At 41.1% G+C, this 66,248-nt stretch overlaps 1 protein-coding gene across 1 annotated transcript; it reads right to left on the reverse strand.

The window, feature by feature from the left end:
• Positions 1-10,556: 10,556 nt before the first annotated feature.
• On the reverse strand, positions 10,557-59,715 carry LOC118584162 (liver carboxylesterase 1-like). Its single transcript, XM_036188192.1, is given in 15 exon segments — positions 10,557-10,740; positions 14,011-14,080; positions 15,093-15,222; positions 29,882-30,031; positions 30,753-30,833; positions 32,372-32,545; positions 34,255-34,290; positions 37,096-37,196; positions 37,795-37,903; positions 38,501-38,654; positions 39,939-40,070; positions 51,522-51,665; positions 55,397-55,545; positions 55,548-55,606; positions 59,664-59,715. Coding segments are annotated over 15 exon segments (1,725 nt in total).
• Between the last annotated feature and the right edge of the window lie 6,533 nt (positions 59,716-66,248).

The raw sequence follows: 66,248 nt of genomic DNA on the forward strand, positions 1-66,248 counted from the left end.
CCTTCCAGAGAACTTCCTTTATGATGACATCCAGATCCTTGTGAAGCATTTCTTGTTTGCACATTCTAGGCTTTTGATGCTATATTGTAAACAGGGGGACTCTGCCTCTCTGGGGTCAATCAGGTTTGAAGATAGATTCAGTGTCAGAGAATCTTTGGTCTTTAGTTGAGTTCCAGGAAAGACTGAACATCCTGATGGGCAGATTGTAGGGAAAGAAGATGGCTAAAGAAACCCACCCTGACCCTGGAGCCCAGAACTAGAGAAAGATGGCTCAGAGCAGGGCAGAAAGAAACACAGTTCGGCTCAGTCAGATCAGAGCCATCTCTGACCCTGGCCAACTGACTTGTGAAACCAACCAATCACAGAGCAGGATAGTAGAACCCTGGGCCCAGGGTTGACTCCACCCCCAAGACTCCCTGTATAAACTGCCATTCCTAGTCAGTTAGAAAAAAAAAGGCTGTTCTTTCCACCAAATAAATCTCTTCCTCAAAAGAGTTTTTTGGGTGTGAAGATCTTCATTAAATCTCTTCCTCAAAAGAGTTTTTTGGGTGTGAAGATCTTCATTCACTGATATAGATGTCTCCCCCCCCACCCCCCCGGACAAAACAAGAAAGAGAGAAAGCTGAAAGAGCAGGGCAAGGAGGAGCTGAACAGATCTTTGCTGAGACCACCCTCAGTGGACAGAACTATAAGTACCACTTTTCTCCAGAGCTGGAGGAGATTGCTACATTTCTACAGGGGTTTCCCCTTTCCCAGAGTGAAGCAAAAGAAGCAACATCTTAGGCTGGAGAAGCAGAGCTCTGCTAGGAAGCTCCCTTAGGTGGTGGCTGAGCTCAGCTCAGCTGTAGAAGCTCTCCAAGAGTGGAGCAGGATTGCTATATCCTGCGGGGAGACCATCCCCCATCATACCAGGTATACCTTGACTTTCCCTAAGAGTCCGGATACCTTTCCCTGCTGAAGCAGTTCCAGGCCTGACTCTCCTAACAAGTCAGAAAATTTTCCCTTCCAGGGTTGGGCTGTTTTTTTGCAGTCCCAGCTGTCAGAGCTGTGCTAAACAGCTCTAGGTGTCTGGGACACCTTTAGGGCAGAGCTGTTGTTCTGAGCAGCTCAAGGTGTCCGGGATACCTCGCCCTCTAGGACTGATCTCTTTGCAGTTTCAGCCATCACAGCTGTGCTATACAGCTCAAGGTGTTGCCTGACTCCCCAGGTAGTCAGGACACCAAACCCACAGAGTTGAAACACTCACGTTCTGCAACCAATTTACTAACATTCTTGGTGCCGAAACCTGGGACACCAAACCCACAGAGTTGCACGTTTTTGCCAGTTTACTAACATTTTGGTGCTGAAACCCAGGACACCAAACCCAGAGTTTTGCAACCAGTTTACTAGCAGTTTTGGTGGAATTTACTAACACAGATACTATTGGCTTCCCTGCCAAACACACTAGGCGTCACTCTCTAACTGCTAAGGCAAGAGGCGTTTTTGAGAGGGAGATGAATGACGGTATTCTATATGGTCTCCTGGATCTAGATAGCATGCTGGCAAACTTAGGGTAAATGGTAGAATTTAACTAACACCCAAGTTGCCATATAGCTTCCATGGCAACTTCCTAACTATGTTAGTATGGTGAAAATGTCCATACATGAGAAAATGAATATGACCGTGTTTCAATAAAACTTTATTTTTAAATATAGACAGTAGGCACGATGTCTCAGACTATAATTGTCATAGCTTTTCTAGACTATTGAAGACAGTGAAGAAGTGACTGCTAATTGGAGTCTGGTCTCTTTTTAGAAAGATGAAAATGTTATGAGGTTAGCAGTCATGTATAAAAACTATACATTATTTATATTTTTTAAAGAATTTGATACATGAGTACTGTATTATTTACATCATTTCTACTTCATTACATCATTTCTCTTCAACTTTTCCTGTGCCCTCCAATGATGCATCTTCTAAATAGACTTAGCCATAAGTTAGACATTTAAAAATATATGTTTTATGTGAATTATAGTTTAATAAGTTCTCCAATAGAGTTATGTATAATACAATCCTATTTTATAATATATTATTATTTGAATAGGAAGCATTCTGAATAGCTTACTTCTCTTAGGATTTCTATTACTGTGATAAAAAAAAACCACCATGACCAAAAGCAACTTGGGGAGTAAAGGATTTATTTCACCCTACAATTCTCAGGTTATATATTTCATTACTAAAGGAAATCAGGGCAGGCACTCAAAGCCAGAATCTGGAGGCAGGAACTGAAGCAGATGCAAAAGAGAAATGCTGTTTATTTGCTTGTATTCCATGGCTTGCTCAGACGGCTTTCTTATGCTACCCAGGACCAGCTGTCCAGAGTGGCACCATGCCCAGTGAACTGGGCCCACACACATCAATTATTAAGGAAGAAATGTACTACAAACTTGTCTATAGGTAAATCTTATGGAGGCGTTTTCTCAGTTGAGAATTCCTCTTCCGAAATACTTTAACTTGTGTCAAGGTGACATAAAACTAGCCAGCACACATCTAGTTAGTATGAATTGGTTATAAAAGTACACTTTTGTTTACTTAATTTTCTACTGTTATCCATCCTGCCATTTATTTGACAGTATTCCTTGAGCACTCACAGTGTAGCAGACCCTGTGCTTAGTATTGTATACGTGTGTGTGTGTGTGTGTGTGTGTGTGTGTGTGTGTGTGTGTGTGTGTGAACTCAGACTACCAGCATCTAGAAACAAAAGAAAGGAGAATTTTGGTATCTGCCCTCTCCCCCAACTTGTGCTATATTGTTATAGCAGCTCATAGAGTGACGTATGAGCCCAATTCAACCTTGTTCTTGTTGCCTGGTGGAATCTAACTCCCAGACATGCAGAGAGGATGTATGACATGACACAGCAACTCAATGGAAAAATCAGTATCAGAATCTGAAACACAACTTTTACTTTATGGTGACTAGTAGGCATTTATTTTGTTAATTCTCCAGGAAGAGGTCCTACCTGGCAACTTTATCATAAAGCAGAATGTTTTGCTTTTGTGCACAATCATGGTGTCAGTTCTTGTTTGGCCTAAGATGAAGAGGGGAGGGTGCAGGGCTTTGATGAGGCACAAGAAGAAGCAGGAACCTGGGGAGGTATGTTCTCTCACCAAGATAGCTTGGTAAGCCTGTCATTGTCTAGATCAGATCAGTGTTAATAACAGGAAGGATTGGGCAAGTCAGTCCCCTGCTGCCGCAGACATGTTGATGAGCCCTTCCTTAAGATGCAGTGTTGCTTGCTGTGAAATTTTTGGAGACCAGAATCTCAAAAATGTTCATTAGTAGTCATTTTGACAAGGTGTGGTGCCCCATATTTCAGGAGAGAACTATAACGACACTATCAGTTTCTGGAGATGAAATTTGGCCTTAAAAGGACACCATAATAAAAGAGTGCTCCCTGTCTTTACCTATATAGGCCAATCTGGGTAGTCCTTCTAATTAGACAAGAAAGCTGTTCACAATTACTGAGCACAAAGACATATTCTCTCCCCACTAACTATCTTGCGGGGCTTTGAAACCTGCCTGACACCCTTGACTTTCAGCCCATGAAATTGTATGGCACATTTTCAAGAAAAATACCCATCATCATATATAAAACATAAAACATGGCTTTATAATTAAGAAGAATGAATTATTTCCCATCCACCGTTGAACCACTGGACCACTTGCAACACCATCCAATTAAGCAAGAAGCCACACCTGGAAATTTCTGCACCTGACTATATCCTCTGAAGCAGTTGCTGGCCCCTGATCACCTTACAGAAATGATGAAACAGGAGCCTATGAAACCTCACAGCAGATCTCAGGGCAGGCTGCTAACCAGTCTACTTCCCCTGTGCCACTATAAGTGGTAGGTGTTACCTCTTTATGTTTATGTGCCAATTAATGGAGATGTTTTCCCTAAAGATTCCAATATGGAATCTTTATGAATATGTGACATGGTCAGTAAAATCCTAGGAAGTGGCCTTAAGTCTCAAGAAACTGGAATTGCATGGCAAAGTAGATATCTTTGCTGCCTTCAAATTAACTCCATAAGTCTTCTTATACCCATTAATTTATCTAACATATTAATGGTGTGCACATATGACTAAGACCTGAGACATGGGCAAACCACATCCCACTGCATCCTACACTTAGCTTTACTTAGAAGGCATGGGACTGATCAGAGGCAGATCATGTGGAGAACACTAGCCTGGGAAGTCGAAAGACTGGGATTCTACCATGTGCCTTTGTAGACTTCTGAAAATATGGTATGAGGACAGAGCTTTGGAGAAGGTGCTTCTTCATACATACTGCCCCCTCCCACCCCTGTGGCTTGCCACTCATTGAGTTTAGAGTACCATAGCATCTTCCAGTACAGAGTACATTGCCATGTTTCTGGTTTGTCACGTTTTGGTCATTGTGAAAGCTACCTAAACTCAAATTCAGTCACTTGTTTCAAGCCCTAACACAAAATAAAGTCAGTGGAATTTTAAGAAGGGAATGAAGTTTGTTTTTACCTGATACCAAGAAGCACTGCAAATGAGTCTGCCAAAACAACAACCTTGTGCAAATGCCACCGTAACAGGCCAGAGCATTTCCAAGAGGATGCTAGTCTGGGGACATCTGTTCAAACTTGGACCACTGTTACTTTTGGAGCTCCTGTTAAGATCCTTGTAGTCAATGAATGCTATTTTAGAGAAGCATTTTAACAACAATCCTTTAAGTTTCTTTTAGCCAGCTTTCAGCCATTCCCATGGCATTCTTGTTCTACATCACGGTGTCCCATGTTTACTCCCAAAAAAGCCAGCATTCTTTTTTTTTTTTTTTTTGGTGGAGCTGAGGATCGAACCCAGGGCCTTGCACTTGCTAGGCAAGCACTCTACCACTGAGCTAAATCCCTAACCCTCAGCATTCTTTACACATCTTTCTGCCTCTGTTTTTATTTAAAGGTTGATCCCAATGAACACACCATCTGTACTATTAGTGTTCTGTTAATGCGTTGAGTCTTTTTACTGTAACATGTTACTTCAGTAAGGAGCTTTAATACTATTTCCATAAATGGAAAAGATACATTTTTTTACAATAAATTGGAGGTTGGCATGGGAAAATGTGTCACTGTTTCTAAAACCAAAATACTGCCAAAAAAGAGAAAAACATAGTATACAAAATAATGTCTTATTCACAAAAGGATATATCAAAAAACAATTCATTCAGTATAGAAATTGAATCACTGATAGTCATTTAGTAAAATAAAATGTGCCCACCTTGTTTATCACTGTGACATCCAGTTAGGGAACAAGGTCATCATTGGTGTAACCATCTCCTTGGGCTTCAGAGAACCTCTTCTGCTGACATTCAGCTCTTTAGACAGTTTGTATTCTGTTTAAACTTTCTAGGCTCTTGATTCTGTCTTGTAAATAGGGGGTCAGTCTCCTCAAGGCTGAGTGACAGAGTCCTTTACATATGGACGAGACCCTTAGGGAGAGCTGCTCTCTCCGTGCACACACATGCCCATTTTGAGGGGCCAAAGTATTGGCCAAGCACAGCAGAAGATCACACCAGGACTGATGGGAAGAAGCTGTTGGTGGGAAGAGGACCAGTAAAAGGAGAACCTAAAATTCCTGTGGCTTTCTAAAACGTCCAAGACATAGACAAACACACAAAAGTCAGTAGATTCCCTAGAAAGCAACCTAGAAATAAGCTTAACCAGGGAGTGAACAGAGAAAGTCATAAACCACTCGAGAAGGAAATTTAAGGAGACATTAGAAAATGTCATTGTTCACAGATAGAAACTTTATATTGTTTGAATGGCCACACAATACAGAAGAAAGGTACAGATTCAAAGTAATCCCCAATGAAATCCATATAGTATTATTCATGGATCTACAGAGAGAAATTCTGAAATTCATACAAAAACATAAGAAACATTGAATGGACAGGGCAACACTGGGTAAAAACAGGAATGCTAGAGACATGACAAAGCATGATTTTAAAACACACTACAGAGCCTTAGGGACAACCTGAGCATGGTACTGACGTTAAAATAGATACCTAGATCCATGGAATAGAATGGGAGGACCCTGAAACAAATCCATGCAGCTAGGGATAATCAATTCTTGACAAAGCACAAATGCACACATTGGAGAAAGCATCTTCAAGTAGTGCTGGGGAAAATGGCTACCTGCACTTAGAAGGTAGAAGCTAGTGACCTGTTTCTGCCCCACACAAAACTCAGCTTAAAATGGAAACATAATGTTAGGATTCCTAGCCACTCCCCCAGCTACGTGATGGTGCATGTGCTGTCCAGCAGCCAGGCAAAATGCTTAGTCATCCCAGGGCCTTATGTCTTATGAAATACATGCGCAGTGTGATCACATAATTTGTATGCAGTGTGACCACATGCACATGTGTGGCATGGCTGCGTAGGCCCATATGTGCATGTTCAGGGGGACCCATAAAAGGTTCCACCTGTTGTTCCTCTGCCTCCTATCCACACTGGTTGTTTCCATAGGCCTGTGCACCTCTTTACACCTATCCCCTTTCCCTCATAAACTCTTATAGCAGATTTTATTGTATCTCATGTTCCTCAAGACAAAAAGCATGCATAATAAATAACACATAATCCGACTGAATTATATAAAACTGTAGAATGAAGATAGAGGTCTGAGCACAATTAATTTTGAAAAAGGACTCAGGAAATAAGAGCAAGAATTGCTACCTGGCCTTATATCAAGTTGAAAAGCTGTGTACAACAAAATGCACAACCAACAGATATGAACCAACTCCTACACCTAAGGCCCAGGGAGCATCAGGAAGAAGAGGCAGAGTGACTGCACAGGGCCAGAGGACCAGAAAGTCTGCTGGGAAATTGCCTATCTTTGAGACATCAGGGAAGTCACACCCACAATACCTCAATAATATAGCTGCTAAAACAATGCCTGAACAATGATGCTAGCAATAGATGTGCTAACATGGAAGGGAGAAATCTCACGGGGCTCCATACCCAGACAAAGAAATACAGGCAACTAATGAGTGCTAAGAGGAAGAATCAGCCTCTTCCAGAGATGTACCCCCTAAGTGCTTATCCAATAGTAAGTAGTCAGCCTCAGAGCCCCTCTGGATAAGCTAGACAGTTGTTTAGCTTGAACTGTTTAGGGTGCTCCCAGGCAGTGGGATAGGGACCTGTCCCTAGTGCATGACGCAGTTTTTTGGAGCCTAGTGCCTATGGTGAGATACTTTGTGCAGCCTTGGTGCAGGGAGGAGAGGCTTGGACCTGCCTCAACTGAATGTACCAGGCTCTGCTGACTCCACGTGGAAGACCTTGCCTTGGAGGAGGTGAAAATGGGGGGTGGGTGGGTTGTGGGGAAAGGTTTGGGGGTGGGAGGAGGGAGGACAGGGGAATCTGTGGTTTATATGTACAATGAATAGAAAATCTCTTAAGAAAAAAAAAGAAAAAAGAAAGTCAGCCTCAAATTATGTACACACAATCCACACTAAATGGACTGTGTGCCACACTAAATGGACTGTATGTGTGTGTGTGTGTGTGTGTGTGTGTGTGTGTGTGTGTGTGTGTGTGTGAGTGAGAGAGAGAGAGAGAGAGAGAGAGAGAGATTAAAAAAGGGATTCACTAATATGAAAGGGAGTGAAAGGGAAGGAGAGGAGGAGATATGGTAGAGTTTGAGGGATGAAAGGAAAGGGAGAAGTGATGTAATTATATTTTAATTTTAAAAAGTTTAATTATAAAACATAGCAAAGACCATGAACAGAAGAGTAGAAAATGATTGCTAGCCATTCATCTGATGGAAGACAAATAATCCAAATTGGGATAGCTAATATCGGCTACCAACTCACTTAGCTTGAGAAGACACCAGATTAGTAACGCACACTTGTGGCTGTGTCTGCAAAGGAGATGCTCTTCCAGAATGTGATTGGTACTATCCTGTAGGCTGGGTTCTCAGGTGCAATAAAATGGGAGGAAGGAAGGGTCAGCCTGCACAGCCTGCATCCTCTGTGGTCCTGACCACCATGATGTGTGCTGCTTAGCGGGGCTATACCCTTTCCACATGATGGACTGAGATGGACAAACTCATCAACCAAAATAAAAGCTCTTACTTCTAAGTTCTTTAGTTTATGTCTTTGTGACAGAAAGTCTAATTATAAGCATTTATACCAGGCATAAGGCTGGTGATATGGCTATTGTATGAAGTCCACAAGGACTTTATAAACAATTGGAGATATGGAGTAGAGGCTGTTTGTTAGCAGAAACAGAATGCAAATAAGATTGTGGAGCCTTAGGTTTCATGTGGCAATGAGACCTTACTGGGAACTGAACTGCTAGATATCTAGCAGAGGAGAGCTATGAGTGTGGCACAATGAAATTTTAAACTTCCTTAAAGCATTATGAGATTTGTGGTAGGTTTTTTCTTTGTTTTGATGGTTGGTTGGTTGTTTATTTTTTTTTGCAACCTGATAGACTAGTTCTAGAGTGTGAACTCTGTAAATAATGTCATGTTTTAATGTTAACACATTGGAAATGCCTAGGAGAGGCTACTGGGGATGGGGAGCATGGTAGTTATCTACACTATGTTCACAGCCTGAGATTTTGCTTGTGATTGAGTCTAAAGGGGGTTTAATAAAGCTGGTGGTGGAAATTTTGCTGACAGTGGAAACTTTTGACTGAATAGCATCCAGGCCTGGCATGTTATTGGTAGATGCTGATAACTAGGTTTGCAGTGAAAATCAGCATCAAAACTCAATAAGAAAACATGCAGTTTGCTGGCAAAAACCAATTCGAGGTTGGGGACAAGGAAAATGTGGTAGATGGCCAGATTAAAGATTTAAAAAATAAGCCACAAATTTTCATCTGAAGAGAAAAATACCTTGAAGGCATCATAGGAATTATTCAGTTCCCACCCATTCCTCTCAAGAACATAAACATTTGCCTTGAGAAGAGATTCTCCATGGTGTCCTATCACACATACCACAAGACAGTTTTCCTACATGTGGTGATATTGTGTTCCCCAACGTATTGTACACCCTAATAAATTTATCTGGGGTCAGAGAAGAGAACAGCCACTAGACATAAAGGCCAGAAAATGGTGGCACACATGCCTTTAATCCTAGCCTTCTGGAGTATCTCTGTGAGTTCAAAGCCGCACTGGAAACAGCCAGGCATGGTGACACATACCTTTAATCCCAGGAAGTGATGGCAGGAAACAGAAAGGTATATGAGGTGTGAAAACCAAGAACTAGAGCCTGGTTAAGCTTTTAGGCTTCTGAGCAGCAGTTCAGCTGAGATCCATTTGGATGAGGACTCAGAGGCTTCCAGTTTCAAGAAACAGGATTAGCTGAGGAATTGGCAAGGTGAGGTGGCTGTGGCTTGTTCTGCTTCTCTGATCTTCCAACATCCACCCCAATACCCGGCTTCAGATTTGATTTTATTAATAAGACCTGTTAAGATTCGTGCTACACCTTCATTCCGATACCTAGGCCTTAAGGGCTCCTACAACTGCATTCTAAGGGCCTGTCTACCCCACTATTTGGGGACACACTTTGCCATCATCCATGATGCTGTTTCTGCAGGCACACAGAATGCAAATTATTGGTTCATGGAAGCCTTGATATGGATTTCAAAGGAAAAGCAGACAATATGTGTTATGGTACAAATGGCCATTAGCAGCCTCTATGAGGGTCATGGACGAAGTTATGAGGGTGAAGCCAGAAATGTGACAGAGACCTTAGAAGGTTAGAAAAGAAAGGAGTGTAGAACACATACAGAGGAGAGCTACAAACAGTGAGCAGGGCCAGTTCAGAGAGACCATATGCAGCACAACTGGCAGGCCTACAGAGTAGGAGATTCTAGGCTTCTGGTGCTCTCATATAAATATATTCCGTGGGTATAGGCCATGAACATAAAGGACATAATGTTTGCCTTACTGTTTTTCCCATTCCTAATTTATGGGCCCCAAATCTGCCATTTTGGAATGGTAATGTATACTTTAGTCCACTGTGTCTTACATGCGTGTAAAATGTTCTTAATTTTCCAAGTGCTCACTTGGGTGGAATCATTTCTCTGTTTGGTCATTCCTGTCCTCTCTGGAATAAGTAGACCTTTGTGTGTACCCAGGAAAAGTGGCACAACAAAAATCTCATCTCTTCTACAGTGTGCTTGTTTCCTTTAGACAGCAGGACAATCTTCCATCCACCCCCTGTGGAGGTGGCATCTCATGAAGTCGGTCTCTCTCTCTATACTTCCCTCTCTAATGCACATAGAGTCACCTTGAGCCAAAGACACAGACTCTAGTTTGATTTCCAGGGGAATGGTTTTGTGATGTTAAAATTTGAGAGCATAAAATCAAATGTTTCTCCTTGTTGTGTTTGTAAAGTATGTGACATAATTCTGTCTTTCCTTATTGTGTTTATATAGTATGCCACACAATTCTATATTCTCAGCAATAAGATGCTTATTTTTGGAAACAGCTTCTATGGAACCTCCCTTCTCTTGGCTCCAGCTTCTCAAACCTGATGGGGCCTCCTCATCAGAGCTCAACATGTTCCTGCTGGGTTGGCCTCTCTGCTGCCTCCTTGGCCCTGAGCTCAGTCCAAAAGGCCGCTTCCTTGTCTTTCAGGCTGTGGGCTGCCTGTGCTGGGACTCCAATCTGCAGGTACCCATCCTTCTGGTCATATTCTGGCCAATGGGGCAGCCCTTCCCCATTGGGATTCCTGTGAACAGAATAAAAAGAGAAAGTCACCACATCAGCTGTGCTGTCCCTATGGTGCTCAGAGATGCCTGGCTTATCTCTGCCGAAAAACTAGTAATCTACAGATGGACCAATCTCTATCTCCTGGGACAGTTCTCTCTCTCTCTCTCTCTCTCTCTCTCTCTCTCTCTCTCTCTCTCTCTCTCTCTCTCCTCTCTCCTCTCTCTCTCTCTCTCTCAAATCGTGTTATGATTTAAATCTTACATTTTCTGCAAATCCTCATGTGTTATAGGCTGATACTAATGAGAGTTAGTGGAATCGAGGGGGAGCACAGTTGGAGAAAGCAGATCACCAAAGGCCTTGAACAGTGCAGCGGTTCCACTCTTCATACCATGACTTCTAGACTGCTAAGAGACCAGAAGCCATTTTCTCCTTAGTGCTCCTATCAAGATGCTCTGCCTCAATACAAATGAAATGTCCAAGTGAAACTCAGAGCTCAATAAAGCTTTCATTCTTTAAGTTGATGGACATTGGGCATTTTGCCTAAGTATTTGAGAGCTAACACCTAAAACTGTTTCTGAAGAGTGGCTCACTCTGTGACTAAGTGGGTATTGTGGTTCAGAATACTTTTTAATCAGTTTGTGAAGGAATTTGAAAGTTTGAAGAGTGTGCTCTATAAAACTCAAAATAGAGTCAGCAATGGATTCTAGTAGGTTCCAAAAGGAAAAAAGACAATGAAGCCAAGCTTTTAATATTTCATTGGGAATGAGGCATCTGGGAGAAACTTGCCTGGAGATAACTAGTATTCATTCTGTGTACATCTCTCCATGCCCCAAACTTTCTTGATAGGCTGATTTCAAAGATGGGTGGACTGTGTAACTCTATGGGCTTGTTCAAAAGTATCACAGCTCTTGGGGTAATGTTAGAGTATTTTTGTTAATTTAATTAGATTTATAGGGAGATTAAAGGAAAAAAATCACAGCATAAAGATTTGAAATAGTCAGCTTTTCACAATAAACATCAGTGCCATATAAAGACGCAAGTTTTGTAAACATATAAAAACAGGAAGTTATCCTGAGGACGTCTCAGGAATCTGCAAGATGGCCCATCACAAAGTTATCACTTGTGTCAAAGACATTGCTTGAGATATTAGCATTAAGTATCTCTTCATCTACTGTGTGGTATAATAAATGGAGGTAGGGCTTGTTTCCTTGTGCTCATATACTCAGAGGCTTTACAGCCAACGGTCCATGGAGCCTAACTAGATCTCAAGATACAATTATCTCTTGGCATCATCTTGTGGCACTGGTTTGGCAGGCATGCAAAATGCAAGGCTTATGGAGTCATCAAGGTTGCTACCTGGATTTCAAATGAAAGCATGCGAAACCATCAAGTGCATGATTTGATGTTCCAGGTAGCAACCCTAAAAGCATGATGCATGTAAAGTAAAAGTAAAACGTAAAGTAACATTTTGATGGAGACCTAGTAAGTTAGAGATGTTGGATAGCTGTGCCTTGACTTTTCTTGCTTGGATGATCTGGCATAACTGCACCCATTGATTTGCAAAACAATCATTCCTGGAAAAACCACAAAGTGTACTTCTAGATTAACTTCCTGGAGTATGTTTGATTGATCAGTTGTTCAAGCATTGGACCAAAGAGACCTCTCCCTAACCCTTTTCTAATTGATTGATCGGTTGCTTGAGCACTGGACCAAAGAGACCTCGTCCTGAACCCTTTTCTAACAATTTTTTCATCTCCCTCCCTTCCCCTCATATCCACCAGTATATAAACTTGCTTCACTTTGCAATAAATGAGACCTTGACGTGACTCAGACTGACTCTGTCTTTCTTTATGCGCTTGGTCTCCTTCCTCTCTTGCCCCCATTGGTCTTTCAGGTGGTGCCTCCTCGGGTCCGACCTAATAACCTGGCCTGCAGGACGGGTCATAGAGATGCCATGACTTGGAACAACATCCAGGCCATGAGTAGGACAAGTCTGTCTGAGCCATTGAGTCATCGTTCTATTACTGTGAAGAGACACCCTGGCCAAGGCAACACTTAAAAAATAAAGCATCTAATGCCTAGCTTACAGCTTCAGAGGTTTAGTTCCTTTTCATTGTGGCAGTAGCATGACAGAATGCATAGCACCAGAGAGGGAGCCGAAAGCTACATCCTGATCCACAGACAGACAGAGAGACTGGGTCTGACATGGGCTTTGGAAACCTCAAAGACCTTGCTGGAGGAGTAACACACTTCCTCCAACAAGTCCATACCTCCAAATCTTCTAATCCAAGCAAAGAGTTCCATTCCTTGGTGACAAAGCATTCAACTACAGGAACCTCTGGGCTCCATTTTATATCCATATATTAATGTGGGTATTATTTTATTCATTTATACACAGGGCCCAAGAAAGGCCACAGAGGATACAGGCAGCAAGACCTTAGGAGAATGCATCTCCAAACTTTTCAGAGCCCGTGTCTGTCAACAGATTCCTGGATGTTCCAGAGGAGATTTAGGATTTAAATTCTTCTCTCTTGGATTCTGGCTTGCTTTGGTTTCATTTCTCAGCACTACCTTTCTGTTCCTCCCTCTAGAATAGGAATGTTTGGGCACAGTCCTTGCGTCTTGGAAATCCGTTACTTTTTTGTTTGAGTGGGTTCTCATAGCAAAGTTTACAAGAGACTGGCAAGTTTTTGGACTTGGATATCAAAGCAATATTAAAAGTGATAAGAAGTTAGGAATTGTGGGGATGAGCAGTTTTGATGGACATAGCTTCTGGGGGTCATGGGCAGGCTAAATTTAGAACTTAACATGACCCCAAAAGCTCATGGATTGAAGCCTTGATCCTCACCTGATGGTGCCACTGGGACAAGGCAGAAATATAATAAAGAAGGACTTGTTGGAGGAGGAGGATCATGGGAGATTTGCCTCTGAGGATTGTGTTAGGATCCTGGTCCTTTTCTCCCCTTCACAAGCAACAGGAGGTAAGGAGCTTTGACCTACCATATGCTACCCACATGATGTTCTGTTCTGACACAAGAGCTAATAGGCAAAATAATCAAAACTTGAAACCTCTCAGTCTGAGCTAAAAGTCACAATCTCTCCTCATATTGAAGTATCATGCAAGTCTCATCACAACTACAAGCCAGATTAACCCAGCTCTCATTATTGGAATGCTATGATCACAGGGACAGAAGGATGATCACTCAAACATTAGAAAACTGCTCCGTCCTAATAGGTATGACCCACTACACCACACCTTTGGGTCTGGCATCTTTACCACCAGCCTCACCCATTCTGAGCAAAGTTGGCCCAGAATTTCATCACCATCTTGCTGAGATTGATCTCTTCTGAGGCACCATCTGTGTTCAAAAAGGAACAAAAATTTATCCACTTAACTTAAGATGTGGTTAATGAATAGCCACAGCTCAATCTGAATACCTTTAATAAATGTGGTCTTGTTTATGAACACATCAGGCTGAATGTGTCCAACATCCTCTGATCTCTGAAGATAAATGAGGTCAGGCCTGGTTAATATTTGAAGGGGAGAAATGCACCCTTGGCCTTTATTACTCACTGAGCCACAAATATGCCTTTTAAGATGATCTCAGTGAGTGTGCCTTCGATTTAAAGTCAAGAGGAATATTCCAGATGCTTTATGCCTTTCTCTCTCATGCTGACCTATCTGGCATCCCTCTCGGGGTCCAGTAGCGACAAGAGTCAGTTTCCTCAGCTTTAACACCAGGGTTGCTGGCCCTTAGGACTGTTTCAACACACACACCTCTGCATAGACTCTGGAAACAATCAGAACTGGGAGGTGTCCAGAGACACTGGTGTGCCATGAGGCACACACTATTAGGAGGTGTGGCCTTGTTGGAGGAAGTGTGTCACTGTGGGGGTGGACTTTGAAATCACTTTTGCTCAAGCCTCCCTCCGTGTGACACTCAGTCAACTTCCTATTACCTGCAAGATGTGGGGCTCTGAGCTCCGGCACCATATCTGCCTGCATGCTGCCATGCTCCCTGTAATGATGATAATGGACTGAACCTCTGAACAGTAAGTGAGCCACCCCAATTAAATGGTTTCTTTTTAAGAGTTGTGATCATGGTGTCTCTTCACAGCAACTAAGACAGTGGCCTTCCAATTCTCTTATTGGTGTCACAGGTCAAGATTCTGAGAATGACTATGGCTGGGGACACATCGACACAATCCCATCATGTGTATTAAAGGAGAAAGTCTGTAGACTATAGTTGAGCCCTGTTACAGAGCATGACAAAAGCCATTTTAAAAGGAGAAACTTGCTCAAGACAGTCAAGCCAAAACCTAAACCCAGGCTTCATATCACCAAGGCCACAGCCAACAAGCAGATATTACCTTTTAAAAATGGGGCTGCCCATACTGAGAAGAGATCATCACCATGGTCTCCTATCACTGTCTTGGGTCTCTTGTCTGACACAAAGTTCGGCCAATACTGAAACTCATACATGTAGGTGGGGTCCAGCATCTGAGGAGACATGGATTTTTCATAGTTCACATTTACATACACACACCTGGGTGGTGTGAAGGCCTTAGGCCCTGCAGTGAAACCACTCTTCAGCTTCACAGGAAATAGTTTTAGGAAGGCCCAGTGACTTGCTTAGGGCTGCACAGCTGGTTGATGTGGAACTAGGATTTGAAGAAGATTCTGCTTACTAGCTGAACAAGAATGGATCCATATATGCGGTGAAGGCACCAGGTGAGTGTCAGTGATCACATCCATGTATAGATTCCAGGAATATCTAGAACCTCCCAGTTGTCTTTCATCCAGCCTCGTTCTGGACATTCCCAGGACTTCTCTCAGCTCTTCAGAGAAGAGTAAAGGAGATGATGGCACACAATAGGATTCTATGCTGACATAGAACAATCGGTCTCTTGCATTTTGTGACACCATAAAACTGAAGGTTCTTGTTTCATCTCCAACTTGTTAGCTTGTTAGCCCGAGTGGAAGGTCTTTCTTTTTCTTCTTTCTTTCTTTCTTTCTTTCTTCTTTCTTTCTTCTTTCTTTCTTTCTTTCTTTCTTTCTTTCTTTTTCTTTCTTTCTTTTCTTTTTCTTTCTCTTTCTTTTTGATTTTTTTCAGACAATATATTCTGATCACAGTTTCTCCTCCTCCAACTCCTCCTAGATTCTCCCTACCAAGCCAAATCCACAGCATCTTTTTCTCTCTCTCATTAGAAAACAAACAGATGGACAAACAAACCAGAATAGGACAGAACAAACACACGTACAAGAAAAAGAAGAACCAAAGAAAAAGCACACGAAACACATACTGGCACATAAAGGCACATACAGGTACATACAGGCACAGAGAGACGCTTGCACACACAGAAATCCCATAAAACACACAAAATTGGAAACAATAATATATAAGCAAAATTGCCCAGACAAAGCATTATGAGAAAAGAAAAAACTCCAAAAACACCACTGAGTTAGTTTTGTGTTTGTTGTCTACAGCTGGGCACGGGGCCTACCCTTAAGAGTTGAGGGTATACCCAGTGAGACTGTCGAAGAAAACTCATTTTTCCCGTGGGAGTGGTTGGCAACTGGAGATAACTTCTGGGCTGGCGAAGCATGATTATGTCCACATCCTCTCTCAGCACCGGAACCCCATCTGGCTTAGCCCTGTGCTGCCACAGAGTCTGTGAGTTAACACGGGCAGCACATCTGTTGGATCAAGAAGGTCTTGTGTTCTTGGTGTCTTTCATTGCTTCTGGCTCTTAGGAGCTTTAAGTCTTCTCTTGAACAGTTTTCTCTGATCCCTGAGGGGAGGGATTCAATGGAAACACCTCACTTAGGGCTGTATGTTGTTCCAAGGGCTCTCACTCTAATGTTGTTTCTGTATCTGTTCCCATCTGCTGCAGGAGGAAGCTTCTCTGATGATTGGCTAGGCAAGACACTTATCTATGAGTATAGCAGAATGCCACTAACAGTCATTTTATTGCTGTGTAGTATTCAGTTTTCCCCCATGTTTGTGGCCTATAAATGGTGGTGAAATCGAAGTGCCAGGGCAAGGTAAACTTGTGTCTCCTCCAACCACTCTCCTCTCCATTGACTCCTCTCTCACCAACAAAGATTATCTGTTAAGTGTTAAGATGCCACTATTTTGATTATAGGGTCAAGGGAGGTACCAATCCTTGTCCCTTATATACTAGCCCATAAAACTCCAACCTGGGACGCTCAAAACAATGGTCATAATAATAGAATAGATACCCACATATTAGATATAGTAGGAAGATGATTCAAAGTGCTAAAAAAGTGTGTAATTTTACAAGAAAACCTTCTTACTCCATTACAACATATAAACGTACATTTATATATATTCTTATATTTATAAATATATATACACATATATATTTTTATCCATTTGTAATTGTGTTTAATCATCCATATACTTCATATATGTATTAAATACACTGTCATTACTTTATACCAGGAGCTATCCATCCACAGAAGTGGATGAGGATAACACATGTCATCACAATACAGGATAAGGAATAATTTAATTAACTCACAACTCTATCACCATTAGGTGATCTAGTGATTCTGCAATCCACTTATGAAACAGTGCTCCAAAGTCAGGTGGAACTCCCTGGAAAGACAGTTTAGCCTTGTTTTTGTTGCACAGTCTTTTTAGAAAGGGAATCCAGACTGCAACTCTGCAGAGAACTTTGTGGATGAGAACACATTTTAGAAAGCATACAGCAGAAGATAGGTTTGTAACTTTTTTGTTTGAAACAATTGTTTTTATCTTTATTTTTATTAATTCTCCAAAAAAATGTGCAATGTGTTTTGATCATATTCATTCCCTTGTCTAAGTCCTCCCAGACCCACCCTTCCTACCCACCCAACTTCCTCATTTTTTTTTTCAAGTTTTTTCTTTGTTTTTTTGAGACAGGGTTTCTCTGTGTAGCTTTGTGCCTTTCCTGGATCTCGCTCTGTAGCCCAGGCTGGCCTCGAACTCACAGAGATCCACCTGGCTCTGCCTCCTGAGTGCTGGGATTAAAAGCATGTGCCACCACCACCTGACCCTCATTTTTTTAACCAATCAAATCCAATTTGTGCTTCCCAGATATCCTTGGATATGTGGCTGTCCTATGGAGCATGGCCAACTGCCAGTGTTCTGAAGGAACTGAACCACCAGCCCAGATCTCTGTATTTAGGAAGGGAGACTTTAAAATGGAGGGAGAAATAAAATCTTTCCATGAACAGCAAAAACTATGGGCCTTGTCATCCCTGGTCCTGCCTTACACAAATGGCTAAAGAGAGTTCTTTAAATTGAAACTTCAAGACAACATGCATAACATGACACACATGAAAGTCAGTGCTGTAAAATGAGCCAGATGTGGCACACTCAAGGATCATAGTGATGATATGGACACAGTTTTATCCTACATAGTACAAGGAGTCAACAGAAAATTATACTAATGATTATAGCTGAGACAACTCCTCAAGTAGGGTTAAAATAGGCTGTCATCCAATCATATAAATTTTACATAAAAGACAGAAAGTGTGTGTTTATTAAGGGGTAGAGTCATAAAGCAGTCATGTTATCAGAGGAGATAGGAAGCATTCAGGATCATACAGCCATAAACCATTATGATATCAGAGTTACACTCTTACCAGCTTAGTATAGGCTGTCAGAATTACACTAGGGGTCAGTGAGATAGCTCAGGCTGAAGCCCTGAGTTCAACTCCTGGAATTCCTATGATGGAACAAGAGAACTGACTCCCATTCTGACCTTCACACTGACATGGCCGCATGGGTACACGGCAAACACACAGTACACAGAAACAAAATACCTATAAAAGTACAATGGCAGATATAGGATTTATGGTAGACACAGAGCAAAAGTCTTCAGAAGAACCATAAGCCAAAATTAGGAAAAATTAAATGCATACTCCTTCAGAACATCAGAAAACCACAAAGAAAGGCACCAAAAGAGGGAGAAAAAAATCATAAAACCATAATGGAACCACCAAAGTAGCAGTAGTAAGTCTTTGAGGACCAAAATTATCTTTAATGTAAATTCTGAAATAAAGGAAATGGATTGAATTGATTTTTAAACATACCATACCCACAAGTTTACCTTAACAGAAGTGAAGGGTGGAAGAGAAAGGATGGAAATGGATGTAATTTAAAAGGAAAACTAAACAAGAGGAATGGTTTTATTAGACCACAGGGTCTGAGTTTAAAAATATAATGAGCTGAATGTGGTGGCTAACACCTTTACTCATCTAACTCTGGAAGCTAAGAGAGAAGAATTATTATGAACTTGAGACCTGCCTGACACACAGCAATTTCCAGGCCATTCTGAACTGCAGTGTGAGACCTTATCTCAGAAGAAACAAATAAAGGCATCATGTTAAGGAGAGGGTCAAATCATCCATAGCACAAAACAATGGCAAATGTAGACCTAACATCAGGGTTCCTAAATATATAGAACAAATGGTGGAGGTTATGAAGGGAAAGACAGGAAACGATGAATACCACAGCAATAAGGAGTCTCTAATACACACATTTACAGTAAAGGACAGATCATTCAGGAAGAAAATACACAAGCAATATTGGACTTGATAACATAATAGGACAAAGAGACTAAACAGAAATATTCAGAATTGTGCAGGCTAAGTTTATGTCCACTTGACACAGACTATAGTTCCTTGGGCTGGTGGTCCTGGGTTGTGTAGGAAAGAGAGCTGAACAAGCTATTGAGAGAAACCCAGGAAACAGTACTCTTCCATGGTCTCTGCTTCAGCTTTCTGCTTGAGCTCCCACCCTGATTTCCCTTAATAATGAGCTATGATGTGGAAATGAAAGATGAAATGAATCCTTTCCTCCCAAGGGCTTTTGGTTGGGGTATTCATCACGGCAATAGAAAGCAAACCATGGCAAGAATACTCTATCTAATGTTGACAGACACCAGCTGAACATTTTCTAGTATAGACTGAGTGTGTCACAAAAAAAAGAACAACAAAAAATTAATTTGAGAAGACTGAAATTGTACCAAGTATCTATTTTTATAACAGTAAAATTAAAAAGTCAACTACAAGAATCATTTGGGAAAATTCAAATTCAAGGGCTGAGCAACAGATGCCTCAAAGAAGAAATTAAAATTGATAAAATTTTATTGAAACAAATGAGAATAAAGTACCTTTTCCTCTAAGGTTCAGGGAACATAGTATAAGAGGTGGTAGAAAGAATTCAAGAACCAGAATACAGGGAGAATAGCTATGGAATCTGTACTGACTGTCCTAGGATTTTGAAGGACTGGTCCTATCAATAGCCAGTCTTGGAAACAAAGGGTTTGTGAGGTCTTACTTCTCCCTGATGGACCACTGGCTATGATGAGTTATTGGGGAAAAGGAGATATTACCCATCTGATGTTTACCCTCAGGTGAGCCCACCAGGCCGCAGTGGATAGTTCCGTACTCATGGCCACACAGGTGGCCCCCGTTAAACTCAGTGGCTCACAAAGCAAAACAAAAACCGAAATGAAAGTAGCAAAGGGGGAGTGACGGGGGCAGAAGGCGCTAAAGAGTCAGGGGACTGAGAGTAATCAGAAGGCATTATACACATGCACGAAATTGTCTTTGAACAATTTAATTAGGGAAGCAGTGCAGCATGCCAACACATGCGGGTGATAGTGAGGGAATAGTGATAGTGCTGTAAGGGAATCTTACAGCAATGAACACCGACATTAAGAGAGGAAAAGTTTCAAACAACCTGAGATTACACACCAAAGTTGAAAGAAAGAACAAAATCATAAAGTCAGAAGCTTGAGAATTTAAAAAATAAGAAAGATGGACAAAACTGAGGTTTTTTTTTTTTCAGAAAGAAAGAAGGAAAGGAAGGAAGGAAGGAAGGAAGGAAGGAAGGAAGGAAGGAAGGAAGGGAGGGAGGAGGAAGGAAGGAAGAGAAAGAGAGAAAGAAAGAAAGAAAGAAAGAGAGAAAGGAAGAAAGAGAGAGAGAGAGAGAAAGAAAGAAAGAAAGAAAGAAAGAAAGAAAGAAAGAAAGAAAGAAAGAAAGACTCTAAAATGATCAATCTACTGCCCACAAAACAAGAGGGAAGATCTCAATCAATTTAAAGACTCACAACCAGAAATGAAAGAGGACACCCTACAACAGGGACCACACCACAACCTGCCATAAGAAACCACTACAAACAGGGACATGCACAAGAATAGGATAACCCCGAAGGAGCAGAGACAGTTGAGAGGACCCAGTACTCCCTGAACCACTGGGCAAGTGATTAATAGTTAAAATCCTTAAAATCGCTGCTCCTGCTAAGGACACATTCTGTTTACTTCTTCTGTATAATTCTTCCTGATGTTAATTTTCTGTAACTTACCAAAAAATGAGGACAATTTTACCTCATCATTAGTGGCTTTTGGACTATCTCTTACTGCTCTGGCTGCCTTGACCCAAAGGATCCTCAGTAAGCCAGCTGGACTACCTCTATGCCAGCAACAGAACACTCCACAGAAGCCTTGGGAAACCTACACAATGATGGCAGGTTTAAATTTAATCCAAATGGCACTACTGCTGAATGCTGAAAAACACAGCACATAGGTTAAAGAAAATGAACACATAAATAAATACAAAGACATCTCCAGGTTGTGGAGTGAAAGGATCCATTTTAAAATGTCCATAGTATTCACAGTGGTCTATTGATTAATAAAACATCTTCCCCAATTCCAATGCCATTTGTCCTCATAGAAAGAGAAAAAAATACCTAAAACTTTTGCTACCAAGATGATCATGGTTAATAAGAACAAAGTTGGAACTATCCCACTACCTGATTTTAAATTCTATTCTGTATCCACAGTTACTGAACAGTATAGTAGTTGTTTTACCCATGTGTGTACATTGAACAACAGGATATAACGAAGATCAGAATACAGGCAGGGACTGACTGCTTTTTTACAAAGGTGCCAAGAATGCAAGATAAGATAAAACAGTTTCTTCAGTCAATGTTGTTGACAAAACAAGATTTCTACATTCATAAATGAAACTATACTGGAAAGAAGACAAATTTAAGCTCAGAAACCTCAAATTATGAGTAAAAATCATAAAGGAAAAGCAGTAATTCTGGAAATTCACAGAAAACAATTGCTTAGATTTAATACCAACACCATGACAAGAAGTGAAAAAGACAAATGGGATGATATTAAACCAAAAAAAAAAAAAACTTTTTTTCACAGCAAAGTAACCAATGGCAGTACGCAGAGACAACCAGTGGAAGAGGAAGATATTTGTGGTCTTTCTATATGACATGTATCTGCTCAAAAACCATAGGAGAAATTCAAACAAGTCAATAAACAAATAAATTCAAAATGAACAAAAGGAGCCAGAGGCCTGAAGTAGTGTCTTTCAATAGAATAAATATTTATGAAAATGGACAGTAGATCAATAGATTCTTTTCTAAAGTCCATGATATCATTAGCCCCTGGAAGCTGGCTAGGTTTCCAGTACCAGGTATGATTTCATTTGTGATGAGTGGGTCGTAAGTCCAATTAGACAGTTGTTGGTTGCCATTGACATGTCAGTGCCACTTATGCATCTTTAGGCATATCTTGCAATGCTGGTAGCTTTCATAGTTCATAGATGGTTCAAGACAGTATCTGGGAGGAGATAGAGGGAGAAAAAGGAGGAAGAAAGTAATGTATCCTATTTTGATTTAAAACGTTAAAAACTCTAATGAAAAAGGAAAACAGGTAGGTGAAAAGTTCTTATAATCACATCCTTGGATATATATAAGTATCCACATTAAAATAATAATGAAAGTATTTTCTCATGATCCAAATAGATTTTATTGAGAAGAGAAAATAGAAAAATTGTAGTAAATATGTATAGAAAAAGCAATCCTTTAAATACTGTTGGGCAGCCTCCATCAAATTAAACAGAGAGAAACTCAAAGCAATTCCACTAAAATCAGAAATAAGACAAGGCTGTCCACTCTCCCCATATTTATTCAATATAGTACTTGAAGTTCTAGCTAGAGCAATAAGACAAGAAAGGGAGATCAAAGGGATACAAATTGAAAAGGAAGAAGTCAAACTTTCACTATTTACAGATGATATGATAGTATACATAAGTGACCCCAAAAATTCTACCAGAGCAAGCCTACAGCTGATAAACTCCTTCAGTAAAGTGGCAGGATACAAAATCAACTAAAAAAAATTAGTAGCCCTCCTATACACAAATGAGAAAAAGGCTGAGAAAGAAGTCAGAGAAACATCACCCTTTACAATAGCCACAAATAATATAAAATACCTTGGGATAACACTAACTAAACAAGTGAAGGATGATTTTGATAAGAACATTGAATCTCTAAAGAAAGAAATTGAAGAAGATATCAGAAAATGGAAGGATCTCCCATGCTCATGGATAGGTAGGATTAACATATTAAAAATGGCAATCTTACCAAAAGCAATCTACAGATTTAATACAATCCCCATCAAAATCCCAACACAATTCTTCACAGACTTGGAAAGAAAAATACTCAACTTCATATGGAAAAACAAAGGACCCAGGGTAGCTAAAAGAATCCTGTATAATAAAGCAACCTCTGGAGGCATCACCATCCCTGACATCAAGCTCTACTATAGAGCTATAGTAATAAAAAACAGTTTGGTACTGGTATAAAAACCAACTTTCAGACCAATGGAATTGAAATTAAGACCATTTCATTAATTCACGCACATATGAACACCTGATTTTTGACAAAGAAGCAAAAACTATACGATGGAAAAAAAGAAAGTATCTTCAACAAATGGTGCTGGCATAACTGGATGTCAATATATAAAAGATTACAAATAGATCCATATCTGTCACCATGCACAAAACTCAAGTCCAAGTGGATCAAAGACCTCAACATAAGTCAAGTTACACTAAACTTAATAGAAGAGAAATTAGGAAGTACTCTTGAACGTATTGACGCAGGAGATCACTTCCTAAATATAACACCGGCAGCACAGATACTGAGCACAACAACTAATAAATGGGACCTCTTGAAACTGAGAAGCTTTTGTAGGGCAAAAGACATGGTCAATAAGACAAAAAGACAGCCTACAGAATGGGAAAAGACCTTCATCAACCCCACATCTGACAGAGGACTGATCTCCACAGTATATGAAGAACTCAAGAAAATAAACATCAAAACACTGAACAATCCAATTTAAAAAACGGGCTAAAGAGCTAAACAGAATTCTCAAAAGAAGAATCACAAGTTTTTTAAAGACATTTAAAGAAATGCTCAGCATCTTTAATCATCAGAGAAATGCAAATGCAAACGACTCTGAGATACCACCTTACACCTGTCAGAATGGCTATGATCAAAAACACTAAGGACAGTCAGTGTTGGAGAGGATGGGGAGCAAAGGGAACACTCCTCCACTGTTGGTGGGAATGCAAACTTGTACAACCACTGTAGAAATCAGTATGGCAGTTTCTCAGAAAATTGGGAATTGATCTACCTCAAGACCCAGCCATACAATTCTTGGGCATATACCCAAGGAATGCTCAATCATACCACAAAGATACATGCTCAACTATGTTCATAGCAGCACTATTCGTAATAGCCAGAACCTGGAACAACCTAGATGCCCGTCAGCTGAAGAATGGATTAAGAAAATGTGGTACATATACACAATGGATTACTACTCAGCAGAGAAAAACTGTGACAGCGTGAAATTTGCAGGCAAATGGAACTAGAAAATATCATCCTGAAAGAAGTAACCAAAACACAGAAGGATAAACATGGTATATACTCACTCATAAGTGGATTCTAGATACAAAGCAAATAACAATCAGACTGCAACCCACAGAACCAGGGAGGCTATATAGCAGGGGGGACCCTAGGATGACTGTGGCTTATAATAAGTTTTTGTTTTACTCAATTACTGGGCAAGCCTCAATCAAACATTTCACTATTAGCATAAGAATTTATACTTTATCAAGCTGGTTATAGAAAAACAAACAAACAAACAAGTAAATAAATAAATAAATAGGAAAAATACTGCTTGGATGAATGAACAGTGATGTGGTGTTCCTAAGAGTCTGAGAGCAGAGCCACACTATGGCCCAGCAGTGTCACTACTGGGTGTTTACTTCAAATATTTGGAAAGAGTTTTCTGAGATGGCTGCACCCCACATCCATTGCAGCAGAACATACTACAATCTAGCTACAGAATCAATTGTGTCCATCAGCATCCAAGGAGAAGGAAAACACAGGTGTGTATGTTGTGGATATCAGTCTGTGTAAATAAAATTCTGATTGGCCAGTAGCCAGGCAGGAAGTATAGGCAGGACAAGCAGAGAAGAGAATTTGGGGAACAGAAAGGCAGAGAGGGAGATACTGCCAGCCACCTCCATGACAAGCAAAATGCAAGGTACTGGTAAGCTATGAGCCATGTGACAAAGTATAGATTAATAGAAATTAATAACAAGGATCCTGCCATGGCCATACAGTTTATAAGTAATATAAGCATCTGAATGATTATTTTATATGTGGGTTATGGTACTGCAGGGGCTTGGTGGCACCTGGAGAGAAGCTCTCCAACTACAAATGGCGCCCAACATGGGACAAGAGTTTCCACCTAAAACCTGAGAAAAAAGATTCTAAAACGGAGCTAAAAACAGCTTCCTAGTTGTCTCTCTCAAGTTAGTGGAAGCCTGTGGTTTGAGCTACTATGGTGGGTTCCTGGCATATGCGTCTGACCTGCAATGTGGCAGGAATGAGGAGACTACAAGCAGCACTTTATTCTGCTACATGGTGGATTTAGCCTTTGCTAGTTAAAAAAAAAAAAAAAAAAAAAGGTTTCTGGACTATGTGCTGCTTTGATAGAACTACTTCTGATAGTTGATGGTACACATGGCTCCAGACCCAGAGCTGGTGGTAAACTGTACCACTGCCACTTTGGGAAGCTGAGGTGGGTGGAGCCAGCAGCCACAGCAGTGTTTCAGTCTTACAAAGATGGATATTACACAGAGAATCTGGTTTATGTTGTCTTTGGGATTTTTAACTACAAAAAAAGATTTGATTGTAAAAGCTGTTGAGTTAAACAAATATGTAAATTATTATTATTATTTTGGTTTTTCAAGACAGGGTTTCTCTGTGTAGCTTTGTGCCTTTCCTGCAAATATGTAAATTTTAAAGGTACCTTGACTTCAAAATTTGGATATAAGGATGTGTTGCTTTGGAAAAGAGTCTCTGCTTTTGTTTCCACAGAAAGCCAGAGACTGTGGATTCGTTCCAGATTAAGATACATCAGGTTTGATCAGCCAAGACCCTCTGAAAGGTCCCCGATGACATCATGGCCCAGATGATCCAACATCCAAAATGGTTTCAAGGTAACTGGCTCAGAGATTTACCCTCACAGACTACTCCATAATCCTAAAATTTTCTTTGTGTCCCCATAAGATACAGCGCCCCCCTCCAGCAGGAAATAGTAAGAAAAACTATGTCCAAATTCCCCAATACATCAAGCTGGCTTTGGAGATGGAATTGGCTCACTCCTTCTCTAAACCCAGGCATATTGCTAAAAGAAAGGGTTAAGAGATTCTTATGGCCCAAATCAAAAGAGCCCTCTGGTGTGGGACAGAGAAAAACCAATATTTCTATTTAAATCAGGTTGATTATAAATGCAATCTCTTTCTAAAGAAGAGAAGGGGATATGATATAGATATAATAGGATGAAAGGGTAGATTAAGGAACTTACTTTTAAAGAACAACAATTTGTTTAAAATGTTTTACATTGGTATAGATTTTAGTCTATTGATACAAACTTAAAGTTAATTTTGTTATACTGTATATATATTTCTACTCTTGTTTGAGGTATTATGTTTATGCAACTCATTTAGATTGTAATGGATAATTAAAAAATACAGATCAATTAGTCATCTATGATAATCATACTCATAGCCATGTTAGTTAAGTCTTCTAGGTATACATAGATATATTTTTAGATAGACAGATAATCTTCAAACACTTCAAAGGTCTACAGAATATGGCATTTAAAATATTTTTACAATTTAGACTTTCTGGACAATGAGACATGTCTGCTCCTGGCAGCACTGACTTACTTCAGAGAGGAGGATGGGCATCAAGACACTCCATTATGGAGTTTATCTTCTTCTTGACAAAAATAGTCATTTGGGCAAGAAACTGTTCTTGCCTGGACTGCTTGATCAACTGGACATGCAGGACCCATAGAAAGGTAACCACTGAACTTTGTTTGACAAAATGGTCCTTCAGGTTCCTGCTTCACAGAGAAAACTGCCAGACATTCTATAGGACACTGAAAAAAGTGACCAAGAGATTCTAGCCCGGTGGGCTGAAGATAAATGCCCCAACTTTACAAAGGAAAATTAGACGACTGTCCAAGCTGCCAGCTGTCTCTGTCTACCCTAAAAGACTCCCGAAAGTTGCTTGCATCCTTCTCCCGGTTCTCAGGTAATATTATATCCTTCTGAGGTCTTTGATTTGGTTGAAGACTAGATAGTTACAATTTTCTCAGTTATGATAAAAGATAAGTTAGATATAAAACCTTAGACTCACAAATATAAGATAGATAGGATATCTTCTTTAATATTGCAACTGTAATTCTTGCTTGATAATTGTTTTGTTATGTATAATTTTACTATGTAAAAGTTAAAACCTTCCTTAAAAAAAGGGGGAAGTGCTGTGGATATCACTCTGTGTAAATAAAATTCTGATTGGCCAGTATCCAGGAGGGAAGTATAGGCAAGATAAGCAGAGAAGAGAATTTGGGGAACAGAAAGGCAGAGAGGGAGATACTACTAGCCACTGCCATGACAAGCGAAATTCAAGGTACTGGTAAGCTACAAGCCATATGACAAAGTACAGATTAATGGAAATGGGTTAATTTAAGATAAAAGAAAGAGGTAACAAGAAGCCTGCCATGGCCATACAGTTTATAAGTAATATAAGCGTCTGAATGATTATTTTATACATGGGTTATGGTACCATGGGGGCTTGGTGGCACCTAGAAAGAAGCTCTCCAACTACATGTGTAGACAGTGCAGTTCTCTTTAGCTTCAAGAAGGAAACTTACTGTTATAGTGTGGGGTGAATCAGGGAGCATCATGCCATGTTAAATAGTTGAGCATAATATAGATGCCATTTGTTGCTACTTATTGTGGAATCTAGATTTACTCACAAGCATACAAACACAACTTGAGGTTAAGAGGTTTGTAGTTGGAGACCTTCTCTCCAGCCCCCACCAAGCCCTGTTAGACAGTCCACTTATAAAATAAATACACAGACATTTATATTATTTAAACTGCTTGGCCATTAGCTCAGGCCTACCATTGTCTAGCTCTTACTCTTATATTTAGCCCATTTCTATTAATCTATACTTTGCCACGTGGCTTATGGCTTACCAGTACCTTACATCTCGCTTCTCATGGTGGTGGCTTGCAATCTCTCTACCTTCCCTTCCTGTTCTCAGAATTCTCTTCTCTGCTTCTCCCACCTATACTTCTTGCCTGGCTACTGGCCAATCAGCATTTTATTTACACAGAGTGATATCCACAGCAGAGTTTGGAGGTCAAGGAATGAGGAAGATGAAGGAAAACAGGAATAAAATTATCAAGCAGGAAGGAATTTGTTCTCTTTTTAGTCTTTCAACTCACAATGTAGTATATATTAATAATAAAATTGCACATTTAAAAACAGCTAATAGGAAGCCGGATGGTGGTGGTGCACACTTTAATCTCAGCACTTGGGAGGCAGAGGCAAGTGGATCTGTATAAGTTCGAGGCCAGCCTCATCTACAAAATGAGTTCCAGGACAGGACAGCCAGAACTGTTACACAGAGAAACCCTGTCTCAAACCCCATCCCCTGCCAAATAAAAAATAGCTGAGAGGAAATTTCAATCTTCTCACTGTAGAACATGTTAACTATTTGAAGAAATGTGTGTGTTAATCAGTTGATAAAATTATCAGGCATTGTATAATCAAGCAAAAAATGTGTACACCATAAGTTGGCAAGCGTAACTTATCAATTTGCAATTTAAGAAATGATAGAAAGTTTCTCTCTTTCAAAATATTTCATTGTGCTATATTCTCCATTCTTTCTTTATCCCTGTAGTTTTTCACAGGTAACTGCAACTTCAGAAAGTGATGCTAGAAAATCATCTTAACCTCACAGAAGGAACAGTTTTGGCAGATGCAATTGGTAACTTTGAGAGTAACAGTGACTTGGTTACATTAAGAATACTTAGAAAACTAGTAAATCATACTTTGTGTTTATGGGAGTGTTTCCAGAGACAATTAGATCATTATGGCTAATATGTTATCTGTTGATGCATTCAAAGTTCTTGCACATTATTGGGTGGAAGTCCCACTGGGGAAGGTGTGGCTGTTTATAGAAAGTAGGTCACTGGGCCATATTCATATATGACCCAGGACCATGTCTGTCGCTGTTTCACACAGCTTCAGTACTTACTTGTACTCATGATGTGAGCTGCTCGTACTCCCCAAATCACAGGCTGAAAATTCTGAGCTGAAGTAAAGCCTCCTTCCCTTAAATTTTGAAGTGTCATTTTTTTTTTGTTGTTGTTGTTATAGAGTAGGAAAAGGAACAATTATAACTTCTTACTAATTGTCTATGTTTCTGGACAAGCCAGCCTGATGTTCACATAAAACATCAACAGGACTTGCCTGAGCCTTTTCCTGGTCATTAGAAACAACTGTGCTCACGTTTGCAACAGATAAAGACGTCATAAACCTAACAATCCCCATGGAAGAGCCAATGAGAGGTGAGTATAGACAGCTCTTTTGCTGTTGAGAGAGAAAAGCCCTAAGAAAAACCCTAAGCTGCAACTATCTAAGGTGGGCACATGCTAGACAGTTCACTAGTTTGGCTTCAATCTTTTCTAAGTGTTGCTTCATCCCAACATAGTGTTTGGTGGTACTATCTCCTAGAGTGAACCTCTTTTGAACACTTTTCTCATAGGCTCCTACAGGCAGAAGTGAAACTAAGGATTGCAGATCCTTGGGAACCAGCTTTTGAGGCCCGACCCTCAGCAGATTCCCTCTAATTCAAGAGGAGGGTCTGTTGGAGGCCTAGCTGGTGAGTCTATATCTTTCTCCCATGCAACACCTCCCATGCCACGAGACACAATCACAGATGGAGCACCAAACATCACATCTCCCATTAAGTCCAGGAGAACGTCTTTCTTTCTGGCAGGGCTGTCTATCCCTGATAAATACTTCTCGGTGGCAGTTGGATTCAGACTCTCAGAGATGTTCTAAAATGCATCAGAAAGGGATCATACAAAAGTATTTCTAGGAAAAGCAATGCGAAAGACATGGCTCGTGAGATTTGCTTGTCAACAATTTTCTTTAGCTTATCAGAGCCCAGAACATCCAGTGACCTACGGACAGTGGCAGCCCATGTGTCAGAAGTTCAAATAACTCAAAATTTGTAAATATTGTGGTGCCCACCTGTCTTCTTTGCCTCCCAAGGATTGCCTACAGATATCTTGGGTCTCCAACCCCTAGATATGCTGATCTTTGCTGATGATAGCCTCCATCTTTTGCTGGCTTTCCAAGAGAATCTTTTTTTTCCCAATAATATGTCCTGGAAATACTGAAATTTTTTTTTACCTTTTTAAAAAATAGTTATTTGTTTATTATGTATACAATGTTCTGCCTGCATGTGTGCCTGCAGGCCAGAAGAGGGCACCAGATCTCATTATAGATAGTTGTGAGGTTGCTGGGAATTGAACTCAGAACCTTTGGAAGAGCAGCCCGTGCTCTTAACATCTGAGCCATCTCTCCAGCCCCAATACTGGAATTTTTAAGCAACAAGTGACAAATATTTTTTACATTGCACTAAAGCATACAAACCATAACATGAGCTGAGACACAGACATAAATACGTTTAGCTACTACATTGTGTGTGTTTGGAGGCCAGTACCCATACTTCTTTGTTTCTCAACTGAGTCCCATGATTCTCTAAATTCTTACAAGGATCGGGTAAGACTGCCAAAGAAGGGAAGTGGTCCTCTTCTGGTCCAGTTTATCTTCAGAAAGTGGGAAGCCTATCATCTGTAAAACACAATGATTGTCATGTGTGAATCAAGTGGAATTAACAGGAAGAACCAAAAATGTCAAACAACCATACCAATACAGAAGGAAGCTCCTTCACCAGGCCTTGTTAGATGTGAAATTTCCTGTTTGAAGAAATAACCTATGAAAAAATGAGATTATATCTAGAAATATATGTAATACAAGAGGATACACATATCACATACATGACATATATTAGATATTATATAAATAGCACATCTATATTATATGTAATTTATATAACATGAACACACACCAATCCTTCAGAGAATGAGTGGTATTCAGTCTAGGACAGTGTTGAGACTACAGGGAGGACACAAGCCCTGATCTCAGGTGTCTGTGAAAGCCAGAGTCAAGTCAACTCAATGGCTGAGTTTCATTGGTGACCTCTGCAGTTCTTTTGCAGGTAGAGCTGGGGAACCTTATGTGTGTCTAGACCCAGTCCAAATGTCTGTACTGAGAAACTTGACCCTATTCCAGCAGCTGAATGCCAGCCCAGAGCCCTAGCATGACACTGGTCTCTCTTCAATGCCTGGGAAAGCTCAGGAAACTCAACTGGAGTTACTCTATCTCTGGCCTGAACTTAGTGATAGGTGGCCTGGCCTCTGAGCCCTCTCTTGTGATCACCAGTCCTTTCTCTGTCCTAGGAGATACAGCAACGTTATTTTCTCAAGGGCTTGAGTGAAAATTTGCTTGTAACTCTTTAACCTTTTGAAAATGTGACCCTTTAGGGAGGTAACTCCTGATCTCCTTTTGGGTCACTGTGGAGAATGAAGAATTCACTTTGCTGAGGCCCATACTTCAACTTTCATCTTTGCGTCCTATCATGATAAAAAGGGAAGTTGCTCCTGCTAAGTGAGCATGAATTAAATTCAGTAGCTAGAGACACTGACTCACTGCTTACCATAGTGTCTCTTGGAGTTTATCTCAGCCTGGAAATCTCCATACATATCAGGACTCTGAACTTACTGCAAAATTCTATGAAATAAGACACATCTTACTGGTTTAGTCAGTGTCTGAATTTTTCATTGATGGAGGAAAGACCTCCATACTCCTTACCTTCCAGAATGAATTTTAATTCAATCTGAAGTGATTTATGGATCTCAACAATGAAGCTCCGAGAACACTAATGGAAATCTCTATGACCCAATAGTTTAGGTCCAATGTGGAAACTACTGTGCTCCAGCCTGCTTCTCCTGAACTCCAGCTCAGGAGTTCTGTTCTCAAGATGCCCCTTGTTCATCCATCTACATCACCATCTTCTCTACAGAACCTCCCAGCCTGGGAATTTTAGGATTCCTTAAGGAAAGATAGTGTCTATGGAGAGGGTAATCTAGGTCTGTAGTTCACAGAGGACAATTGAGCCATTTTGGAGAATGTTTCCATGGAAGTATGGCTGTGTTGACAGTTTCTCTGGGCTGATTAGAGACTGTGACTAGAAAGAACGCATAGGAACAAAGGTGTGTTGTATGGGTTGAGGCTGTATGTGTTCTGCTAAGAGGCCTGTGTGTTCTCGCCATTGGTATGCTCCAGCCAAACTCTTTTTTGGTGATGCCCACCATGTAGGGCACTGTGTTGAAGCTCTTCTCAGCCAGGATCTCTTCCGGTCAATCACAGTGGGAAGGAAAGGGTAGCTCAAGGGAAGAGAAAAATGTGATGTCTGTGATTACTCTTTCCCACGTAACATCAGACTCAACTTTCTACCTGTCTCAAAGCTTGGCCAGCACACAGACTCACGTGGCTCCCAGATGGGACTAAGTCTATGATTTGCTAAAAAACAGAAATGTGCCTGGGGAACCAGAAACAATACTGGCAGGGAATGGGTATTGGTCTTAAGCAAAGTATACAATATATTCAACATATGTACATTATAAGTGTGTGTGTGTGTATGTATGTAACAAATTATATGCAATTTTACGTAAGTACTTAAAATTGTACATAATTTTTAACTATAAATATATTATAATTTATAAATGATACACAATTTTGTGTGTGTATGTGTGTGGTTTAAGTGTTCCCTGTTGGAACACTTTCTTCCCAGTTGGTGGCACTGTTTAGGAAGCTTTAAAAAGCATGGCCTTAGGGTTGGGGATTTAGCTCAGTGGTAGAGCGCTTGCCTAGCAAGCGCAAGGCCCTGGGTTCGATCTAGCTGGCACTGCTGACTTCATGCTTGCAGTTCAAGGCGTGAACTCTCAGCTTCAGGATCCTGCTGCCACACCTACTGTTTGATGCTTCCACCCAGCCGTGACCTGGCATACTACACCAGAATCCCTTGCCTATCTTGTAGCCACACAGTGGCCACTGGCAGGTCTCTGCCCCTCCCCTGTCCTTCCTCTGTTACCTATTTCCATATTGCAGTCAAAGAGATGTTTCTAAACTCAACACATCTCACTGCTTCATTCAGACCCTTCTGGATACCTGCCCCTAGCCTCACCCTGTCATGCTGAATCACAACCCAAGGCTCTTAACAGCCAACCCCATTTCCCTCCTCTTCCTCCTCCCCAGACTCAAGTCTGTTTCTGTCCTGACTGCCTCTGCTTCACACACACTATCCTGCAGCAGGCCTTTGCAGCTACAGGGGAAGGTTTCTAGGCTTCAGATAGCTGACTTCACTACCCTCCAGCATGGCTGGACTCTTCAAGCCATAACCTGAATCTGCCCTTCACACAAACTGCTCGCCAACTCTCCCTCCTCTACCACTGCCAGATACACAAGTTTTCAATTTATTTTCCTGATACTGCGCCCCACTAGAAGAGGAGTTTCTAAGAAAGTAGAAAGCCTTGTCTACTTGACTGTCCTGTCCCAGCTCCTAAACCTTCTACATAGTGAGAACAGGGATTCCCCTGGGAGGGAACAGAAAGGACAAGACTGGAGACGCTACACACCTAATGTTACCAGATCCTGGTCAGTACTAGGAGGTAGAAGGACGGGGTGGGGGGGAGAGGAGGGGCGCCATGGGTGTATTTTGTATGCTGGGAGGGGGGCAGTATCCTCATCACTGAGATTTTGGTCAGGTTCCTTTCTCATACACCAGCCCTTTGTCATCCCATGCGACTTGTGCTCCTCAGTGAGGGCTCCTGGACTCTTAGTGAGTCATCTCAGCCCTTTGAAAGGTCTAGTTCATCCTACATACAGATCATTTTAGAAGCAGAAAATGTCCACTGGAGGGGGACAGGTGACGCTAGGGAATTCACTTGCTAAGTAGAAGCACTGAACTGGGAATCAGGCTACCCTGGTTGCCCCTGGCTTCCAGTACTGTATTACCAAACAAGTGACTTTCCCTCTCTGGGCCTGAGCAGAATACACATAAGAAACAGAAGAGCTCTACAAAGGACAGTTCTTTTCTCTCCTTTAATGGGTAGGACTCAACACTTGTAATACAGAAAGTAAAGGCCCTTACCTCTCTGGGGTCTCCAAGAAAATCAAGAACACCAAACTTTTGTGGAGAGAATATCAGAGAAAGTGGGTGAGGAACTTCCCTTAGACATAAGTAGATCCTTTGAGTTTCACCCTAAGATATTAGGTTCTTTCTCCTGATTCTTCTTTGGCAGGACCCAAAATTAGAAGATCCTATGCTGGATCCTCAGAGTCTGGGCACATGGTGAAGCAGGATGGGGCAGTTGCAGTAAAGAAATGGGGCCCAGGGCCCACTCAGGATCTCCAGAGCATGGAGAGGATCTCTGGGGCCTCTGCCTGTGTTCTCCATGTCTTCATCTCTCTCCCTCATCTGTTTTCTCCAGCATAACACCCTGGTGTCTCCCCTGGAGAGTAGAGTTATTAGGTCAAGGCAGTGGGAGGGGGTACACAGTGCCTAGGGTGAAGACAAGCTGGGATATGCATCAAACAGCATTCCCCCTCAACATCACTGCTACCTTTCTCCTTCCTCACCCCTGCCTCAGGAATGCAGGCAACTGTATATGACCAAGAGCATTGTGTCCAGGAAATGCCTTGCCTGGATTAATGCAGTGATAGAACTTCCCAGTTGGTTTTTTTTTTTTTGTCTCTGTTCTACACTATGCCTCATAGAAATCAGAGATCTTGGTAAAACTCTGTCAGGGAAACTGACATTATTGCTGAATTGTTTAGTACAGTCGCCTCCCAAGCATATAGAGTATTAGTCTAGAATTCCAAAACCTTTAACCTGCTAAGAAAGCAAACTAGAAAGCAAACTAGTTTAGAGAAAAGCCCCCCTCCCTGCATTCTCCCTCAAATAAGAATGGAGAGCTAAGGAGTGGAGATAGGTACATCCCCAACAGTATACTCAGAGGGTCTGGACCCAGCCACATCCTAAGCCATTTGTTCCAGGACATTTTGATTATTTTAAAATTCTGTACAACATATTTCTGTTTCTGTTCAAGGAACCTTAAAGACTGTTCTCATCTGAGATGAGAAAACCCCAAATCCTGCATGCTCACTGCAATGCATTGCATCCTGGGCATTTCTTAGTTGTGATTAAAAAGGCATTCAGGGACACTTTGCTCAGCCTGGAACGAGGGGACTGGACTTGCCTGTACTGAATCCATCAGGTTTAAATGAATCCCCAGGGGAGTGTTGGCCCTGGAGGAGGTTGGAATGGAGGGGAGGGGATGGGGGGGAAGATGGGGGCGGGCATGGGAGGGAAAGGACAGGGGAACCCATGGCTGATGTGTAAAATTAAAATACAAATATAATTAAAAAACGCATTCAGTTTATATCCTCATTGTCTCCCTTTTAGCTCCCTTTTATATGGACCAAAAATAGATGGAGACACAGACATCAGATGGATGTACAGATGTAGCTGGTCAATACAAGTACTGTTTATTTACATGGATTCACTCTATTGTTTTGGAGGTCTGTGTGAAGGTATGTAGGTAGAGATTGATTCATGGATAATGAAAAGATTGGAAAGGGATTAATTCAAAGTTTTAGATGGATCTCTACTAGACTGATGAAAAATGTGATGAACTGGACTCGGTTATAAGGATGACTAGGTTGTTGGTAGATGAACTGGTAGGGAGATTGATGGTAATCCTAGAACTTTAATTAAGTGAATACCTTGGAAAATCTAGAAAACTGGGCTACCAGTATGCTGCAAGTTTATTTTCTACACCAACCAACATAAACTGTGACAGTTTCCTTAAATGTCTTCTGTTGCATGTCTCATCCCCAAAACTCAGGTTGATAGTTCTATGTGGGAATAGGGAACATTTTGCATCTTAAAAATCTGAAAATGATAATGTTAAGATATTATAGTTTTTATGAGAACATATTTTAATGCATCACCAGACACAGCAATGTTTACCAAAAGAACTGTGATGGCATTAACAAGAAAAACAGTGTCAGTAGACATGATCTGCACCCCTTGTAAGGTGTCTGCAGCAATCAGACTAACGAGAAATAAATACATGCCCTAATGGCCCCTACATACTATATAAAAGTTATATGAGCAGGAAGCTATGAAATACACTGAGAGAATGAACACATCACACACACACACACACACACACACACACACACACACACACACACACACGCATACAGGTTCTCTTCATTTTACTCAGCTCAAATTCTTGCTCTACAACTATTTCAGGCCTAACACTTCACATAGGAAGATCACCAAACCGTTGCAGGGCTTTCTAAGTGTAAAACCCCCACACAAACAAATCATTATGGTATTTTCCATTTAATTGCAGCAAATTCTCAAGCTCTACCCACTTCCATATACTCATGGTTAATGAGGATTACGAGGTGATAGGTGCTTCCAAAGTCTTCCTATCTTATCTATGGGAGACTTGAAGACCACATGAGGAGCATAAGGAGTCAGTTATTCCCAGTGAAAAAGTGTTCTTGACTCAAGACAAGTCCCCATGGACAGCCTCATACTGCCACCTTCCAGAACCCTGACAGACATCTCACTGGTTTTATTGTAAACTGCACCCCTCTCAGAACCTGGCTCTAGGGTCAGTCAGCTTGGGATTCCTCACTTCCAAGCTCCTCACACAGTATGCCGTTTCTCAAAATATTATGTTTTGTTAAGGGGGGGGTGTCTGTCATGTAATTTCTCATCATGTTATTATTGGACCTTTTGATATTTGAAATATTTCATAAGAAGAAAGCAATGAAAAAATCTCAATTTAGATAGAAATTGACAATTCTGAGAGGCAAGAAACTGTTTAAGGGATATAAAGTTGGAGCAGAGCTGAGCAAATGAAACCTTGAGACAGATAAACAGGGTAGGAGCTCATAGGATGGAGACACCTACCATTTTCAGTGTGATTTCCAAGAGCTCATCCCCTGTCTTCTGGCGAAGGCAGTGAACCATAGCAGCCAATGTGGTGGTTTTACAGCCAGCAGGAGCAGCCGCTTTCTGTAAGAGATCAGGGGTCAAGAGCGAATCTTTTCCCCCCCTCCATGCAGACTGTGGCTTCTTCCACTTCCTAATTTCTAAGGCAACAGATGGCTTCTGTCAGTATTCTAGACCAGAAAATGCAGGAGTTGAGTCCCAGAGTGAGCAGAACAGGAACAGGATCTTGTTATACAATCTCTATGCCTCTGGTGCCTGAAAAAAAAATGGATACAATTTCTATTCCCAGAAACATAAGGAGGACTTAATGTTCTCAAAGTCAAGTGTGGCTGCAGATCCCACATCTGACACATTGTTGTCTTAGATAAGTCATTCAGCCTCTTCTTGTCTTACTTTCTTCACCTACAAATGAGGGTGTTTCTATATGCACAGGAGATGACCATGTCTCCTACACACTACAATGTGGACAGAATGGCTGGAGACCTAGGTAACATGTTACACATGAAGTGTAGTGTGTCCCTTAAAGCAATAGCCCTTCCTGCACAGCCACTCTTCAGACATCACTTGAGCACCTTAGCTGAATCCCACAGCAAGAAAGACCTTGAGCTCCCAGGAGAACAGACTAAGGGGGGGCTGCAGAGCTGTCCAAGGTGACACATCCCTTAGCTATGGGTCTGGCATCTCTCCCATACAGGCAAGGATTAAGAACTGCACTGCTCTGGGAAATGGCCCTGGGGAAGAGGCTCTTGGCCAAGGGAGATAACACCTGGGAGGAAGAGAGTTTATGCTCACAGGGGAAGAGAGTAACTCACTTGCCATTAGAGCTCTGTTCACGTGCTCTTTTTTTAATGAACATTTTTTTTTCATTTATTTTACATGCAACATTTTTTTCATTTATTTTACATGCCAACCACAGTTTCCCTTTCCTTCTCTCTTCCTGTTCACCTCCCTCATCTAACCCTCCCCACCCACTCCTCCTCCATTTCCATTCTGAAAGGGGCAGGCCTCCCATGGGCCTGAACAAAGCATGGCACATCAAGTTGAGGTAGAACTAAGCTCCTAGCCCTGCATCAGGGCTGGGTGAGGTAATTCAGCATGGGTAACAGGTTCTCAAAAGCCAGCTAAGCACCAGGACAGGTCATGATCTCACTGCTAGGAGCCTTACAAACAGACCAAGGTACACAACTGTCACACACATGCAGAGGGCCTAGATTGGTCCCATGGAGGCTGCCTGTTGGTCCAGAGTCCCTGAGCTCCCACATGCTCAGGTCAGCTGTCTCTGTGGGATCTCCTATCACATGCTCTTTTAAACCTAGCCATACACCTGGATTACCTGTTACTCCATGGAGTTAGAAACACTTACAAGAACAAAGACATTGAAACCTCCTGCTGACTCTCCAAAGATGGTCACAGAGCTTGGGTTTCCTCCAAAGTTGTCATTGTTGTTCTGGACCCAGTGCAGGGCAGCCACCTGGTCCAAGTGACCCCAGTTCCCCCAGCTGTGTTCATCCCCTGTGCTCTAGGACAATAGTGAGTTGGAGCAAAGATGGCTGTGCTCTAAACACTAGAGATAAACTAGGCTCTTAGTGAGTTCTCTGAAATAAGACTGGGCTCCACATTACCATGACCATTCACCTGCCACTCATCCCTACAATGATGCTCTGTAGTGGTCCCTACACTCATCATCCAGGTACTATGTACTCAGGAACCTCCCACCATGCACACAACTTGGGTCTAAATGCTAGGGATCATCTGAAAACAAACAGATGAAAACTCTAACTACAGTTGGCTTCTGCTGAAGTCCATAGACCAACAGAAGAAATGAATATAGGAAAAGCTAGAGGAAAAAATAAAATTAGGTCTGAAAGGGGAAATGGCATGGCAGGGTGGGATTGTAGCATGGCATTTCAGATTGCATAGCCAGACAAGACCTCATTAGGTAGTGGCATTTAGTAGAGATCTGAATAAAATGAGCATGTGAGTCTTGCAAGTATCGGAAGAGGGAGCTGCAGTAGGAGAAGCATAGTTACAAAGGCCCCAGGGCCACAGGAACAGAAGTGTGAGTGTAGATGGTGTGAGATGCAGGTGGAATGGGTGCTATGGGCACTGGCAAAGACTTCTGTATCATTATAAGTAACAGGGAAACATTGTGTAGAGGAATGGCAGGACTTAATATGTCTTACAGAGCATGCTGGGCCCTGTGAAGAACTGCTATAGTATTAAAATAGTAGATCTATAACAGTAGATGGTTATAACAGTAACAGTCTAGACGCATGGGACTTTGACTAGGGTTGAAGCAAGGACTTGTGTATTAATCATTTGGGTTTGCAAATGGTTTGCCCACCAAAGGTTCAGTTCCCATGTCCTTGTCTGTGTTGTGGCATTAGTAAGCAGTGAAGGGAACTATGGAAGCTGAGATTCAGTGAAAGGTTATTTGGTCACTGCAGATGCAGCCCTGGAAAGGAATTAATACAGTTCTCTTGTAAACCTGATTGTTCCCCAGAGAATGAGTTAATTTTTAAAGGGACATCACTCCTGTCTTTGGGATACTTGTCCCACCATGTGACCTGTCCGCATGCTTAGCTTCCATTGTTATTTATGTACCATGTTGTGACACAGCCAAAGTCTCCCGACAATGGCTCATTTGTTGAAATCGCACAATCTTGGACTTTCAGCATTCAGATTGAAAGCTAAGTAAATTAGAATTCTATGTAGTCACACATCCCATGCTTTTTGTTACAGGAACAGAAAAGAGACTGACATAGGGACTGATGTGTAAGTAAGAATGTCGGGTAGCTCACCTGAAGAAGCCCAAGATGCCCAGGTGATACTGGATGGTCACTACAACCACATTTTTATGAGCTGAGAGAGGCAGTCCATCATAGGTGGATGCCCCATCCACCAGTCCACCTCCATGGATCCACACCATCACCTGGACAAGGAGAATATAAGTACACAAGTCATGGGTAGCAAAATGGGGAGGGTCATAGAGTTCATTCAGTGTTGACACTGATGTTGAAGCTGTGACTCAGGAAGGCATCAACCAAACCACATCAGTACCCAACACACAGCCACAGGAACTCTTCTCTCCATTCCAGTTTAGGCCCAGCTCAACCCTTTGGCCTACAAAAGGCATCTTACCCCATCCCGTATATAATGTACCGTCATTATACAGATACAGGGAGGTGGGGGCAAGATGTGGAAGAGGATCCCAGAGAATTTCAAGGGGTGAGTGGGTGTGACTACAATCAAAATACAATGTCTCATGTATGAAATTCCCAAACAATAAATAACTACACATTTTAAAAGGGATCACATGAAAGGTGCTTTGAGACTAAAGATAAATGCATGAGCTGTATTACATTACACATTGTACAAAGAGCTCATGTTTCTGTATCAGAAAGCAAGGGTCTTTGTGATATACACAATTCCTTACATTATACAAAGTAGAGTAAAAAAAGTACTCAAATATCTCTATGCATTTTATGCTTTAGCCAAAATTTTCCTTTTTTTCATCTGAATATCAGCACTCCTTTTGAGTAAAAACAACCTAATTTTCTCACTCGGAACCATGCTGTGAAGAGAATCTTCACTATTAGACTGCTGTTTCTAGCTGTGCAATTATTTGGAACACACTTTTTTGTTCATAGGCTCATTTTATTGTAGAATGTGTCTATGTGTAAAGGGTGGGGGTTTGTGGGTAAGCATGGGTACCTAGAGAGGGAGCTAGAGGCCTTTATGAGCCTCCTGACATGGGTGCTGGGCACTGAATTCACATCTTCTGGAAGCACAGTACACACTCTGAACTGCTGAGCCACCACTCCTGCCTCATCTGGATGATTCTTACAAGGCAATGAAATAGCATGAAATTTTAGTCACGCATCATGAACGAACAGGGAGCTAGAATATAATGGTTCACAGACCAGAAGAAGTCTCACCTCAGATATATATTTCAAAAGCTATTGAAGGTCACCGTCAGTGTCACCGGGTCATCAGTACCAGGAAGGAGAGTTAGAGAGCTGAAACAACTTCCAGGACACTCGGCCAACTGGAGACAGAGGAAAATGAAAATCACCCTCCAATCACAAATACTAATTCTCTATTTGGTGTTTCTGTCTTTGCTAAGTTCAGTTATCTAACATAGTCTGTCCTTTCTTCATACACCAGAATTTGATAGCAGGGTCTAAGGAGATTCAAATGTTAAATACAATGACTGTTGGCCTCCCAATTATGAATAACAGAGAACAAAATTTCACCATGCATGGAGATCATGTGGCAAGCTTGTAAACTACAGTTCCAGTTTCAGGAGTTCTGGGGAAGAGTGGCACTCTGCATTTCAATGATGCCTCCAGGAATGGATACTGGTATGATACATCTATAAATCTTCCAATTATCAAAGAGCCATATGGTGTTTCTGGAACATGTCTAGACCAAGGGGTTGTATGTTGTTGGCAAGACAGGACCAGATGGGATGGTCCAGCTTATCTTGGTCCATTGAGGAATTTGTCCTCACTTTGTCTCTTGTACTGAATTTGTTTGAAGGGGAAATGAACTGCTGGGGCTTTGCTGGGGCTGAGAATTTATCCTGAATGGAACCACATGGACTTATTGCAGACACCGAAAAGGTGATCTGTAGTGACTTAGGAATGCTTGAACCCTGCACTGGAGTTTGGTTTGGAATGTCACAGTGGACCTTAAAGCAAAAGAATATATGAGTTCATAGCTCTTTCTGAGAAATGGAGTTTCCATGTGGTGACAGGCTGGTGTGGCTGGACTATTGGATTTAGACACAAACAGGATTCTGCAAAAGCCCGAAAGGCTCAAAAGAACTGAGGGTCTGGAGCCCTGTTTTCTCTTTCTGAGCTGAACTCAAGGTTCAGGTAGCAGTGTGCTCTCCTTCTAGTCCTTGGAACAAAACATTCAGAGGAGGAAAGCAGGGAATTCAGCAGGGGTGTGTGTCTATATCCAAATGTACAGCTATTGGAGTGCATGTCTATGTCAAATGTATACAGTGGTCAGCCTTAGACCCTGTCTTTAGGCACCCTCCTCATTGTTGTTTGAATCAGGGTCTCTTCAGTGGGACCTTGGACTCAGCACCTCTGCTGGGATGATGACCTCTGGGATCTAGGGACCCTTCCATTTCCTTTCACTGCCCAGAGATGACAAGTATGCACAACCATGTCTTTCTTTCTGCTGGGTGCTGGGAATCAAACTTAGGTCCTTAAGTACTTATCAGACTGCACTAGCTTCCTGTCACCTAAAATTCCAAAACATCCTATTCTCACAGTCCTTCTAGGAATCATTTGTGTATATTAAAATGTGTGTTATTTTATATAACCCAACCAAATAACCTTTCTTCTATGAAAACTACTTCAAAACTAATGAGAAAATTGCATTTTGTTTCTAAAATAGCATTCATGTTAGTCTGACTGTCATTATGAATCATTTCTTAATTGTCATATTTATCAAATTTCAAATTCTAGAAAATCAAAGAAATTTCTCTTGTTTGCACACTAGCAGTATCTATCCTGTGTATTGGAACTATACTGAATACATTAAGTGAAATCTGTTTATATTTTTAAAAGGTATCATTCAATTTTCTCTTTACATTCAGCTTTGAGTCTCATGTAAATTGGTCTATACCTGCTCTGGAGGATCAAATTCTTACCACAAGAATCCAAAGTAGTCATTTTCCTAGTCATATTACTTTTAGTGTGAGAGAGCTTGTGTAGTGGATAGCCATCCCAGCATTGGCCTGGAAGTTCCAACCCCCATTGAGGCTTCTGTAATGGTCACACCCACAAGGCAGGGCAGAGGAGGAAGCAGAAGACCAAGGATCGGGAGGAGGTCTCTCTCTTGGTTCCAGGACCCTGGATGCTGGAGGTAGACCAAGCAGAGTTCTCCAGAGAACACCGCCAGACTGTCCTATACCTTTGCCAGACCCTGCAACCTACCCCTTCATTTGTAAGTTAGCCCAAAAAATAAACCTCCCTTTTAACTATGTGGAATAGCCTTAATAATTTCACCCATATCTGGCACTCACTTGGGGCAAATTCCAAAGGCCCAGACGGCTCCCTCCCTCAGCCTCCTCCCCTGTTGGTGGGTACCAAAACCCGCCTGCAAAGTTCCATTTAACTAGGGGACGCCTACACAGTTCCATTCCCGTAAAAGGGAGCAGCTAGTCCGGTCTCAGTTCCCTAGCATAGCCCCTAGACCAGTGAAAACCGCTGTGAGTGAGGCATTCCCACTCCTCCCTGATTGCCAGCTCCCTGTCATCTTGGCTCCTGCCTTCAGCTGCCTCCAGCCAAGGTCGCCAGCAGGCCCTGCTTTGGAGCTATACCAACGCCTCCTGCTGGCTGAAAAGTGCTATTGCACCACCCAAAACCACAGAAAGGTAAGCTTATTTCAAGTAAAAGTACTTGATAATTTCACACCATAAAACTGACTAACAAATTTTGAGTAATTCTTGTAATATGACTGACAACATTACCTCACAAGAATTTAAAAACCTTTATGCCTGTATGATGAATGACATTTTCCTGGAAATATACGACCTCCCTAAGACATATCTGGCCTGTACCATTTTGACATTCATTGTAATAATTCACACAGTGTTCAAACACTGGTTTAATAATAAGAACAAAGATGAGTCGTTATTGGGACTGATACAGGCTTTAAAATATAGCAATGAAGGCTTACAGAAAAATATTCTGTCTATGGAATCTGCTGACCAGGACTTACATAAAAAGATTCTCTTTCTAAAATCTGCTAACCAGGAATTACAGGTTTTAAAAGATAGCAATGAAAGGTTACAGAAAAAAAATTCTCTTTCTGGAATCTGCTAACCAGGATTTACAGGCTTTAAAAGTTAGCAATGAAGGCTTACAGAAAAAGATTCTGTCTATGGAATCTGCTGACCAGGACTTACATAAAAAGATTCTCTTTCTGGAATCTGCTAACCAGGAATTACAGGTTTTAAAAGATAGCAATGAAGGCTTACAGAAAAAGATTCTTTCTCTGGAATCTGCTGGCCAGGACTTACATAACAAGATTCTCTCTCTGGAATCTGCTAACCAGAATTTACAAAACAAGCTTGTACCCAAAATTGCTTTTATTGATAATAAATATGAGTATTTAATGGATAGAACACTAACTCTCCAGAGTGAAGTTGTAGCTACTCAGACAATATATAAGGAAGAAAAATTATCATTACTTGATAAGATAAGGTCCATGGAATCATGTGTTTCAGAAGAACATAAAAACTTCCATGATTCCATGAAAAATCTGGAATCCCTTACAAGAGAGGAGGTTTACTCCCTGGAACAGACCCTAGGTGCTCGTATACAAGCCCTGGAGGAAACTCTCAATAAACATGACAAGGGACCTAATAAGCAGAAAGGCAAGACCATACAGGTTGTAACATCTCCAAATGGCTCTCATACAATGGCTTATCCTGTTATCATCCATGAGAAGCCAACAGATGACACACACCCCGAGCCATATACGACATATACATTACAACCAATTTCAACAAGGGACTTTAAAAATATAAAGGAAGCAGTAGTGACATATGGGATACACTCCACATATGTAAAAGAGATGTTAAATTCGTGGTCTACCTCACATAGAATCATTCCAGATGACTGGCATCAGTTAATTTCAGCTGTTCTAGAATATAGCCAGCAGTTACAGTGGAAAAGCTGGTTGAGAGAAGAGGCAAGAAATTTATAACAACAAGGTAAACTCAGAGGTTTTGAGATCTCCCAAGATCAAATACTTGGTGAGGGATGTTTCACTGACAGGAATGTACAAGCCATTTATGATGAGCATACAATATCCCTATACCGTACAGCAGGTCTAAATGCTTGGGAAAAAATTCCAGAACCTGGAAAAGCAACTGAGATATACACAAAGATATTTCAGGGACCACATGAATCCTTCACTGATTTTTTACAAAGGCTGAACACAGCTATAACAAAAGCTGTATCAGACAAGGAATTAAGAAAAGTATTAACTGAGTCCTTGGCATTCGACAATGCTAATGCAGAAAGCAAAAGAATATTTACACCATTAAAGATCAGATCAGCTCCTTTGGAAGAATGGATTCAGTACACTAATAGTGTTGACTCTCTTAACTACAGTAATGAGGCTTGGATAGGAGAGACAAATCCCAGAGGTGAAAGAAGGCCCTGTGGTACCAAATGTTTTAAATGTGGTACACCAGGTCATATAAGTAAAAACTGTACATGGGGTAATCCTAGAAGTAATACTCCTTCTAGGAAGAGCCTAAACAGAAGACCCCAATCACCTCCTGGATTATATAGAAGATGTGGGAAAGGTCGACATTGGACCAGTGAGTGCAGATCAAAAATAGATATACGAGGCAACCCTTTAGTAGCGGGAAATACCTCAGGGGGCCTCTTGCAGGCCCCAAAATCAAATGTGGTAAGAACATTCCCAGCCACTGTGGAAGACATTCCTCTCCAGGACAACCGAATAAACCAATGCCTAATGTAAAAACCAATACTGCAATGGATGATAAAACAGCTCTGATAGATGAATCACAGTTTAGAAAGAACACAATAAAACAAATATTTTGGCAGACTTCCATAAATGAACAAAGACCAAAGCTTAGAATTCAAATTAATGGCTTGGTTCTGGAGGGCCTGGTAGACACAGATGCAGATGTGACTGTTATTACACCAAAATCATGGCATCCAAATTGGCCTCTTCAAGAGGTAGATGTCCAATTTTTAGGAATTGGCACCCTATCTCAGATAAAACAGAGTTTGAGATGGGTTGAATGCATAGGGCCAGAAGGACAGAGAGGAAGATTGAAGCCATATGTAGCAAATGTAACAGTAAATGTATGAGGCCAAGATCTGTTACAACAGTGGAATACCCAGATTAAAATTCCTACAATGTCAGAAAAGGAATACAGGCCAATGCATGTTTCTAGGAATAATATCATAACATGCTATAAAAAACAGTCACCAACCATTCAGGCTGTACACAAACAGAGCACAACTGCTATTGAACTCTCAGAAGTACCAACTGCCTTACCTTTAAAATGGCTAACTAATAAACCTGTCTGGGTTGGACAGTGGCTTTTGACAAAAGAGAAGCTACAAGCTTTAGAACAGCTGGTTCAAGAGCAGTTAAATGCTCAACACATTGAAGAATCTACCAGCCCTTGGAATTCTCCTGTATTTGTTATTTAAAAAAAAAAAAGTCTGATAACTGGAAAATGCTGACAGATCTGAGAGCTATTAACAAAGTAATTCAGCCAATGGGCTCCCTACAGACTGGGATGCCCTTGCCCTCTCTGCTACCCAAAGAATGGCCTATAATAGTCATTGACTTAAAAGTCTGTTTCTTTACCATACCCTTACAAGAAAATGATAGAGAAAAATTTGCCTTCACAGTTCCTAATTATAACAATACTCAGCCAGTCAAGAGATATCAATGGAAGGTCCTCCCACAGGGAATGTTAAACAGCCCTACCTTATGCCAATACTTTGTGCAAAAACCGTTGGAGATAATTCGTGTAAAGTTTCCACAATCCATAATTTATCACTATATGGATGATATCCTATTAGGTGATCCAAAGTTAGACACATTAGAAAGCATGTTTGAAGAAGTAAAAAAAGTTTTGCCTCGCTGGGGACTGCAAATTGTTCCTGAAAAAATACAAAGAGGAGATTCTATTAATTACTTAGGATAAAAGATAGAGTTACAAAAAATTAGACCCCAAAAGGTACAACTGAGGAGAGATCAATTAAAGACTCTTAATGATTTTCAAAAGTTGTTAGGGAGCATTTACAACTTATGGTGTATCATGGGAATACCCAAACATGGACTACAAAATTTGGCTAATACTCTAGAAGGGGACAAAGAATTAAATAGTCCAAGAGAATTATCAGCCAAAGCTGAGAAGGAATTGGCTCTAGTAGAAAAGACAATTCGAGAAGCACATGTGGATCATGTGGATCCAGAACTTAAATGCATTCTTGTCATATTCCCCTCCAGACATTCCCCCACAGGTATTTTGATGTAGAGGGAATATATTATATTGGAATGGATATTCCTACCACATAAACCAAATAAGAAATTAAAGACTTATATAGAAAAGATCTCTGATTTGATTCAAAAGGGTAAATTAAGACTTCGTCAGTTGACAGGAATGGACCCAGCAGAAATTGTAGTACCTTTAACTAATGAGAAAATTTCATCACTATGGAAAGATAATGAATACTGGCAGAGAGCCTGCAGTAACTTTTTGGGAGAGATTAACAACCATTATCCCAAAAGCAAGAGAATAGAATTCATAAAGAAGACTGAATGGGTCCTTCCTCACATTGTACAACACAAGCCAATTTCTGGAGTCCTCACATTCTATACTGATGCAAATAAATCAGGGAAAGCAGGATACAAATCAAGAGACTTAAGTAAAGTGGTACAAAGTCCATACAGCTCTGTACAAAAGGCAGAACTGTCTGCCATTCTTATGGTACTGATGGACTTCACAGAACCCCTCAATATAGTCACTGACTCTCAATATGCAGAGAGAGTTGTTTTACACATTGAAACTGCTGAATTTATTCCTGATAATACAGAATTAACTTCATTATTCATACAATTGCAGGACATCATCAGAAAAAGGGAACATCCTATATATATATATATATATATATATATATATATATATATATATATATATATATATAAATAACACATATCAGACACCATACAGGTCTGCCAGGACCTCTAGCACAAGGTAATGATGAGATCGATCAGTTGCCAATAGGTAATGTGCTAGAAGCCTCAGAATTTCATAAGAAACATCATGTAAATAGCAAAGGTTTGAAGAAGGATTTCTCCATTACTTGGCAACAAGCTAAGGATATTGTGAAAAAATGTCCTACTTGTTCCTTCTGTAACCAAACTCCATTACCTGCAGAAATCAATCCAAAAGGTATACAAAGAAATGAAATTTGGCAGATGGATGTGTTTCATTTTGCAGAATTTGCAAGATTAAAGTATGTACACCATACCATTGACACCTATTCAGGATTTCAGTGGGCAACTCCTATGAGTTCTGAAAAGGCTGATTCTATGATTACACACCTATTAGAAGGTATGGCCATCATGGGAATACCTGTACAAATTAAGACAGACAATGACCCAGCATATGTCACCAATACAATGAGACATTTCTTTGCTTATTACAATATAAAGCATGTTACAGGTATACAACACAATCCCACAGACCAAGCAGTCATAGAAAGATCCAATCGAACTTTAAAGGATATGCTAAATAAACAGCAACACGTAACAATGACTCCTAGAAATAGATTGCATAGTGCTTTATTAACCTTGAATTTTCTCAATGCTGATGAGAAAGGAACAACAGCTGCGGAGAGACAGACAAAACTCCTGAGCTAAACCAACCAGTTTATTTCAAAGATGTGTTGACCTCAGAATGGAAACCTGGATATGCCCTATGTTGGAGAAGGGCTATTGCTTTTGTTTCCACAGGAGAAGAAAAGCTATGGATACCAACAAAATCAATAAAAATTCAATTCGAACAGGAGAAACCCCTTGATGAGGAGAAGTAAAAGATCATCCACCAATGTGACATCTCTTCAGGTTGTAAGAAAAATTTAACAATCAAAGGTTGGGGTAGGGTTCTGTTTTTGTCTTTCCAGGATAATGGAAATACCCATCTTCCAGAAATCATAGGCCTTGGATATCTGGATGTTTACAGCAGAAAGAAAGAATCTATTGGTACCAGTCTACACAGGGTAAGATATCACTGTCTAACATCTATATCTCTATCAATCTAGAATAGTTGTGGTTCCAATTTAATTATAAACCAAGCTGGCTTTGGAGATGGAATTGGCTCACTCCTTCTCTAAACCCAAGCATATTGATAAAAGAAAAGGTTGAGAGATTCTTCAGTCCCATATCAGAAGAGCCCTCTGGTGTGAGACAGAAGGAAACCAATTATAAGGGACCATTATCTTCAAGATTCTAATTCTCTCCATGCTTACTCTTGATTTCTTAGAATCCTTTCTTACATGTCATGACATCTTTATATCCAAACCTTCCATTCTGATAAAAAATAAGCTTTTTCCAATAGCAATCTTTGAAGTCTCCAGAAGGAAGATGGGGCCCCAACAACAACTCTACCCAATCCAGAATGATGCAATGGTAATCATCATCATACTACACTTCTTGCCAGAATTTCAGACAATCTTACCCATTCCTCTGAGAGTTGCTGCTGAATCTACAATTAGTCTAACTGAGATTTAACTATCTGATCACAATACCCAACAGAGATACCATTGCCCCTAAACAGCAGGAAGTAATTCTAAGAAAACGACGCCCCTTATCCCTAAGGTTTCATATTTCTCAGGGTTATGGATAATAGTTCTAGGGTTGGGGGTGGAAGAAACTGTTAAACTCAGTACTCTCCTTAAGGAAAGAAAATACGTTCCCAAAAAAAGGGGAAAAGGAGAAATGGAATGTATGGTATAAGATATTATGGTAGACTATCATATACATTAGTAAACAAATTTAGTAATATAGCAGCCTTTGCACTGTTATGAATTCTTATATGTTGATACAAATATAAACTTTTTACATTCCTATTTAAGATAATTTGTATATTGATACAAATACAGAACTATGTTTGTTATATTGTACACATATTTTTACTCTTATTTGAAATATTTTTGTATTGATACAAATGTGAATTTAAATCTGTCTTACTGTATGTATGTTCTACTTCTGTTTAAGATATTCTGTATACTGATATATATTTAGGATTATTATCATATTGCATATTGCACTATACATTCCTACCTCTGTTAAAGATATTTTGTGTATTGTCACAATTTAAAGTCATTGTCCTTTTACTGTACATTTCCTTACAGACTGTTTGCCCTATTTATAGGAAGCTTAGTCCTTAGGTTGTTTAGGTAGATAAGACTTACAGAGTTATTGTCACCTATGCTTGTCATCTCTATAATTATGTTAGTTAGGTTATCCAGATTTATAAATACATAGGTCAGATGGACAGGTAATCTTCAAACACTTGATGGACCTAGAGAACATGGTATTTAAATAACTTAGAATTCTGTTGACGTGAGACACAATTGCTCCTGGCAGCACCAATTTGATCCCGAGAGAATGTTGGGCTTCTAAGACATTTCCATTTGGAAGTTTGTCTTCTTGGCACAAAATGGCCTACTGGGCAAAGAACTGCCCTTGCCTCAACTGCTGACAGTACAAATGCTGTCCTTTCTGGACAAGCGGGACACAAGGAAAGCGACCACTATACTTTGCCAAGAGAGGGTAAGATGGTCTTTCAGAATTCCTGCTTCTGAAAATGGTTTGTCAGATACTCTAGGCATGTAGCCAATTTGAATGTACCAATGATGCTGAGAAACATTAGGTGACTGTCCAGGCTGCCAGCTGTCTCTGTCTACTCTTGCAAGACTCCTGAAAGTTGCTTGCATCCTTCTCCCATTTCTCAGGTATTATTATATTCCTTCTCAGGTCTTTGATGAGGTTGGAGATTAGCAGTTATAGCTACAACTTAGTATATATACATATATAATATCTTAGATAGAATATATTCAGTATTAGACTCAGGTTCTTTAGGATAGGATACCTTTTGGAATGATCTTTGTAACATGCCACCTACCCATGCCCTAGACTTCCCTGGATTTTACTATGTGTTTTTTTGCCTGATATTGTTTGCACTTATTGTAATTCCAACTTATCTAGGTCATTATCCCTCATTACTCCTGGACAATATTTGATAACCATCTCTTTGTATATAGTCTTGTATTAGGTTAGAACTTTCTTATTTAGACAAAAGGGGGAGATGTATTGGATAGCCATCCCAGCATTGGCCTGGAAGTTCCAACCCCCATTGAGGCTTCGGTAATGGTCACACCTACAAGGCAGGGCAGAGGAGGAAGCAGAAGACCAAGGATCCGGAGGAGGTCTCTCTCTTGGTTCCAGGACCCTGGATGCTGGAGGTAGACCAAGCAGAGTGCTCCAGAGAATACCGCCGGACTGTGCTATACCTTTGCCAGACCCTGCAACCTACCCCTTCATTTGTAAGTTACCCCACAAAATAAACCTCCCTTTTAACTACGTGGAGTGGCCTTAATAATTTTACCCATAAGCTTGGAAGATTGAGATGAGCATCTCAGATGCAAAGCGGCCTCCACCAAAATCTGACATCATTGAGCGTGAACTCTAGCCTTGTCTGTGGTACAAGGCTGCAGCCTCCCTCACCCCCTCCCAGTGGCACAGAAGAGCCTGATGTTGGATCCTACAAGTCTGGACCAGTGGTCCCCATGCTTCCTGGCAGCCTGGTGTGTTTTGTCAGATCAGCAGGAGTGTAAATATTTAGGTAGAGACAATCTTCAGAAAACTGGAGAGGAATGCTCTCCTTTCTGTTGGTGAAGAGCTCTGAGAGCATCTGCCCTGCCACTGGGTCTTGGGAGCACCTGGGAAGGAGAGACAACACCCAAGTTATAGCAGATCGAAGCTGGATATGTTATCTGGGGCCTGTCATTGCTTGCTTTGTGAATTTGAGCTTACTAGTGGAGAATCAGTGCCTAAGACAGTCTCCGTGGCTCCTGAAGGTAACCCCATGGTTCTAGAAATGCCTCCTAACTTTGAACAGGGAGAATGAGTTGGCACTTCTTCCTATCTCAGAGTTTGGGGATGTTCTGGACGCAGGAATGATGTGCTTATGTGCCTGACTTCTCTAAGAGAAAAGAGAGTTCCTGCAGTGTCTAGACAGAATTTTTCCTTTTTCTAGGCTTTGTAGAATGACCTGCAGGGTGTCCGTGCTCTTCAATCAGGTAAACACTCTCTAGTCCTTAATACACTTCCATCAATCAGAAGAACAGGGTGACACAGGTGTCCCCTGACACAGTGGGAAGGGTGCAGCCAGCACAGATGACTTCCACATCTCCATCCTGAGAAAGTTTCCCAAGACCACCATTAACAATATTCATCACAACAGGAAGAGAAATTCAGAGTTGAAAATGAGTACAGAGATCAACTTCACTGGTATTTAGAGACATGCAAAGTCACATTTTTTTTATTGTTGTGTTACTGTGTTTGTTCAATAGACAAAAATCATTCTTTCAGAAAATTTAATATTTAGTAATGGTCTACTGGATGTTTTTTTTCATATTTCTATGGAAAGAAATAGACACACACATAAATGGGAATTTCTAGAAGTAAATGTAATGAAAATTACATAGATACTCTGGCTCAGAAATGTTATTTCTTGGAACTTGTCCTAGGACATTCATGATTGTGTGTAATGATTTATCTATTACACACACACAACACACACACACACACACACACACACACACACATTGTTTTTTCAAAGCAGGGTTTCTCTGTGTAGCTTTGTGTCTTTCCTGGATTTCGCTCTGTAGACCAGGCTGGCCTTGAACTTACAAAGATCTGCCGGCCTCTGTATTGGGATTAATGGCGTGTGCTGCCACCACCGCCTGGCTTATCTATTATATTTTTATTACAGCACCCTTTATGATGTTGAGATTTTAAACAAACAAACAAAAATAAACCCTCAATGTCCCCAAATAAGACACTGGATCAGTAAGTTACAGTTACATGCCCAATTAAATACAAATATTAATAAACTTTAGGTTCACAGTCAATTGTATAGGGTGGCATTGTATATCTGATCCATTTTAAAGTGGAAGGTATGCAACAGATAAAAACTGGACATGAGTCAAAATGAACAGCTAGTCTAACTATTTAAATGTACATGATTTCAAGTTTTGCCTTTGTTTTCCTAGGCTTTTCTGAAATATGTACATATTTTTACATTTGCAATAAGAATACAAAAAGAGCAAATATTTTAAAAAGAAAAGCAAGGGAAGGCGGGAAGACATCTAGAGGTAGGATCCTAGCTCCTTGAAGCATTGTTAAGGAGGCAATAGCTAAACTGACACTTGTAGGCACCCTGGGTGCCCTGGAGGTGGCTCTGGGACCATCTGCATCCTTTAGGCTTCTATGCTCTACTGACTAGGCTGACAGGTCAATCCAGACATTGCTCAGGTTGTGTCCTAGAAACTAGACACTTACTCATTACACCATTTACTCACTCCTACTCCCAAGCAATGCCGTGGTTCAAGATGGGAGAATTAATAACATGAGGAAGCATTTCCCCTGCCTGATACAGTGGGCATTTATAAAATATTTAGCACACTTTATAATGATCTACAACTGTTTTGTTAATTTATATTCAATGTCCACTAGAGTAGGAATCTTTTTTTTGGTCTGTAATGGGGTTTTAGAACCTAGAATATATCTCGCTCACTAAGAATCTGCCAAATAAAGGGATTCAGAAGACTGACAGCATCGGAAAGCTAAGCTTAGACATACTAGTGATCTTAAGGATGCCATGAGAAAGGACAGCCAAAGAACCTCCAAAGAAGTTGAGTTCATATAGGAAACAAGAACCTCCAAAGATGCCATTGATTGAGATCTTACATACACACAGGTCCTATAAGGCAAACAAACAAACAAACAAACAAATAAAGCTCTGACAAAACATTATGAGACAAAAAAAAAAAAAAACCTCCAAAGACGCCATTGAGTCCAATTGCTGCTGACCATCTACTACAGGGCCTAGGGCCTACCCTTAAGTCTGGTTTATTTCCCCAGTGAGACTCTTTTGGAGAAAATTAAGTTTTCATTTGTAAATAGTTATTAATTGGAGATAGTTTCTGGCTTAAGGATGGCGGTGTGTGTCCTCTCCTCTCAGCTCTAGGACCCCATCTGATGCAGATCTGTGTGGGCCCCGTTCACGCTGCCACAATCTCCGTGACTTCATAGGTGTGTCAGTTATTCTGTGGTGAAAGCCTTGTTTCCTTGGTGTCCTCCATCTCCTCTATCTCTTACATTCTTTCCGCCTTTCCTTCCACAAATACCCTGAGCCCTGAGGTTTTTTATGGAGACATCCCATTTAGGGCTGAGTGTTCCATGGTCTCTCATTCTCTGCATGTCTGGCTGTGGGTCTCCATATTTGTTCTCATCTGCTGCAGTGGGAAGCTTCTCTGGTGATGACTGAGCAAGGCACTGGTCTATGAGTATAGCAGAATGCCATTAGGGGTCATTTTGTTGCTACATTCCTTTTGTAGACCAGTAGTATTTGGTTTTACCCTAAGTCCCTGGGCTGTCTAGTCTTTGGTTCTTGGACATCCAAGCAGTGAGGGTTACAGGTTCCATCTTATGGAGTGGGCCTCAAATCAAACCAGATCTGGTTAGTCACTCCCACAAGCTTCTTGCCACTTCACCAAAATGTCCTGCAGGCCGACTGATCACCACTATAGATGGAAGAGTTTGTAGCTGGGCTGGTGTTTACTTTTCTCCTTTGAGAGTGTGCAGAGTATCTTCCAGTACCGGGAACACTAGTCAGAAGGGGTGAGAGCTCTATGTGGACACCAGCTAACTTCTCCACGTCCTGTGAGTTACGGGACATTGCCTTCAGCAACAGCACTGTGCTACCTGTTTGTGGAGAGGAACCAATGCCTGGGTTGCTTTGCAGTTCACATGGGACCCCTCTAGACAACAACTCACTTAGATGTAACCTTCCTGGAGCTGGAGTCTTCATTGGGTTATGGGAGATGTCTAGCTGAGGCTCTGTCTTCCCTGTGATTTGGCCTGTATATATGCATCTATTTTAAGAAGCTTCTGCTCTATTAGGCTTCCATACTGCTCCTCAAATGGAGTCATATTATGGCTTCCAGTTTTGTTTTTATGGATTTCCTGCATGTGTGAACGTGTGTTTCTCTTTATCTATAGATGTTACTCAGGCTTTTTCTTTGCTTTTTTCTTCGGTTTGTTTGTTTGTTTTATCCTGTTCCGGTTTGTTTCTGTTTTATCTCGATGAACTTTATTATTATTCCTTAGTTGTCAGTTTGTTTTCTAACAAGAGACAGAAAGGGTATGCAGCCAATAGAAAAAGGAGGTGAAGGGGAACTGGGAGGAACAGGGGAAATAAATAGAATAGGGAAAATCATAATCAGGATATAGTGTATAAAAATCTATTTTCAGTAATAGGAAAAATGATTAAATTAAAATTTAAAAAGAAAGTATAGCCAATTAGAAGATCCCTTTGACTCATTCCTATACCACACTGAGACAGATACCTTCACTTAAAGAGACCCAGGCCCACCCAGCAGCTTACATAGGAGGGTAGGAGGTGGCATTCATCACAAAGCTCCAGGGCTCTGCAGGCTGTGGAGGAGCAAACCTCAGAGGCCCAAGAGGAGGCTTAGCAAAGGGGAGGCCCAGGAAGATGGCCACAGGCTGTGCGAATCCGTCTAAGCTGATGTGTACTTCCCTAGGACCTTGCCTTGAGCAGTGTTCACCATGGGTGGTGAGGACGGGTGTCCTGGTGTACATGGAGAAGAAAAAGAATACATCAGAGACACAAGACAAGACCTGCATTCCAGGTTGGCTTTGTCACTTTCTAGGCATGTGACCTTGAGTAAGTTACTTCAATCCTATAAAATTCACTTAACCTCATGTAAAATAAGGATACAGACAATTTTTTCCTAACAAGGAAAGGATAGAAGGGAGACTGGATTTGTTGGATAAAAGCATCCAGCCAAATTCATTGGAAAAACTGGAAATGAACCAGAACTTTGTTTTCTGTCTTAGAAACCTGTGGAAACATTCACTTATGAGGATCTCAGTGTGGAGCTACTTGCTGGGTGAGAGGATGAACAGAGGTGAGCTATCAGTTTTGGGAAGTGGGGAGATTGGGAGAGATAGGAACAACAGACATACTTTACTTAATTCTGGTTAAGAAAAAAAAAAAAAAAAAGAGGTTGTGACCTGGCACTCAGCAGCAGCTGTATTCAGGTCAGCCTTGGTGAGTGGAAATCCATGTTGTTGAGCCCATGCGTAACCCTCATCTCTGCCACCATGGCCACTTTGATCATGGACTCATTGGTCAATGACAGGAATGGCCGAGGAAAGAAGCTGACTGTCCACAGAATGGGTCTTTGAGTCTACTTGATTTCTGAACTCCACCTCAGCTAAAGTCTCCTTTTGCTGAGTATTTACATGGGACACAAGTATCTTCATATCTTTTGCCCATTTGGAGAGATCTATCCACGTACTTCTTCCCCAGATGTCTTTCTCACTAATTTTCCAGTCATGCTCTTTCTAAGCTGCTGACCATCCAGCCAATCCATTGGCTACAGCCCATGAATCTGTGAACAGTCACACATCTGGCCATTTTTTCCTTTCAAACAAACTGTATGACCATTTGTAGTACCTAAAGTTCTGCCCACTGAAAGGATTTCCCTTCACCAGTATCTTTCAGGGTTGTCCCAGATAGGGGTTATAATGCTGCAGCTGTCCACTTCTGGGTGGTGCCTGCATAATGTGCAGAACCATCAGTAAACTGGGCCCTGGGCTTCTCTACCTCACTCAACCAGTCATAGGCTATAGGTGTGGATAGGGGAGGCATCATGAAGTCCGACTTCTTTTGTTTGTTTGTTTGTTTGTTTTGTTTTTTTGAGTCAGGGTTTCTCTGTGTAGTTTTGGTGCCTGTCCTGGATTTTGCTCTATAGACCAGGCTGGCCTCAAACTCACAGAGATCCACCTGCCTCTCCCTCCTGAGTGCTGGGATTAAAGGCATGCACCACCACTGCCGGGCTCCATGAAGTCCCACTTCTAACTGAGCTTCACCTTCCTGAGGCTGTGTTTCCTAGAGTTGTAAGGTCTTGTGCTTGGAAGCAATCTTAAACACTATCCCATCTCCTTTCTTGTCTGAATTGCCTTCAATATTCCTGCCAAGAGCTCCTATGTAGCACAGCACCTTGTAGAGCAGGCATTTGCAGATGGACTGCTCCCACAGTAAACTAATTCCATCCCTCCATAGTCTAATCGCTGTCCATCCAATTGTCTATCTGTTCATTCTTAAGCATTTGCTAAAAATGTCTGGCATTTTCTTCTACAGGAAAGACACTGGGAAAAGTAAAAACTACACCTAGCTGCTGATGAATGCTTCTGATGATGTAGGTTTATGATGCTCATAAACCTGTGAGTGTAGTCTTCTTGGGTAGAAGATCGAACATTTTTCCCTTTCCCCAGGTAGCAGCAAAAACAAATCAAGAAACACAGCATTGTTTCTAATGCTCTGACTGTTACACACGAGCTTCTTGCTAAGAGTTCTAAGTTCTACAATGTCTTTTGAAGGACTGTTTTCAAGTGATGGGTTTCCCTAAGTTATTTTCTCAGGTGTGTTATTAGAGTTTTTTTTATTCCCTCTGCACACTCTGTACCTCTTGCGCCACCCCATCATTCTTGTTAGTTTTCTTGTTTTTCCCAGCTAGTTTCCTCGTCTCCTTTCATACCACACATATTGAATCATCCTGCCTCCCTGAAGGTCTCCTCATTAGTCAGTGTGCCGTTTCCCCCAAAATTAGCAACAGATCTATCATATGACCTTTGGATATATAAATGCCTTGGTATATAGCCAAAATATTCCATTTTCTACTATAGAGACACATCTTCATTCATGTTCATAGTTGCTTTATTCACAATAACTAGGATGTGGAAACAGCTTATGTGCCCATCAGTTGATGAGTAGATAATGAAAATGTGGTACCTATATACAATGGAACTTTATTCAGCTATAAAAAATGAAAATTACAACAATTTTCAAGGTAAATGAATGGAGCAGGAAATACTCATTCTGAGTGAGGTAACCCAGATCCAGAAAGATAAATGTCACATGTTGTCACTCATATGTATATCTCAGTGTCAACATTTTAGATTTGTGTGTTTAACTTGAACTACCTATAGAATTCAGAAAACTAGAAAAGCACCATTGGTGGGAGATAGAAGGAAGATCTTAATGGGAGAGGAGATTTTAAAACACAGGTAATAGGGGTTGGGGAAGAGGAACAGTGTGGGGGTTAAGTGAGAAGAAGGATGAGAGGATAGGGTAGAGGAAGGATTGGGAGTACAGCCAATTAATACCAAAGATTTTTGGAAAAGTAGAACAAATATCTTATGAGCATATATTCATATGAAATATATTAATTGGAATTCCCCTACATAGAGAATAGCACTCCTCCCAGAAACAATGAGTTACCAAATAAAAACCCAGTACCAGGTATGAGATTCCTCCACTCAAGTTGTTAGCCAAGAGTGTCTGAGAGAACCCCCAAAATGGTACAGGCTCCTGCCACTGCTCTGATAGCCCAGCATAAATTTATAGTGAGACTCTGTTGCTAAGGACACCACATCCTTTGGTCACAGGGCATAGAGAAATCAACTTGGTACTAAGCAGGAAGCTTCACCCCTACTGGCTTGCATTCATGATACTAGAAAGGTGGTAGGTAGGCTGCTGGGATGGGGAATTTATGAACAGTCTTACCCAGTTGTGAACCACGTGAACTATAATAATAACAACCCATAGATTCGATGGTGGCCTTACTTTCTAACTGGATTTAATGTCTGCTTCACAGGAGGAAACTCATACAAGCTGCTCTAAATATGACCAAGAACCCATGATTGGGGAGCTCATAGGCCTCAAGAGGGAACCTATTTGTGGTAGTTTGAAAGAAAAGGACCACCAAAGGGAGTGAAACAATTGGGAGGTGTGGTCTTCTTGGAGGAAGTATGTCACTGTCGGGGCGGGCTTTAAGGTTTCTTTTTCTCAAGCTTCCCTCAGTGTGACAGGTTGTTATTTCCTGTCGCCTACAAGATATAGCCCTCTCAGTTCCAACACCACATGTGCCTGCATGCTGCTGTGCTCCCCTTTGTGATCTTAATGGACCGAACCTCTGAAACTGTAAGCGAGCCACCCTCAATGAAATGTTTTCTTGATAAGAGTTGCTGTGGTCATGGGGTCTCTTCACAAATATTAAACCCTAACTAAGACACTATTACAGCTGCCTTATTTCCAGCATTCGGAAGGCAGAGGGAGATGGATCTCTGAGTTCAAGGCCAACCTGGTTGAGAGAGAGAGAGAGAGAGAGAGAGAGAGAGAGAGAGAGAGAGAGAGAGAGAGAGAGATTTAGTTCCAGGATAGCCAGGGCTATACAGAGAAACACTTGTCTCATAAAAAAAAAGACACTGTAGCAATTATCTGATAAATGGAAGTGATATCAAACTGCCTTCTAAATTTGCATCTTTTCTTGAGGGTTGTTCATTTTTATTTTGTGTGTATAAGTTTTTTGCCCAAATGAATTTCTGTGCATCAACAGGTCTGCAGTGCCTGTGGAGGCCCGAAGAGGAAGGATCTGAACTCTCTTGAAGAGAGTTACAGTGCTTTGTCACTCTGTGGTTGCTGGGAACTGAACACGGTTTTTGTTTCTTCCAAGAGCAAACAAGTGCAATGTACAGAGAGCATGTGTCAGTGGGGTGCTCAGGCACAAATGGGGCACCTGTATCACTCTCCTCTCCCACAGCTCAGGGAGCACTGTGGAAGGAGAAAGGAAGGATTGTAGAGCTAGAAGTCAGGGAGAACTGGAGCAACCACATCTTCTCGCCATGGCAGGACCAACGCACTCGAGACGCCAGTCAATGTTCTAGCACGGGGAGTGGGGAGTCATGAGTCCCCACCAGTAGCTTAAACCCTTTTGACAGTGTTTGATTGCTAGAGTAGGAAGAGTCAGTTTCTCTAAGGGTGTGGCCACTGGTAGGTTGACTCTACTCCAGTGGACGGCCCCCACAACCAGTATGGAATCCAAACCTATAATGGCCTCCTCAATGACAGGTACTCCTGTTGCTCTATGCTTTGCTTATAGGTTCCCCCCGAGTTTCTGGGAAGTTTTTATGCCTTTGAGTGGTGGTGGCTTCATCCTGCTATGAACATCCAAAGAATATTCTGGGAAAGAGGGTCAAAGTTGATGTCCTATGCCCCTCCTTGCAGGTATGGTTGGTAACATATGGAAGAAATTACTGTTGTAAGCTCCATAATCATGCCAGAGAAGATAGCATTTTCTGGGATGTTTTATTTGCTTCCATTTGGTATAGAAAGAAACTGGAAAAAGGTTTTAGACTAGGTCTTACAAGGACTACTTTGTGATCTCAGTCACTCTCTCCACTAGACTTCTAAAAGTAAACTAGATCTGTCTCTGAGGACAGACTGTTCCCAAATGTGCAATAAAATCCACACACCAAATTGAAAATAAATAGATTTTTCTATATGTAAAAGGGCCCATATTTCACTTTTGAAATGTGGAGGATTGATTAGAATCTGAACTGTGGACATTTTTAATATAATAATGTGAATAGAGTACGGTGCAGAGGATCCAGGCTTCCAAACTAGATCCACCCTTTCTTTCCTTTTCTTTAATTAAAAATATGTTCTTTTCATACAATATACTCTGATTATGGTTTTCTCCTCACACCCCCCAGTCCTCCCAGTTCCTCCCTAAGTATGGGAGGGTAGAATTTTCAGCACTTCTCTTTATTTGCAATATTTTTTTAAACAAAGCTATAGTGAAAAATATGCCCCCCTTTTTTGGCTTTCTTCAATGGGTACAGAGTTCTGTTTATTCCTGAACATGAACCTGTGAGGTGCCTTGTGTATGAACTCCAGAAACACTTTGTATTGCAGTCTTGCTACAGGTCCACAAACTTAACTGTTATCACCTGACAGACATTCACAGAGAAAAGCCTATGATGGGTATAAACACTTCCTTGAGTTTGTGGTTCTCAGGGGTTTTATACTCTCTTGTTAAGGCTGCACATGGTGCATATCACTTTAAAATCTTTAGCCCTCCTCACATTCATTAAAACATTTTGCACCTAAAGGTAGGAACTGAGGCAGTATTCAGAGTTCTCCTTATGTGTAACATTATAATCTGAACAGCTATGATTCCCTACCAAAATCTCATAAAATCCAGCTGTTGATGTTTCCTTCTGGATGGTCCTCACCAGAGTCTAGTCACTCTCTTTGCCATCCAATCCCTGTTGTGTATTATTCTGCCTGAGTGGTATGTCTTCTCACAGTGTGCTTGAGTAAATAGGGTGGACAGGTTAGTTGCGCATGGATTCCATCTCAGCAATTACGGGCAGTTGTCACCCATGCTCATGTAGGACTTTTTCACGATGCAGCTACTTTCTCAGTAAACTGGTAAGAAACCGCTACTCACATAAGTAAGGGCAATAAACCAAGCTGGACTCAGGCGGAATTATTGTTTGGCTCCATCATTCCTGCCCTTTCTGGAGTGAGTGGGCCTTCATTCATGTGTCCCCGGGAAAAAGTGGCACAACATCATCTCATCTGTTCCTCCACCCCCACCTCTGTGTGCTAGTTTCCTTTATGATTCAGAAAAGTCAACCATCTATCCACCCCCTGTGGAGATGGCATTCCATGATGTTGGATCTCTCTCCATACTTCCCTCTCAGAGGCACAGACATTCATCTTGATTCAAGGACACAGACTTTTGTTTGATTTACAAAGTTATGGTTTACACTGTGGTAAAAAATAAATAAATAAAACAAACAAATAAAAACATTTTTTTTGACAGCACAAAGACCAACATTTCCCTCTTGTTGTTTGCACAATATATCAAGGAGTTCATACAATCAACAGAAAGATGCCTTGTTTTGTAGAGCAAACAAACAAGCAAACAGGCAAAAAGTCTTTGTGGAACACCCCTTTCTTGGCTCCAGGCTGTCAAATCTGGCTGGGCCTCCTGATTAGAGCTCAGCATGTTCCCTCTGGGTTGGACTCTCTGCTGCATCCTTGGCCCTGAGCTCAGTCCAAAAGGCCACTTCCTTGTCTTTCAGTTTATAGGCTACCTGTGCTGGGACTCCAATCTGTAGGTAGCCTTCCTTCTGGTCATATTCTGGCCAATGGGGCAGCCCTTCCCCATTGGGATTCCTGTGAGCAGAATAAAAAGAGAAATCCATCAAATCAGCTATGCTGTCCCAATGGTGCTTGGAGATGTATAAGGATGCCCTGGCTTATTTCGGTGGAGAAACCAGTAACCTTCCACAGATGGAGTAACCTTCCACAGATAGACAGGTCTCTACTTCCCGTCTGGGACAACCTGTTCATTTTAAGAAGATTTACATTTTTGTTTGGCTATTAAAATTTCCTCATGTGACACAGGCTGATACTAAGCTGGGCATAAGTGGAAACTTTAGGAAGTGGGGTGTGGTTAGAGGAAGTAGGTCCCTGAAGGCCTGGTCTTGAATAGTGCTCAGACTCCACTGTTTTATCTCACTGCTTCCTTACTGTCAACAGACAGAAGCTTTTTACACAAACTTGTCTCTACCTTGATGTTCTGCCTCATCACAGGCCCCAAATAAAAAGTCCAAGTGTAACTCAGAGCCTCAAATAATCTTCCATCCTTTGAATTGATTGAAAGCTAATACATGAAATCGCTACTGAGCTGCTGGACAGTATCTAACTAATCCAGTGATATAGTTCAGAAGGCTTTTTAATTGGTTTGTGAAGGAGTTTGGAAATGCTTGGTGAGTGTGCTGCAGAACAGCCAGAATGCAGTTAGTAAAGCAGAATAGCCAGAATTAAGGAGAGTCTAGTAGGAGCTAATGTGGAAAAGGACAGAGAAGTCAATCTGCTTACCCACACGGGAATGCAGCCTCTATAAAGAACTATATTGGAAGCAATCTATGTTCCTTTGTTCCTTTGTAGATATCTATATTTTGTCCATTCCCTGAAATTTTACGAGAGGCTGAGTTCAAAGTTGATGTACTATTTAACTAGTGGGAGAAATTTTAGAAAGCATGGTATTCAGGCAGTAGCAATGGTATTTTCTGCTGATTGTAATCTGTTTACACTAAGATTTAGGAGCAAAAATCACAGGATAAAGGCTTGCAATTCAGAGTTTTGCCAAACAAGGAGCATGCTTAAAGTTGTGTACAAGGACAGTTCTGTTGCTTGAGTGGGTAGTGCTCTGGGATCAAGTCTGTTGTGTATAAGAACAAAGAGGAGTTACTCTAAGGATGACTTGGGAAGCCGCAAATCAGCCCATCCCAGACTTTCAATATAAAGTTATTTTGAAGAATTTGCTTTGAGAAGCCAGCACTAGGGAATTCTGCCCCCCACAAAGTGGCCTAAGGAAGTGATTCTCTTGAACGTATTTTTTCCATATTCAGAGAGCTGCTGCAGCTCAGATTTTACAGAAGCCTGACAAATCTCAGGCCACAGTTGCATCTCAGCATTGTCTATGTGGTGCTGGTTTTATAAGCATGCTGACAGAATACAAGAGTTACAGAGTCATCAACGCTTCTACCTGATTTCAAATGAAGGTTTGGGAGGCCAGCAAGTGGGGGGAAGGTTTGAAGTCCCTGCTAGCAATACTGAGAGCATGATGCATGACACTGTGAAAGTGAAGCTCATGCTGCTATGGAGACCCTGATAAACTAGAACAAGCAGGGCCAGCAACATTTGCCTAGGAAAGATTCAGACCAGAAGAATAGCTGGCTCCAGAGAGTTCCTGGAAGTGCAGACAGCAAAACCATAGAGTAGAAGTTTCTCAAGTCTTTCAGGGCCCATGTCTACCAACAGACTCCTGGATGCTGGACACACAGCTTCAGCAATTAAGATATTTCTCTTGTACTTTGGACTTGCTTTGCTACAATTCCTTGATGCCACTTTCCTATTTTACCATTCATGATAGGAATGTGTGGAATTTGTCACTGTATCTTGGAAATGTTACTGTTTTGTTACAATGGAGACTCAAAACTAAGAGTTTCTGTAAGACTGAGGAAGTCATTGACTTGGACTTCTAATTAGTATTGGAAATATTGATGTTGTGTGATACACATGCACCTCTGGAAGTCACAGGTTATGATTTAGAGCTTAAGTAGTCCTCCAAAAATGTATGTGCTGGTCTTAATTCCCATCTGATGGTGATATTGGGAGTTGATGGAAAATTTAAGAGTGTCCACTAGTTAGAGGAAGTTGGTCATAGGGAACATGCCCATGAGGAGCATATTGGAACCTTGGCTTTATCCCTTATATCTACTTCCTTATCACCCTTATGTCTACGTTCTGATTAACAGGGCTATGGAGCTTTGATCTACCCTACTTCCCACCACAATGTTCTGTATTGACATAAGATCAGAGGGAACAGCCAAGTGTCTAAGAATTGAAACCCCTGATCTGTGAGCCAAATTTTACAATCAATTATTCCAAATGAACTGTCTCATAGATTTTGTCACACCTACAAAGCTGACTAACTCTGGCCTCGTTATAAGAGTGCTATGGGTGTTAGGGAAAAGAGGTAGACACTCAAACTTTAGAAAACACTCATTCTCAAAAGCTATGGGCCTTTGCACCATAGCCTCAGGCCTAGCCCAACACTGAAACCAGCCTCACCCATTCCCGAGCAAAGTTGGCCCAGAGTTTCATCACCATCTTGCTGAAGTTGACCTCCTCTTCTGAGGCGCCCCCTGTGGAGGAAAAAGAAGATGCTTTGACTATATGAGACTTGGTTTACAAGGCAGAGTAGCAGTAGGAAGCCTGTAAGAAATACAGACTTTTGTCGGGCCATACTGTCCTCAGTGCATCTGATCGCTTCTGATCTCAGAAGCTAAGTGTGTTTGGGCCTGGTTAGTACTTGGATGGGAGAAATGAAGAGTCTTGGCCCCTATCACATACTTATTGAGTCCAAATCTAACTTTTCTGAAGATCCTGCTTGAGCAGGCCCATACTTTTAAAGTTCAAATGACTTTATCCATAAGTTTGTCTGCCTTTATCTTCCATGTTCAGCTGCCTGGTACTTTCCTCTTGGGTACAACGACAATAGTCAGTTACCTCTGACTTAGCAGGGGTTGGTGACTTTTTGATTTGTTATCACTCTCTTATCCTCACACCTTTGTACAGATTCTGAAAATAATCAGAACTGTCGAGAGCCTGAGGAGTCCTATAGTTTGGACACCCCCTGAGACAGTGGTGCATTGTAAGAGATCACTAGTTACACGCAGCTGCTGAGAAATAAGGTATTGAAGACCTCTGTAAAAGCTTCCCTTAAATACCTTATAATTAAAGATATCTAAGTATTTTAGATATATAGGTAGATGGAAGAGAAACACAATAGGCCTTGTTAAGGTTAGCAAAAAGTTTAAATCTCCTCTTCTGTTCCAATAGGTTCTCATGGGGAGGAAAGTCAAACCATGGCATTCTTGCCCTAAGCAGAGCCTATATGCAACCCATTAAATCTTTTCCAATGTCACAAGTTAGGATGCTGAGGATAACTATGACTAGGAATGTACAAACACAATCATGTGTGTTAAAGGAGAACATGGCTGGAACTGTCCTATAGCTAAGCCCTGTTACAGAACATTAGGAAAGTCAGTTTAAAAGGACAAACTTGTTCAAGGCCAGCAAGCCAAGACCCAAACCTAGGCTTCATATCACCAAGGCCAAAGCCAGACATTACCTTTTAAAAATGGGGCTCCCCATACTGAGAAGAGATCATCACCGTGGTCTCCTTTCAAAGTCTTGGGTCTCTTGTCTGATACACAGCTCGGCTGATACTGAAACTCATACATGTAGGTAGGAGCTCCAGCATCTGTGGAGACATGGATTCATGCACAGTTCATATTACTAGACACATACCCTAGGCCATACAGTTGAATATACTCTTCATCTGTAGAGGAGATAAAGACAGTTTTAAGAATGGTGTGGCTTGCTTAGGGCTGCACAGCTGGTTAATATGGAATTAGGGTTTGAACCGGGTGTTTATTGAATGAACAATTAATGTGTCTCCAAATGCAATAAATATACGAGATGTGTGTTAATGATGACATGGTTGTATCTTGGTTCTAAGACAGTCTAGAACCTCATGGATGTCTTTCATCCAGCCTGGCTTTGAGCATTCCTAGGGATTTTCTGAGCTCTACAGAGCAGGCTGAAGAAAACCCAGGCTGCCTCTCTGAAAATTATGGTAATTAGATTTTTTTTTAATCTATGCAGAAACTAGAGGTTTCATAGTTCATACCCAGCTGTGTGCTTGGCCCAAGGATAAGATCATAACAGGAGAAAGTAATGGTAAAACAGAAGTGACAAGGCAAGATGAACTAGAGTTTCA

This window comes from Onychomys torridus, chromosome 5 (genome assembly GCF_903995425.1).
Source record: "Onychomys torridus chromosome 5, mOncTor1.1, whole genome shotgun sequence".
Lineage (NCBI taxonomy): Eukaryota > Metazoa > Chordata > Mammalia > Rodentia > Cricetidae > Onychomys > Onychomys torridus.